The following is a 62,585-nucleotide window of genomic DNA, read 5'->3' on the forward strand; positions in this document are numbered from 1 at the left end:
CCGGGACTGTCCGGCTCAGAGGAACCGGGACTGGCTGCTCGCGGGTCCTGCATGTGTGTGCTTAAGAGACACCGGGTTCACCTGGATCCCGGACTCATGTCGACCAGGTCCCGAACACAAGTCTGCAGAGGAGTCAGAGAGGACGTTAACGACACGGGTTCCGGTTCCCCGGATCACAGCAACCGGGACCCGGGAGCTCTCAACAGACACACGTAGTGGCTCCGGTCCATAGGGGCTCACCGACTCACACACGAGGCGCTACCGGTCAGACGGTCACTAACACACGGAGAAAGGAACCCTCTCGTTGTTATGGTTGTTGTTGTTGTTGACAGGAGCGTTAGCCGGTTTGCTCACAAAGCTAGCCGACACAAACACGACAACAACTCGATGAACAAATCAATTAAACTGGACTTGAATCAATGAAAACAAGCACACACGCGCGCGCTCTGTTCACGTTACCGTAAAACGTTAAATGTTGACGTCCTTTCTTTCGGTTGGTCAACGGACGATGTCTCTGGACCCACAACAGGAAGTGCCCTTCAAAACAAGAGGGGGACTTCCGGCAGGGTCAAACTGAAAAGGAACTGAGTTAAAGTGTCCACGAGGATAATAATATGTTAAAGAGTACATTCAAATGAGCTAAACACATTATTTTAAAAGAGAAATAAAGTCTTTAATTTATCTGAAATTATTGTGATAATCTTACATAACAATAATAAATAATACAATGCATTTAGTACTTTTCAAAAGAAAGTTTTTAAAAATCTTTACAAGATAAAATCAAAAAATGTAAGACAAATAATTCTAAAAAATATTCTTTATAAAGTTTTTTAACATTGAGTAAAATTAGCTGCGTGTGAGAAAAAAGTAAAATCAAACTAATAGCATAATTACAAAATGTACACAACCGATTGTAATCAATTCTAAAATAGAAATATGAAGTGTATGATTGTAAACAAAATACCTCTGAAGATGTTACTTTTAAAACAATTCCTAATAGACTAAACGTATAAATCAAAAAAATAATCAGTAGATTTATAGATCGTAAAATGAATTGTTTGTTGCAACCTAAATAAAGAAATAATAAAAACACCTAAACTCAATGTGAATGTATGAATAAATAAACATGCACTCATCTACAATGTCTTTCCAGACTGGAGCTCTTTAAATCTTAAAGCCTCAAACGTCTTATCTAAATGTTCTTCTGGAAGCTTCTGAGACCTGAACCTGAGACCTGAACCTGGACCTCGACTCACGAGACGAGGAGCTGGACTGAAGCAGACCGGATACGAGATGATCAATGTTTTAGGTTCTCAACAAGGAACCCTGCAGATTTTAAAGATCTATAGAGGACTGTAAAGATCTATAGAGGTCTGTAAAGATCTATAGAGGACTGTAAAGATCTGTAGAGCTCTGTAAAGATCTATAGAGGTCTGTAATGATCTATAGAGGACTGTAGAAGACTGTAAAGATCTATAGAGGACTATAAAGATCTATAGAGGACTGTAAAGATCTATAGAGGACTATAAAGATCTATAGAGGACTATAGAGGACTGTAAAGATCTATAGAGGACTGTAAAGATCTATAGAGGACTATAAAGATCTATAGAGGACTGTAAAGATCTATAGAGGACTATAAAGATCTATAGAGGACTATAGAGGACTGTAAAGATCTATAGAGGACTGTAAAGATCTATAGAGGACAATAAAGATCTATAGAGGACTGTAAAGATCTATAGAGGACTATAAAGATCTATAGAGGACTGTAAAGATCTATAGAGGACTGTAAAGATCTATAGAGGACTATAAAGATCTATAGAGGACTGTAAAGATCTATAGAGGACTATAAAGATCTATAGAGGACTGTAAAGATCTATAGAGGACTGTAAAGATCTATAGAGGACAATAAAGATCTATAGAGGACTGTAAAGATCTATAGAGGACTGTAAAGATCTATAGAGGACTATAAAGATCTATAGAGGACTGTAAAGATCTATAGAGGACTAGAACTATAGATCTTTAGTCTTCTGCAGTCCTTTATAGATCTTTAAGATCTATAAAGGACTGCAGAAGACACACTTTTTTACAAACTAGAGCCCATAGAAACATGAAACTCACTGGACATTCAGGTCTTCTTAAAGACACACACACGCTGTGTTCACAGCTGCTGAGGCGTTTTATCATATTTTATTATTTAAGCAAAACAGAATCATTAACGCTTATGTATAAAATATATATAAAAAACGTATGAAATAAGTCTGATTGATAGAAAAACAAGTTTATTTCTTACATTTACTCAGTAGATGATTTCCCAGTTTGATGTTGTTATATATCGGTTTTAAGATAACTTTTAAACTTCTTTTACAAACCGATAAATTAACTAAACGTTCTCTGGTAAAACAACATGAACAATTCATGGAATATATAACATATAATTAATTCTATACTCCTTAAATAAGTACAACAAAGAGCTGAATTCACAAACAGGAACACAGGTTTGTGTAACCGCGGTGACGGCATCCCAGAATGCATCAGAACAGCATCGTGTGCAGCGATTTGCGGACGGTGGCCATTTCCTGCTGTTGCTATGGAAACACACAGACGACAGGATGTGACATCACAAGTTAATATTTAAAAATATTAAATTTAACATCAGGCTAGAATTCACAATGCATTCTGGGTAAATCTATCCAACGTCATGAACAGGTGGTGAACGATGACCACATGAGGCTGCAGGTCCCAGTGCATGATGGGAAACGCCCCCACAGCAGAGAGCTGATTGGCTCTTGGACAACAAACACATTGACTCTAAAATAGTTGTGATATCTCATTGTTAGTCTCATGTTTTAAAGACATCAATAATAACCAAGTTTATTTAATATACATATTTTATCAAAAAGAACAAAGGATGCAGCGATAAACATTTCTACAAAAACATGTATTCATAAACATGAGAATGAATCCCAACGAGATCTGTGAACTACAAGTAGCCTACAGATCCAACAGGAAGTCACTGGAGGCCGAGAGGAGGTGTTACGTTAAAGTCTGTCCTCTTAAAGCAACAGCGTCCCTCTTGACCAGATGGGCAGAACCAGACGGGCAAAACCAAATGGGCAAAACCAACTCGATAGAACAAGACGGACAGAACCAGACAGACAGAACCGGGCGGATAAAACCAGACGGAAAGAGCCAAAAGGACAGAACCAAATGGACAGAACTAGGGCTGCAACAACGAATCGATAACATCGATAAAAATCGATGATTAAAATAGTTGGCAACGAATTTCATTATCGATTCGTTGTGTCGCGCGATTATTACGGCGCTCAATAAGTCGCGGAGTATAAAAAAAGTTGAGTTGAGCGCAGAGCCGCGCAGGGGAAACCAGAGCGGAGGGAGGAAGAGGAGAGACGGAACGCTGCGTTGTGAGAGCCAATCAGCGCTGAGCTGCTCCTCTGTTGATGAATCTAATTGGCTGCTGCTGGATGCGGAAGTCCTTCACGTAGTCGGAGACATTCACGGAGCTGAGTGCGCCTCCGGGTGACGTTATGACCCCAGACACCAGGGCGCTACATGTCACGACGTGTGTGACATTTCCACAAGAGTATAACGTAGAAAACGTGGTTATTTATTCCGTGGCGGATAGCGGAAAATATTTTTCCATGGAGAAAGGCAACGGAGATAAGCCACGACGCCACTCTTTGTGTGAGCGCTGATTAAACATTTTGTGAAAACTCTGTCTATACGTAGGGATGGGAATCGAGAACCGGTTCTGTTTTAGAACCGGTTCCCAGTGAACCGATTGTTTGGGATCGTCAGCCAAATTCGTTAACGATTCTGCTAACGGTCCTCAGTGGCGTTGCGCATGCGCAAACTTTTTTAGTTTCTTCAGACTGCAGCAAACATGGCAACTAGGCAGAAGCGTTCTAAAGTTTGGCTCTATTTCACACGCCAAAAAGACAACTACGCCACATGTAACGTGTGTAAAAAGTCTATTTCGTCGAAGGGAGGAAATACAACAAATATGAAGAAGCATTTGAACACAGCGTGGAATTAAATGACAGGAATGTCATGTGTTCGATGCAGCAGCTCAGCTAACGTCGGCTTCATCTCTTTCTGTCCAAGGTCAACTCCTCAGAAGTGATCACAACCACTCACTGTGTGAAGCCATTTGCCTTTATTGTGTGGAGTCGATCAAGTTATCTTCTGTCCCTACTGGTTATCGTGTTAACCCATTATTAAACTGAGCATATCGATTTTTTATCCATTATTAAATTTAGCATACAACTACGCTAGCTTAGACATAGAATCTTCCATTGTCAGCCCCCTACATTGAGGCAGAGGTCGTGTTCGCCTCCCCTCTTAATGTGGCTTTATGTCAGCTCAGCAAATTCAGCGATTTTGTTCATGCCATTTGTTTCATTGTGTAAACCAGCTTTCACTATATAAATAATCTGCATTGCCATCCAATTTAGCTGATGAGGTTGAGAGTCAGACCGGTTCAGAGGCTGGTCGTCTGTCTGGGTCTCAGGCTACAGCATGTCTTGTACACCTCCTCATATCTTTGTGTTCATCCTCCACCTGAGAGTGTTCTCCACGGCTGGAGACACAAGAAGTCCTGAGAGATCGCGGACTAATGCCGCTTTGCTGTTTTTACACTCTATGATACTCTCACATGTGAGTTACTGCTTAACCAGTTGGTCTATGACAAGCTCAATAGTTATTAAACCGGTCGAACTACTCTATAATAAAGCATTGAAAATACTGGATAAAAAAACATTTAAGTATCATCATTGCTATATTTTAACCAAATACAAAATGTTAAGTTTTAATAATTTTAGAAAATTCACTTCGGCCTGTTTGATTTTCAAAATACTAAATGGCCTAGCGCCACCCCCCCTTAAAACCTTTATCAAACATCGATCTATTAACTCCACTCTGTCCACCAGAGCTGTCACAAACAGGGACTGTGAGGTCCCATTTAGAAAAACCCTGTTTGGGCAAAATGTGCTGTCCTTCAAAGGATGCATGATGTGGAACAGCCTACCTCCTTCTATAAGGGAAAGCCCCAGCCTGGTCACCTTCAAAGGCCACCTGAAGGCATGGCTCAGACTTCATCAGCCCTGTGACCATTAGAGTTAATCCGCACGGTATCCAAATGTCTCGCATGCACCTTTTTATTAATCTTTTTTTCTTCTTTTGTATTACTGTACTGTCATGTGTGAAGTGATGTGTGCTTTCCATTTCACTCTGCTTGCATTCTTAAATTACATCAACCTGCCAAGGGACTACAGATGGAAACTAGCCTCCCGGCTATAATCTGGCATATTTACATGTACATTGTACTGTCAATCAATATGCACTGTCCCTTATTCTCTAAATAAATAAATAAAAATAAATTTAAAAAAAGAAAGCAGACATGCTTATTTTTCTGTACAAGAATTGTTGATGATCCAGACAATTGATAGTTGCACACTTGGTATTTGCCACTGCTAGTTTCATTTTTGGCAGCTCAGTTCATATACCCTTAAAAAAAAAAAGAAAGGAGCACTGTAATTTCTAGGAACATGTTTAAATTAAACAGAATACATTTTATTTAAGTTATGTAAGTTTTATTTTAAGTTCAAGAGGAATATGAATAAATGTTTTTGGTTATTTAATAAAATGTAAATGTGTATGTATACACACTGTATATGGTGTGTGCAGCATTATCAGGGTGTCTACAGGAATAAACCAGTGAAATTTAAGACTTTTTAAGACCACGTCTAAATAAAATTTAAGACCTAATTTACGATGGAAATATACATTAATCTAAATTAATTAATTCAAAGTAAACACACTGATGTCTGTTCAAAATTAACAGTATGGTGTAATGCAAAAGGATAACACAAATGTCATTGCTGTTGTAAATTATATTTATTAATACATTTTCAGAACATTTAAGTCCCATGAACAAATGTCTCTAAAATTAAGTAAATATATTTAAAAAATACATGCAACATAGTTCCTTTTGAACAAAAAAAATCCATAAAATAACAAATAACATTTCCAGCTGCTTTTAAAATGCAAATACATTTACATAATAGAATGTATGTGTGTGTGGGTGAGTGAGTGTGAGTTCTCATGTCTCTATGTGATGGATGTTTGTCACAGGTTCATGTCTACTCCTGAGCTTTTGTGAATATACTAGGAAAACAATCCTTTTCAAGCTGTATTAATATAAAAACTTCCAGTTGACATTTGGTCCATTCTCCTGGAAAAAAGAAAGAAAAAACGCAGACATTAGCCAAACAACAGTCACCACATCTCTTATAGAATAGAATAGAATGACACCACTTCAGATTAATGTCAGACTGGATAAATAGGAATGAATACTATTTTTACAGATTAAGCAACGCGAGCCATCTCGAGCCTAGTGAACACTATGTAGACATATTGACAGGTAAACACCACTCTACTTACTACCATTCTAAAACTATTTTTAATTAGTCTAATTAATGTGTAGTGCGCCTATCCATAGCTGTTATTAACTTGACACATGAGTAAAGCTTAACTATATGAAACACATACTCATATACATGAGGATAGTTAATACATATATTTATGTTAGACTTACTTTGAGGTGCTGAAGTAGGTCCTGGTGTCACGGCCCATGAGCTCCACAGGATCCTGACTGGACCTGGTCATTTAACCAATAACGCACATGAAGTCCAGATGTCTGCTCGCAGTGGTCTGGTCCAGAGTCTCGTGGTGGTCTGGTCCAGAGTCTCGTGGAACAGAATGAAGAACGCACTGCAGCGTTGGTCTTCGGTGATGAGCTCTTTGTTGCAAGGCGCTGGATTTCCTCCGGTGACCTCCAGCATTGTAGTTGACGTCGTTGCTAGCGGCGGAGCAGCAGTTAGCCCCGCGGGCTGCTGGCGGCCTTCGCTAGTCTCTGTGCTTCTTGCTCTACGTGAGATTCCACCGCTGGAAAGTCTCGCGACACATAACGCAGCTTCAGAAGCATTTCACCCACCGTGACCAGAAACACTCGTTCTTTTCAAGCCGTTGTTGAACTTGCATCCTGCCATGTTTTCTAAAGTAGCCGATGCTTCACGTTGTAGGGGATTGATAGGACCGAATACGCGGTGCTCACCGTGTGCGCGCATCACGGCAGAGCTCCGATGCCGGCGCGCACATCGCTCTGTCGCGCGAGCCGAGAATTGTTTGCGAAGGGGGGGATTTCACCCTGTTATAGGGGAAACACTGGAGTTGATAAGCGTGTCTTCTTGTCTGATCAATACGCAACTGTGAGGTGCGCGAATGGACCGAGCGGACAGCTGCTGATCACTCAACAGCCCGACCTGCACAAATAGGCGGTGCGGCATGGCCAACATATTTTTTGGGAGCACCGAAGACCCATTTTGACCGAGGAAAACCCCTGGACATGACACCCAAAAAATTTAAGACCAATCCAATCTGAATTTAAGACAATTTAAGACTTTTTAAGGCCTTATTTTTAGGAAAAGCAATTTAAGACTTTTTAAGACTTTTTAAGGACCCGCGGACACCCTGATTATAGAAAATTATATAAAAGAAAATTAATGTAAATAAACCCGTTTGTGCTCTTTTTTTCACCCCTTGCCCAATAAGAATCGATAAAAGAATCGAATCGATAAGCAGGAATCGATAAGGCATCGGAATCGTTAAAATCCTATCAATTCTCATCTCTATCTATACGTGACAAAGTGAGAAGATGTTGTATTTAAACTAACAATGAGAATTCCAAAGCATACCGTATATATACCGTGTAAATTAAAATTTGAATAAAACAAATTTGCATTACTTTTCCAAATATTTTGGGATTTTATTTTTTTCAATTCCTTTTCTAGGCCTTCTAATAGCCATTTAAAAATTCCATGACTTTTCCAGGTTTTCCATGACCGTACGGACCCTGTTTTGAATAAAGGGTTGAAAATTAAAGGTTTTTTTATCCGATTAATCAAAAAAAGAATCAACCGATTAATCGCTTATCAAAATAATCGTTAGTTGCAGCCCTAGACAGAACTATACGGAGAGAACCAGACAAACAGAACCAGAAGGATAGAACCAGATGGACAGAACCAGATAGATTGAACCAAACAAACAGAACCAGACAGATAGAATCAAACGGACAGAACCATGCAGATAGAACCGGACGGAAAGAACCAGACGGACAGAACCAGATGGATAGAACCAGACGGATAGAACCAGACAGATAGAACCAAACAGACAGAACCAGACAGACAGAACCAGACGGATAGAACCAGACAGATAGAACCAGATGGATAGAACCAGACAGATAGAACCAAACAGACAGAACCAAACAGACGGATAGAACCAGACAGATAGAACCAAACAGACAGAACCAGACAGATAGAACCAAACAGACAGAACCAGACAGATAGAACCAGACAGATAGAACCAGACAGATAGAACCAAACAGACAGAACCAAACAGACAGAACCAGACAGATAGAACCAAACAGATAGAACCAAACAGACAGAACCAGACGGATAGAACCAGACAGATAGAACCAGACGGATAGAACCAGACGGATAGAACCAGACAGATAGAACCAAACAGACAGAACCAAACAGACAGAACCAAACAGACAGAACCAAACAGACAGAACCAAACAGACAGAACCAGACAGATAGAACCAGACAGATAGAACCAAACAGACAGAACCAAACAGACAGAACCAGACAGATAGAACCAAACAGATAGAACCAAACTCAGAACCATGAGGATCTTCTTCTGACAGATAGAACCATCTCCTAGAACCAGACGGATAGAACCAGACAGATAGAACCAAACAGACAGAACCAAACAGACAGAACCAAACAGACAGAACCAAACAGACAGAACCAGACAGATAGAACCTTTAAACAGAACCAAACAGACAACCTCCACCTGACGTAAAAGAGGTGTACTTGTGTACTTTAAGTTGTACTTTACGCTGTACTTCCTGCACAGAATCAAGGGTCACCTTCACAAACTGCTCGTAGAGTTCTCTGACGGTCTTCAGCTTCTGGTTCTGAACCACTCGGGCCTGTTGGAGGATCTTCTGCTGCTGCCTGAACAGACTCTGAGGAGAGAACAATGTTGTTATTATTATGATGATCATCATCAGTGAATTCTTCAGTGAGCACTTAGTTCATGATCATACCTGCAAACTCATGAGGGGTGAAAAAGGTGACAACGGGGGGTGCAGGTGACTTTCTTTCTTTTGTTGTCACCACACCACATCCACGTTGTTTGAAGCCTCAAAGCTTTTAGAACCACAACTTCAGTCATTTTATTGTTCTGACCACAAATCTAAATAATGATAATAAACAGTTTAAGAACAATAGGTTCTCCGCTCTGACTCAGCCCTATAATGATAGTAATAACAAATATATATTGTCATTATATATAATATGGTTAAAGTCATTCATGAACCAACTTCCTTTCTTTTTGCCTGAACAGTCCTCATGGACTTCTCCCTGAATCTGTTCTGTCTCTACCTGTTTGTCACGATATTCATATTATAACTTCTATACATATTACATACCTGCCATAATTATCATGATACCCGATACCAGAATTCAATACAATACCATAAAAACAATATGGTACCATAAATACGAGACTGGTATATTTATCTATAATAGTAATAAATAAAACATCTGTATGGTTCAATTTTTACCAACTTTTTCAACACTTAACAAATGACAGTAATATGAGTATTCATACAGCCAGATATGAATGAAACTACATGGTTCCATCATTGCATTGATTATCACTATGAGGCGTTAGTCTCTGACCAGATGATCCACAGTTCATCAGGATGAGCAGCTGTAGTTACACAACTTTACACAGTGAAACATTTCACTTCTGGCATCTTTGTATTTGTTAAGCCGAAGTCTCTAAAGCTGCGCCACTTCTCTCGCTGTGAGCTGCGCAGCGCAGTGTGCGCAGACAGCTCGACACGGAGCAGCGCGTGCGCTCTGATCGCTCTCTTAATGAAGTATTGATACTAAAAATATGCTAAATCACATGGTGTTTAATGTACGGGTACTTTGTTAGCATCACTACACCGTGCAGCGTGACAGCAGCAGATGTAGCGGGCTAACATTCAAGCTAACCTGAACCCCCAAACGCTGTGGACATCTGAACGCTGATTGGCCGAGACGCGACACGTCCATCAAAGATGTTTTATTGCGAAGAGCACCACTTCACACTTTTCTCCGCGTCTCACTGCAATCTCAACGGCAGCGGGCCAGGTGACCCCCCCCCCCAAAAACAAAAACTCTTCGGATCTCCGCGATTCACGTGGATGACCTATTTTGAGTTAAAAACGGTGAATTTCACCGAAAGGTGACAAGTTCGCAGGTATGCATGATGCAACTTCCATGTGTTTTTGCGGTTTTCTACAATCTAAATATATGTACTGCTCTCTGATTGGCTAAGCATAATGAGAGGAGGTGAACCCACGTTAAGCTTCTCCTCCTGCTCCTCAGCTCTCTGGGCTTCAGACTCCCACTGCTGCAGCGCTGAGGACACCTGCTGGGAGTACTGCTGAGTCATCTTCTGCCTGTAAAGACACACACACACACACATATATACTGCTGAGTCATCTTCTGCCAATAGAGACACACATATATATATACTGCCGAGTCATCTTCTGCCTGTAGAGACACACACACACACACATATATATATATATATATATATTAGGGATGCACCGATCTGATCGCCGCCGATCCATATCGGCCGATATTCCCATTATCGGTCTTGATCGGCGTTCTCAAAACGGCCGATCAGATGACGTAACATCTGCGACAACTATCAGACGTTTCAATCGCCGCGCACCGCAACGGAGACGATGCGCCCGGCGAGGGCCGCAGAGTGAGAGGTCAGAGGGGATCCTCACCACCGAGCGGCGTCCCCGTCCCCCGAGTTGAATCTCTGGGTCGACTCAGCCGACTCTCACATGTCTGTCCCTAGAGACTGATGCTCACGGTAAACACATTCCATCGGGAGCACGCGAGGGTTTTGATAGTTAGCGGAAGGATTTAAGTGACATCCGGTTTTGCAAAGTTAGCGGAAAGAACCACGTGAAACAACATCCGTTTATCAAAATAAGATGTCGACAAATCATACACGAACATATAAAAGTAAACAATGAACTGATTTTGTATCTTTAGAGATCGTTTCTGAGATTTAGCTTAAATTATGCTAACATTAAAACAATTTACTGTACCAAGGAAGAGTTTATAAAAATAAGTCAGACTTTTGTATGTTAAGAAAAGTCCTGTAAATGGATTTCCCCAAGAGTTCCAGGAAATGAATAATGCAGATGTGTTCCATACATATCTGACATCCCCTACAATAGCAATCAAACAATTTTAATGTATCAATTAGGACATTTTTCAAAGTAAAAGTCCTAAATGTTTAAAGAAATCGGTAATTTCTTGAATGTTTGAGTTGGTTTATATTTGCATTTCCTCATAGTCCTAGGCAATAATGCTACACAATAAATAGAATGCTTCAATCAACACCGTGATCGGTATTATCGGATCGGCAGATACTGATTTCAGTGATCGGCACCAAAAACCTGATCGGTGCATCTCTAATATATATATACTAGGGCTGTCAGCGTTAACGCGTTAATCTATGCGATTAATTTGGCCGCGTTAACGCACTAAAATATTTTAACGCAATTAACGCAACTTTGTTTACTTCCGGTGTTCGTTGAAGTTTTTACACTCAAACCGAGTGTCAAGCCGCGGCAGTACGGTTTAACACTGTTTCCGTTTTTAAAACAATTATTTCTCCGCAAAAATAAGGAGCATAAATCAGTTTAACTCGTGGATGAATCAGTCGGGTTTCCTCCTGCTCCTCCTTCCTCCCGTCTCCCCCTCTGATACACAGAGGAACAGAGGGGCGACGTGTCGGGTGACGCGGCGCGGAAATAACTCGTCACACGAAACCTTCACCGTGATTGGTCAATCCGTTTGTCTGTCAACATTTTGCGAAAAAAACAACCAATGAACACTCAGTAAATCACAAAGGACCTCCCACCTCACGGGTAAGGCTCTATAGCAGCCTGTCAGTCAGAGAGCAGAGAACACGGCACCAGGACAATGAGCCTCATTGAATAGAGCTGAGATTGTTCTGGAATGTTTGATGTAGAACACGTGGGTATGTGTCATATGCAAACGCCTTGAAAAGGTGAATTTACATTTTTTTTGTAAAATGGAGAACATGAGCCCAGCCTCCAGAGCAGGGGTGGGCAAACTTTTTGACTTGCGGGCCGCAATGGGTTCTAAAATTTGACAGGGGCCGGGCCAGGACTTTTTGGACACACAATGTAATTTATCAAACCTGGAGATTGCGTCTGTTTTTTATACATCTAAATTGAAGGTGCAAAGTTAAAGAAATCAACATTTATTGGAAAAAGATCAATGGAATAACTTTCAACATTCAAAACATATTTATACCCAACGAAAAACTCAAGCTCAATTATTTCTATTGTTTTAAACCCTGTTAAATAATGGACGGATTGTCCTGAGAGATAGACGGTATTAAATAACTAGAAAGGGGTCTTTAAATTGAGGGCGATGTGCGGCGTGTTAATGAAGCTACTGTACCGCTGCTGTGCGTAAATGCGCACATTGCTCTTAATTAAAAGACGCTCCTCCAAACTTTCCATACAACACAATAGAGAAACTCACATTTCAGTGAGAACAGTGTTGTTGGTCTCCCTTTTTTGCCAGTGCATCAAAGTCTGGAGTTATTTTTGTTGTGGCAATTCTCAGGATACATCCGAGGTGTTGGTCAGTTAACCGGGATCTGTGACGGGCTTTATTGATGTTCATGACGCTGAAAGTCTGCTCACACACGTACCTTGAGCCAAACAATGCCAGCATCTTCTGTGCCGTCCTCCGGAGGTTTGGAAACGTGGCTTCGTTAAGCGAAGCGTAAAAGTCATTCAGTTTGAGAGACTTGAACTTCTCCTGTGAGACGGAGTCAGACTGAAGATCGATCAGCTGCAGCTCATGCGGTGCTGTTTCGGGGTCTTGTGACAGGGGACGGGACACCAGCTGAAGTGACTTGTCAATTTTTTCAAAATCAGAGAACCGACGGCAGAATTCTCTGTGCATGTCGTCCAGTGATTTGCAGTATTTTTTCACGTTTCGGGTGGCCTCTTTCTGCATGGCCAGTGTGGGAAAATGAGCGAAAGATGTGTTTGACATTTGCCTGGAGAATAAAATCAGCTTGGATTTGAAGGCTCTCACATTTGTGTACATGTCGTGCACAAACTGATCTTTCCCCTGCAGCTTAACGTTCAGCTCATTCATGTGTGACAATATGTCCACAGCAAACGCAAAGTCGCAAAGCCAGTCCGTGTCGCTCAGCTCAGGGAATTCGGCGGATTTCCCCATTAGCTCCAAAAACGAGCGAATCTCCTCTTTGAGCTCCCACACTCGTTGGCACACTTTCCCCAAACTTAGCCAGCGGACACGAGAGTGATAAAGCAAGTCCTGGTGATCCGCATCGGTTTCCTCCAGGAACGTAATAAACTGACGGTGATTGAGCCCCCTTGCTCGTATGAAGTTAACGAGTTTTACAACTGGATCCACGACATGATTAAGCTGCAATACAGACTTACACAGAGATTGTTGATGAATGATGCAGTGAAGAAAAATATCATCCTTGTCAGGGGTTTCTTCTTTCACTTTATCCTGGATTCTTTTCAGCAGCCCGATGTTTTTTCCAGTTAAATTTGGCGATCCATCCGTGGTGACACTGGCAAGTTTACTCCAAGGCAGCTTCATTCTCTCGATGACAGCAGACACCTGTTCAAATATATCCTCTCCTCGCATTTTCCCCTTCAGCGATTCCATGCTCAAAAGCTCCTCCGTTATCTCAAAACTGTCATTAATCCCTCGGATAAAAATTAGGAGCTGAGCAGTGTCTTTGATGTCGTTACTTTCATCCAGTGCTAGTGAATATAACTTAAAGGATTCCGCCTTTTTGTTCAATTCGCTGACTATATCTTCGTCAAGCAGTTCCACACGGCGAGCCACTGTCCTGCGTGATAAACTGATTTTTTCAAACTTGCCTTTGCTCTCCGGACACACGAGCTCTGCTGTCTACCAGGCATTCTTTCAAAAACTCGCCTTCGGAGAAAGGCTTGCTAGCCTTTGCTAATTTGAATGCCAGCAAAAAACTTGCCTTGGTACTTGAGTCTTGCATCGCAGTTTGCCGGTGAAACAAACTCTGCTGAGTCTGTAAATGAGCTTCCAACCTCTGAGCAGTAGCCGCCCGTTCTTGCGTTGACTGCTTGCTAGCGTAGTTTGCATGCTTCGTCGCAAAGTGACGGCTGAGATTGTACTCTTTGAAAACTGCAACCGTTTCTTGGCATATCAGACATACTGCCGTTGATCGGACTTCAGTGAAAAAATAATTTGTTCTCCACTCCTTTTTAAACACTCGGCACTCAATGTCCACTTTTCTTTTCTTCGGTCCGCTCATTTTTACCGAAGGATGGAAACGGCGGCAGGAAAGTTACGCTCCAACAAAGGTCAATGTGTCTAGAGTAGTGCGCCATCTATTGGGGAAACTAGGGTATTGTAGGGGAAAGGGGGAAAAGTGTAATGAATGAGGTTTTTACACATCCATGGGTTTTTACAATAATTTGGACAAGTCCGGCGGGCCGGATTAAAACGCCCAGCGGGCCGTAGTTTGCCCAGGTCTGCTCCAGAGGGTTAACATGACATATGTGAATGTCAGTCAGTTACCAAGGCCACTGGTTCTGCTGCTGTTCAGTGTTAAAGATGACAGGACCAATGGGGTCTCAATATACTTTTTTTTTTTTACTCATCTGGATGTTTCACTGTAGAAACAATTTATCATCCACAATATTAAATACCTCGCTGGCACTTTATATGTAGGAGCCTCTTTGAAAACACAGCTCTGTGTGAAGTTTTGTCTTTAAAAAGAATTTTAAAAAACTTTTAATCGCGATTAATGAATTTCAAAATGTGCGATTAATTAGTTAATTTTTTTTAATCGATTGACAGCCCTAATCTATATATATATACTAGGGCTGTCAATCGATTAAAAAAAAGTAACTAATTAATCGCACATTTTGAAATTCATTAATCGCGATTAAAAGTTTTTTTTTCTTCTAAAGACTAAATCTTCTAAATAAACGAGTAATCCTTTCAGACAGCGTGTATTTCAGACACTTGTTTAATTGTATTCTTTTTTAAAGACAAAACTTCACACAGAGCTGTGATTTCAAAGAGGCTCCTACATATAAATTGCCAGCGAGGTATTTAATATCGTGGATGATAAATTGTTTCTTCAGTGAAACATCCAGATTAGTAAGAAAAGGTGCATTTGAGACCCCATTGGTCCTGTCAACTTTAACACTGAACAACAGCAGAACCAGTGGCCTTGGTAAACTGACACATGTAATGTTAACCCTCTGGAGTCTGGGCTCATTTCCTCGATTTTACAAAAAAATTTAAATTCACCTTTTAAAGGCTTTTGCATATGGCACATCCCAGTGTTTCCCCCACCATTCTATGAGCATATATTCAGCATGTCATTCTGTCTCGACGTGTCGGTCACTCTTCTCTCGCCGCAGAGCTCCATGTCGGCGTGTCTGCCGCGCATCGGGGCGGAGCAACAAAAAAAGTCCCCTTTACCTTCCGCCCCGCGTCACCGACACGTCGCCCTCTGCGAATATCGAGGAGCAGACGGGAGGAAGGAGGCGGACTGCCGCGGCTTGACACTCAGAGGAGTGAAACAACTTCAACGACATCGGAAGTAAAGAAAGTTGCGTTAATCGCGGTCAAATTAATCGCATAGATTAACGCGTTAACGCTGACAGCCCTAATATATACTGCTAAGTCATCTTACTATATACCGTATTTTTTGCACTATAGGGCGCACTAGATTATAAGGCGCACTGTCAATGAATGGTCTATTTTCGATCTTTTTTCATATATAAAGCGCACCGGACTATAAGGCGCATTAAGCGGAAAAAAAACAGTCAGATAAGTCAGTCGATCAAACTTTATTAAACGCGTTCACAATAATTCTCAACATTATTCAAACGTTAATGAGCGTATTCACAATAACTACCAACCTTATTCCGTTGTAACACGTAAAATACAACACAATACACTCACTTTTTCAGTTTATTCCTCGTCCACAAATCCTTCAAATTCTTCATCTTCAGTGTCCGAGTTTAACAGTTGGGCGATTACGGCATCCAACATGCCCGAATTCCCCTCGTCATTATCCGAGTCAGTGTCGTTGCTGTTAGCTGGCAGTTCAGTGATGATTCCGGCCTTTGTGAAAGCTCGGACCACAGTTGAGACTGATACCTTAGCCCAGGCATCCACGATCCATTGGCATATAGTGGCGTAAATCGCCCGGCGCTGTCTCCCTGTCTTGGTGAATGTGTGTTCGCCTTCTGTCATCCACTGCTCCCACGCAGCTCGCAGTTTAACTTTGAATGCCCTGTTCTACTGCGTGACTGATAGCCTTGAGTTTGAAGTCCGCGTCGTAAGCGTGTCTTTTGACAGGTGCCATTTTGGGATCCTTATACACACACTGTAATATTATGGTGAAGCACAGTATGTATTACTCCGCGACGCTCCTGGCTACGGTAGCCGTAATGCTGCAAGCGGTGCGGCTTTGTAGTTTACCAAAGTCGTACTAAAACATTTTGACTTAGCGCCGTGAGCGCCTTGTACCACACAAAATCGCTTAGAGGTCAGTAAACAAAACCAGAATTAATCCATATATACGGCGCTTCGGATTATAAGGCGCACTGTCGATTTTTGAGAAAATTAAAGGCTTTTAAGTGCGCCCTATAGTGCAAAAAATACGGTATATATATATATATATATATATGCGCTGAGTAGCCTCTGTATACATGTTGACATTATGGGATGTTCTAGCTCTGTATACATGGTGACATTATGGGATGTTCTAGCTCTGTATACATGGTGACATTATGGGATGTTCTAGCTCTGTATACATGGTGGCATTATGGGATGTTCTAGCTCTGTATACATGTTGACATTATGGGATGTTCTAGCTCTGTATACATGGTGGCATTATGGGATGTTCTAGCTCTGTATACATGTTGACATTATGGGATGTTCTAGCTCTGTATACATGGTGGCATTATGGGATGTTCTAGCTCTGTATACATGGTGACATTATGGGATGTTCTAGCTCTGTATACATGGTGGCATTATGGGATGTTCTAGCTCTGTATACATGGTGGCATTATGGGATGTTCTAGCTCTGTATACATGGTGACATTATGGGATGTTCTAGCTCTGTATACATGGTGACATTATGGATGTTCTAGCTCTGTATACATGGTGACATTATGGGATGTTCTAGCTCTGTATACATGGTGACATTATGGGATGTTCTAGCTCTGTATACATGGTGACATTATGGGATGTTCTAGCTCTGTATACATGGTGACATTATGGGATGTTCTAGCTCTGTATACATGGTGACATTATGGGATGTTCTAGCTCTGTATACATGGTGACATTATGGGATGTTCTAGCTCTGTATACATGGTGACATTATGGGATGTTCTACCTCTGTCCGTGGTAGCTGTTCCACAGCTGCTCCAGCTTGTGTTGGCTCCCCTTCATGTAATTCTTGGTCAGACTCTCCAGACGCTTCTTCTTGTTCTGCATCACCTTGCTGATGTCAGCTGGAGGCAGGAAACACATCACTGTGTACTTATACTCCTTATGGTACTTATAGTAGTTATTATGTCAATGTGCAGGAGTACTTATACTCATTGTGGTACTTATAGTAGTTATCCTGTTCAGGAGTACCCTTACTCTTTATAGTACTTAAGGTACTTATCCTGTCACTGTCCAGGAGCACTTATACTCCATATAGTACTTATTGACGCATGTGTAAATGAGAAAAGAAGACAGGTACATATCCTCTTAGTTTACACTTTAATAAACAAGAGAACCTTTATTGATCCTCAGAGGACGAACATGTTGATAAGTAGAGTATGAAAGGAGAGCATGAATACACACACAGGTGAGATGAGTAGGAAGTGTATGTAAAGTGAGTTAATACTACCAGAGTAGTACATGATGTAGTGTGGGCTATAAAGAGTAAACTCATCAATACTGCAGCTCAAAGAGTACACAAACCAGTACATGTGAGTACTTCATGAAACAACCAGAGAACACAGAGCTGCTTACCTCCAAACTTCTCCAACATGGAGTGAACCTCATTTCTGAAGGTGAGAAAGAACTTTGATGACTACAGTACAAGTACATTGTGTACCTGTGAGGTGAACGACACTAAGAAGTACAATGTGTACCTGTGAGGTGTACTACAGTAATCTGAGGACTAAATGAAGCTGTAATAAAGTGGGCGTACCCCACGGCGGTTGTAGGCCCCTCCCCCTCTTCAAAGGCAGCTGCTGGTCTCTTTTTGGCCGACTTGTCCACCATCGGAGGTTCATCTGAGGACACAAGTACTCGTTAATGTACTTCATCTGGGGACACAAGTACTCGTTAATGTACTTCATCTGAGGACACAAGTACTCGTTAAGGTACTTCATCTGATGACACAAGTACTCGTTAAGGTACTTTATCTGAGGACACAAGTACTCGTTAATGTACTTCATCTGAGGACACAAGTACTCGTTAATGTACTTTATCTGAGGACACAAGTACTCATTAAGGTACTTTATCTGAGGACACAAGTACTCATTAAGGTACTTTATCTGAGGACACAAGTACTCATTAATGTACTTTATCTGAGGACACAAGTACTCCAGGGCTCCAGACTAACTTTTTTTACTAGGAGCACAGTGGCCCCTAACTTAAAATTTTAGGGGCGCAAGCAGAAAATTTAGGGGTACACACAGGGTTTTTCCTGGGTCAAAATGGGTCTTCGGTGCTCCACAAAAAAAATGTTTGCGCGCTGTGCGCGCACCGTCTATTCAAGCAAGTCGAGCTATTGAGTGAGTGATCAGCAGCTGGCCGCTCTGTCCATTCACGCACCTCACTGTTGTGTATTGATCAGACAAGAAGACACGCTTATCAACTCCAGTGTTTCCCCTACCATTATAACAGGGTGAAAACTCCACCCGCCACTCTGTAATTTTCGTCTACCCCCGCCCGTCAACAATTCTCGGCTCGCGTGACAGAGCGATGCGCGCGCCGACATCAAAGTTCTGCCGTGATGCGCGCACACGGGTGAGCACACTCTCACCACCCCCCCCCACCCATTGATTGAATGCATTCATAGAAAGCAGTTTATTTTAGGAAACGGAATCAAAAATAAATATTACTATGCAACATGTTCTCTTTTCAATACCATCTAGGGTTTGATGATGTTATGATTAGAGATGCACCGATCAGGTTTTTGGTGCCGATCACCGATCACTGAAATCAGTATCTGCCGATCACCGATAATACCGATCACGGTGTCGATTGAAGCATTCTATTTATTGTGTAGCATTATTGCCTAGGACTATGAGGAAATACATATATAAAGCAACTCAAACATTAAAGAAATTACCGATTTCTTTAAACATTTAGGACTTTTACTTTGAAAAATGTCCTAATTGATACATTAAAATTGTTTGATTGCTATTGTAGGGGATTTCAGATATGTATGGAACACATCTGCATTATTCATTTCCTGGAACTCTTGGGGAAATCTATATACAGGACTTTTCTTAACATACAAAAGTCTGACTAATTTTTATAAACTCTTCCTTGGTCCAGTAAACATGTTTTAATGTTAGCATAATTTAAGCTAAATCTCAGAAATGATCTATAAAGATACATCAGTTCATCGTTTACTTTTATATGTTCGTGTATGATTTGTCGACATCTTATTTTGATAAACGGATGTTGTTTCACGTGGTTCTTTCCGCTAACTTTATCAAAATCCTTGCGCGCTCCTGATCGAATGCGTTTACCGTGAGCGAGTGTATAGGGGCAGACATGTGAGAGTCGGCTGAGTCGACCCAGAGATTCAACTCGGGGGACGGGACGCCGCTCGGTGGTGAGGATCCCCTCTGACCTCTGACCTCTCACTCTGCGGCCCTCACCCTCGTTGCGTCTCCGTTGCGGTGCGCCTCTTTTCACACATTAGCCCCCCCCCCACACACACACACACAGGCCAGCCTTCTGCTTCGGTTTTCGTCTCCTTTCTTCTTCTTCTGGAGTTAATGTCGGTTAGCAAACCAGTCATTCAGCCATTACCGCTAACTATAGTGGGCTGAAGTGTAGAACAAGTTTGTCACTAACAAAAATATTTAATAACAAAAAAGAAATCTGCTAATTTACTGGTCGCGCATGCGCGAGTTGATGAAAAATTTACTCGCAGTGTCTAATTTTAGGCGCAAAATGCGACCATTTGGTCGCAGTCTGGAGCCCTGGAAGTATTCATTAAGGTACTTTATCTGAGGACACAAGTACTCATTAATGTACTTCATCTGAGGACACAAGTACTCATTAAGGTACTTTATCTGAGGACACAAGTACTCATTAATGTACTTCATCTGAGGACACAAGTACTCATTAATGTACTTCATCTGAGGACACAAGTACTCATTCATGTACTTCATCTGGAGACAGATGTACTTTATTAGTGCAAAAAGCAGTTACACATTTTTCAGGTATTTTTGAAAGTACAAGCAGACTACAGTGGACATTATTTTTATAGATAATTAAAATATTGCATTCAAAATGTAAATGAACACATTTTAGTACTAAATGTACAAAAAGTTTAGTGATAACAAATAAAAGTACTTATTCTGCCAAATTGTACATTTAGGAATATTGCATAGCATTATAATTAGAGATGAGTTACTGTGGTTGTACAATAAATATAACTGCAATAATCTAGGCATACATAATGCATTTAGTTATAGTGCACATTTAAACTAATAATCTTAATGTAGCAGCTAACAAACGGGCTAACGTTAGCTTACCTTCTCTGACTTCCTCATCGGAGCAGCTCAACTCCTTCTTTTCATCTTCAGTAATAAAATCAAAAACCTTTTTATCCATTTTCTCTTCTTGGTGTTTTTTCTTTATCACTTTTCTTCCTGCCGACATTGTAACCTGAAGATGAAGCTAGCTCGGTTGTGCAAATGCTACGGTTAGCTTCGCGGCTAACCGGAGGTACAAGCTAACTTTAGTTTACTCTTTAAATAAAACCGAGCGTTACAATAAAACACGGCTTTATAAACTATCAGGTCTTGAGAATAAAACTGCACTTTACAGTTAAACGGAGCTTTTTTCCGGAGTCTAGTTTAGTTGGTTAGTGAAGCTAAAACCGACTAAAAGAGCCAACACGCTAACGAGGTGCCGGAGTTCAGACCGATTCCCGCCTAACGGGATTTAAAGGGCCAGTGTTCTTTTATAGCAGTGGTCATGGACACCGTCAGGGTTGCCAGGTCTGTGTGACAAAACCAGCCCAATGGCCAATCAAAACCAGCCCAAAAACCAGCCCAATATCAGAACTCAAAATATGCCCGTGCCAAACCATATACACTGCTTTTAAAGTCCATGTCCATGTGTGTACGTGCTGATCTGGAGTCAGTTTGGTAGGATTTGGGTATAAATAAATTATTTCATTTAAAATATGGATTTTTATTTAAAGATATTCATGTAATTTGCATGCAAAATAGGTCTACCCGAACCAGCGGACAAAAAATTCAACCCGCGGCAACACTTCAAAAGAAGCCCAATTCCGCGGGATAACCGCGGGATAACCGCGGACCTGGCAACACTGGACACCGTCCTCAGGTCCTTCACTGCGGTAAAAGTACCGACACCTCGCCGTAAAAATACGGCTACAAGTAACAGTCCTGCATTGATACTGAAAGAAAAACGAATACCACGGTGTAACATACTTTATTGCTAGTGTAAGCTATTATATGGAGTTACTTTTAACAACTTTCTAGGAAGCAGGGTCCCAGGGAATGTGTCTGGGGCTTTTATTGTGAAGGAGAAACCGGAAAAAAGAAAAGAGGAGAAACGTTCTCATGGTGTGTGTAAATAAATAAATAAAGTGCCATAATTGTTTTACTATTATAAAGTATAAACCTCAGCTAGACAATTATTGATAGTACAAGTACTAATACCCCACTGTAAAACATACAAGTATTGATACTAATAGTACTAATACCACACTGTATAAATACAAGTATTGATACTAACAGTAACAGTACTAATACCACACTGTATAAATCCAAGTATTGATAGTAACAGTACTAATACTCCACTGTATAGTATTGATAGTAAAAGTACTCATACCACTGTATAAATACAAGTATTGATAGTAACAGTACTAATACTCCACTGTATAGTATTGATAGTAAAAGTACTCATACCACTGTATAAATACAAGTATTGATAGTAAAAGTACTAATACCACCCTTTAGATATACAAGTATTGCTAAGGCACTGAAGATGTTACTTCAGAAAAGTGTGTGAGTATAATCAGGACAATGGTTGCATCTTCATATTTGGTTTTCCTTTGAATGTGTAAGATGTCATTAAAATATTTGGATTAAAAATGACATTAAAGCTAAACTAAAACAAACTGAAGCTCCGGAGGAAACACTGTCAATCAAATGTATGCATAAATAATACATCTATAAATAATAAATCTCCATGTTAAATACTGGAGAAGTTGGATTTTACACTAACATTAAAGAGTTATTAGTAAGCAGCTGTTTTACTGATCTTCTTTCCTTCAATACTATTTGTACAGGTACAAACTGACAGTAAAACATTTTTATTTACGTGTGAATGACAGAATCCTGTTGGAGTGGATGTTTAATGAACAGTAAATATTGATTGAAGAGGTTCAAACTGTGATGAGCTGATATATTGTGTGTCTGAAGAGGAGCTTTGATGAAGTCCAGCTTGTTCTCGGAGGCTTTTATTGTGAAACTCTTGATTCTTGTCGTCTGGTTTCTTCTCTTGTTGTCTGGTCTCCTTCAGTTGAACCTCAGAGTTCAGTTCTCATCTCTGAACTAAAAAACATCTGTCAGTCAAGACACTTCCTTCAAAATAAAAGCTTCATTTAGACACATGGACGTTATTATAAGTCTTCTTAAATCAAACTCATAATTAACCAGAAGTCATTTCAGAGTTTACTAAGAATAGTTTGATTGACAGCTTAGAAAAACAGACACGAGTATAAAATGAGAATATAAAATATAAACAACACATTTAATTGTCCACGACGCTTCAGTCAGATATCAAACTTCTCCTCGCAGATGAAGTGTCCGTTCTCCTCGTAGTCGTCCCGGGTCACCAGGACCTCGTCGTAGTCCGGACTGTGAGCCAGCAGCCGGCCCCCTTCCCACGAGTAGCAGATGGGACTGCAGGACCAGACACGGTAACACATCTTTAGTTCATCTTTTACTCTTTTACGGAAAAGCACCTTTAAATAAACTTACTTTATAATCCTTCATTCACCTTTTTCTTCACCTCATAAATCGTAAACATTTATAAATTAATTTATCTTATTTAACTTCAACACAGTCACGATGTCGGCTCTATGGAATCAGATCTCTTTCATTCCAGGCACTCTTGCTTCTTGTGCCTACATTTACCCACAATGCACTAGACTGCTGGTCCTGCAGCACACGTATGATCATGAATTGTTCTACTTAGAGAACATGTGTGGTTCCACGTGGTTCTAAAGGTTCTCTGGGAGGCTCCGCCCCCTCATACACAGCACCGTAACGGAGGAACGACGTACTTTGCGGGTTGGAGGACGGCGACGGGCAGGTGGGCGGGAGCCAGAGACCGTAGCTCCGCCTCCAGCCGCTCCCTGAAGCCGACGAACAGAGAGTTCCCTCCAATCAGGACGACGTTCTGGTAGAAGTGGGCGTGCATCTCTGGAGGCGGGAACCAAACAGACGTTACTATGAATGTTTCTATACACACACACACACACACACACACACACCTCTCTGGTGACCTCTGAGGACCTCTAGTGACCTCAAGTGATCTTTGGGGATCTCTAGTGACCTCTGAGGACCTCAAGTGATCTTTGAGGACCTCTAGTGATCTTTGAGGACCTCTAGTGACCTCTGAGGACCTCTAGTGATCTTTGAGGACCTCTAGTGACCTCTGAGGACCTCTAGTGATCTTTGGGGATCTCTAGTGACCTCTGAGGACCTCTAGTGATCTTTGAGGATCTCTGGTGACCTCTGAGGACCTCTAGTGATCTTTGAGGACCTCTAGTGACCTCTGAGGACCTCTAGTGATCTTTGGGGATCTCTAGTGACCTCTGAGGACCTCTAGTGATCTTTGGGGATCTCTAGTGACCTCTGAGGACCTCTAGTGATCTTTGAGGACCTCTAGTGACCTCTGAGGACCTCTAGTGATCTTTGGGGATCTCTAGTGACCTCTGAGGACCTCTAGTGATCTTTGAGGACCTCTAGTGACCTCTGAGGACCTCTAGTGATCTTTGGGGACCTCTAGTGACCTCTGAGGACCTCTAGTGATCTTTGAGGACCTCTAGTGACCTCTGAGGACCTCTAGTGATCTTTGAGGACCTCTGGTGACCTCTGAGGACAAGCGGGTAACCGACCTTCAGGCAGGGACTGGATGGAGTCCACGATGGCCTCGGGGACCCCCATGTCCTGGAGGCCGATGTCCGACGGGTGGAAGAGCATCTCGGGGACGGCGAAGCGCTCGTTGGCCAGACGCAGAATCTGCTCCCCAGTCTTGTACTTCCCACTGAAGACCATCTCGTCTGGAGGCTGGGGGGGGGGGGGAGAATTGTCTCGATGTCCAATACTATGATAGGAGTACTTCAGAGGTCTGTTCTCACCTTGCAGAAGCCCTTCTTGATGGAGCTGAAGTCTGGGAGGACGTAGTCCCTCACCACCGTGTTGTCCTCACCCTTCATCCTGACGACAACAACAACAACAACAGTGACGCCCGGCTCATTTCCCAGAAGGCTTTGCAGCTCCGTGTCAATGAGATGGACTCACTGAGAGACCTCCATGTCTTTGAAGAACTGCTGCGACACGTAGCAGACGTCCTCCTTCACCTGGTTGATCACGTGAGTCTCATCCATCACGTGCAGCTGGCTGCAGGGCAGAGATCAGACATGTGACCTTTGACCTTTGAGAGGAGAGGCCTCGTGACCTTTGAGGCCTACGGACTAAAAGCCTCCATGAGGACTGGGAGCCTCACCGGTACGAGATGATCTCCTTCAGGTGATTGGTCAGCAGCTTCCCTCCCACGTTGACCCTGGAGGGTGAAAACAAAGCCAGAGGTCATCTTGTTGTTGTTATTGTGTGTCGTGCAGGTGAATAGTGGGCGGAGCCCGACCTGCGGATGCCGTCCTTCATCTTCTTGCTGCGACAGTAGGGGGCGATGTGGGTGAAGGAGAAGCCGCTGTCCACCAGGAGGCAGCAGAGAGCCGACGGGTGAGAGTGGAAGAAGTGGTGAGCAGCCAGGGAGCCAGCTGAGGACACACACACACACAGACAGAGAGATAGAGACACACACACACAGAGACACACACAGAGAGAGAGATAGAGACACACACACACAGAGACACACACAGAGAGAGAGAGAGAGAGACACACACACACACACACACACAGAAACACACACACACACATAGACAGAGAGAGAAACACACACAGACAGAGAGATAGAGACACACACACACACACACACACACAGAGACACACACAGAGAGAGAGAGAGAGACACACACACACACATACACAGAGAGACACACTTTAACTTCCTGTTTGGTCACTAAGTTAAAAGTCCTCCAGTGATGTCACTCGAGTCGGCTCCAAATAGAAAGACGTGAAGGACTCAATGGAGCACGTGACGCGGTCAGATGGAGAGTTGCATCGTGGGTAATGTAGGCGCCACAGAAACAATGTGTGGACCAAAAGAGGAAGTTTCCGGGGCTGCATCGACTTAAACTTACAGGAGTGAACGTGTCCTCGGGTTCGGGTTCAGGGTTGGGTTCAGGTCTCAGGTTCAGGTCTCAAGTTCAGGTCTCAGGGGTCAGGGGTCAGGGGTCTAGACTCACCGTTTATCCGGAGGACCGACTGGAACTGGTACTCCTCAAACAGGATCTCGTTCATGGACTCCTGGATGGAGGAGAAGTTGAAGTACGGCTCGGTGATGATGATGCTGGTGTCCACGAAGTCCACCTGGACCAGAGGAGCAGAGAGCACATCAGATACACACAGATACACAGATACACACACAGACATACACACACACACACACGAAGAGAAGACGCTGAAAGAAACGAGGAACCTTGAACATCTCCTTTCCGAACAGGTGGTCCCAAACCTTCCTCTGGACGTCCCAGTTCACCAGGTAACCCTGAGGAGAGGGCAGAGTCAGTGAGACCGCTACGGGTCCAGGTGGGACCCCCATGAACCCCATGACCCCCCACGGGCCCCCAGCTCACCTTCTGGAAGGGCAGGATGTAGAAGAGGCCTGAGGGGTCCTTGATCTCATCCAGCTGATTGGCTGTGAAGGTTTTTAACCTGGACGTCTTGGAGCGGAACTGACAGTTAGGGATGACCCTGAGGAGGAAACCACGACTGTTGTTATAATAATAATAATATTATTATTAAGTGGAGCTCTGTGTTTAAAGGAATAGAAGATCCTCATCATGGTTGATTCTGAATAAACAGCAACGCATTGTAACGCGTGTCATATGTTGAGCTGATGGTTCATAGATGAGTCGACTTCTATGACTCTGTGATGCGGATCTTTGTTTGTTTATTTTCAGAGCAAAGACAACAACACAAACACTGATGAGCACATAAATTCATGTGTATTCCATTTAAAAAGAGACGATGCACATTGATTATGTTATTGTTATTAAATGAGCCATCCTATAATGTGTGAACCTATTAACCTCATTAAAGTTCAAATCTCGGTCCTGACTGTGGAACACTGTTGTTTTTAATTGTTTTAATACTTTTAATAGGAATAATAAATCTGTTGAAAAGGAAAACAATTGCGCAGGAATGTGCATGATTATTTATATATATAATAAATATACAGTATATCTAATATATATAAATTATATATATATATATATTTAATATATATATTTAATATATATATATAAATATATATATTATATATCTATATAAATATATATATATATATTATATATATATATGAACGGACCTTCTAACGGACCTTTTAAACCCTAACACCGGCTCGGAGGACGACGCTCTCACCGTGTGTGTGTGTGTGTGTGTGTGTGTGTGTGTGTGTGTGTGACGTGTCGTGTGTGTGTGTGTGTACGTTACCTGACTTTCTCCTGGCTGTAGCCGATCTTCGCCGTGTAAGCTCCGTTGTCCAGAACTAAAGTGGCCATGTTGTCGTCTGTAATTAACTCATAAACACGTCGAGTCTCTCCACAGAGAGTAAAACGGCGCGACGCTCCGCCATGAACGCTTCGTTGTGCTCCTCTCGCCAATCAGCTTCCACATCCGGTCTGTTTCCGGTGGGGTTGACGCTCTGTGGCAGCCAATCAGCTGCGCGGTTGAGGGTCCTTTTACAATAATGTCCGGGTGGAAACAGGCCTCGTCTTGTTTCGCTCGTCCGCAAAAATATATTTTCTCATGATTAGTTATTGAAAAACACATTAAAGAAAATATAATATCTCATATACGATCAAAGAGAATGAAATACGTAAATAAACTGTCATTTATATATACTATATATACTTTTATTATATATATATATGATATATTTATATATACATTCATTATTACATATATAAATCAATGTAATACACTATATTGATGAATGTATTTATATATTAATGAATATATTTTCTATATAGATACTATGTTGTATTATTATATATGGATACATATATTATGTATTATATGGGAATGTATTTACATAAATTATAATATATATGTACATATATCAATATTACATATATTCTATTAATATATAATACAATATATATTATATATTATTTGTAAATATATTTTATTTAGTATATGTAAACATATATCATAATAGAGAGGAAACCTTTACAATGCAAGTTTTACAGTGCAACATTCTGATGGTGTTAATAAAGTTTATGATTTTTCATTAATATTAATGTCTAAAAAAGGTCAAATCTTCTGGTTGTTATTATTATTGTTTTCCCGTCCCCAAGCAGCTAAATCTCTTAACTATTTGTTTTTATGTCATCACTGTTTACACATTATGAAAATATGAGATGTATGTGTACGTGTTACTTTGAGTATTAAGTATTTCACACAAACAAAATAAAGTTTTAGAAAAGTATTTTTAATTATATTTTTGCAGGAAAAAACACATTACTTTAAAAAAAAGACAAACAACATTGAGAGTTAAATCCTCGTCTCTGATTGGTTCTTCTGGCCTGGAGAGGACATGTGACCATTGTGGCTGAACGCAGGACAGCTTCTATGTATTCTGGGATATTATGGGAGACATTATCAGATTTTATTAGATATTATTATAACAAATTCTGAGATATTATATCTAATTAAATATTATGAGATAATATGAGATATTATGAGATTTGATATATTATTCAATATTTTGAGATATGTTGAGCTGACCCAAAACAAAACCTCATTAAAAATGTCTGCATTCATTGTCAAAGTAACAGTTGAGGAAGGTGATCATGTTGCAGTCCTCTTCCTCCTCCTCTTCATCCTCCTCTTCATCCTCCTCCGCTTCCTCCGGCTCCTCCTCCTCCTCCTCCTCCTCCCCTCATCCCAGGTATCTAGGGATGCATCCCTGGATTTCGATGAGCTCAGGCCAGTTCTGGTATTTATTGTTGTCTTTGTTGTTCTGGAGCAGCTGGAAACAAACATCAAAGAGAGAAAAGGCTTCTTTATGTTTGTGCTCATTCAACTTCACATATTTCTTCATATATTTATGTGCGATAGCTTTATGACTCTTTAACAATGGTAAGCCAATTAGCTTAGCATAGATGCAGTCTGATGACCCTTCAGCAATGGTTAGCCAGTTAGCTTAGCATAGATGCAGCCTTATGACCCTTTAACAATGGTTAGCCAGTTAGCATATAGCCTGTTAAAGTTTAAATATAACTATACAATATCTAACATAACTATTATATTGATCAACAACATAACTATGGGTTACCTTCTCAAAGCTGCTGTGCACCGCGGCTCCTTTCCCACCAACGAACACCCAGTTGTCTCTGAACCCCAGTGAGGTCACAGAGGAGCTGCCCAGGTCAGAGATCAGCTGCCTCGCCTCCTTGGTCAGCCTGATCAATACAAATCAATACGCCTCCTCAGTCAGCCTGATCAATACAAATCTATACAAATCAATACGCCCAAATGTTAATAATATCTATGTATTAGTGATGATATTGATCATGTATTTATATTAGTGATACTATTGTTCATGAGTATGTAGTATTGATCATGTTAATAATCGATTGGGTGACCTGGTTGACGGGTCGTCGTAGGACGCCATCAGCACTACAGAACCGGCCTCGATGCTCTTCAGGAACTCCAGCAGAGGTTTCACCTCTGGAACACAAAGGTGCCGTCAGACCTCCTCGACAGACCCAGAACCCCATGGTGGTGGATCAGGTCTACGTACCGCCCCCATACATGTCAAAGTGACCCGTCTTCAGGACGCCTCCCGTCGTGCCTGTCGGGGACAGAGACCTTAGAGACATTCGTCTATCAGCGATCAATACGCATCAAGACGCATCAATAAGCATCAATAAGTGATCAATAAGTGATCAATGAGCATCAATAAGGATGAATAAGCATCAATAAGGATGAATAAGCATCAATAAACATCAATAAGCATCAATAAATCATCAATAGGTGATCAATAAGCATCAATAAGGATCAATAAGGATGAATAAGCATCAATAATCATCAATAAATGATCAATAAGTGATCAATAGGTGATCAATAAGCATCAATAAGGATCAATAAGCATCAATAAGGATAAATAAGCACCGATAAGCATCAATAAGTGATCAATAAGCATCAATAAGGAGGAATAAGCACCGATAAGCATCAATAAGTGATCAATAAGCATCAATAAGGAGGAATAAGCACCGATAAGCATCAATAAGTGATCAATAAGCATCAATAAGGAGGAATAAGCACCGATAAGCATCAATAAGTGATCAATAAGCATCAATAAGGAGGAATAAGCACCGATAAGCATCAATAAGTGATCAATAAGGATGAATAAGCATCAATAAGTGATCAATAAGGATGAATAAGCATCAATAAGTGATCAATAATCAGCCCTTTGCTGGTCTCACCGTTGATCAGAACGATGTTGATTCCAGGACCCGCGTTGTTCAAGACCTCCCCAAGAACCCTGAGGAGACGGTCTACTGTCAAAACCTGATCCACCAGAGCTGAAGGGGGACCAGAGAGACCAGAAGACCAGAGAGACTAGAGGACCAGAAGAGACCAGAAGAGACCAGAGAGACTAGAGGACCAGAAGAGACCAGAAGACCAGAAGAGACCAGAGAGACCAGAAGACCAGAGAGACTAGAGGACCAGAAGAGACCAGAGGACCAGAGAGACCAGAGAGACTAGAGGGACTAGAGGACCAGAAGAGACCAGAGGACCAGAAGAGACCGACGAGACCAGAAGAGACCAGAGGGACTAGAGGACCAGAAGAGACCAGAGACTAGAGAGACCAGAGACTAGAGAGACCAGAGAGACTAGAGAGACTAGAGCTGAAGGGGGACCAGAAGAGTCCAGACTAGGACCAGAGCTGAAGGGGGACCAGAGAGACCAGAAGACCAGAGAGACTAGAGGACCAGAAGAGACCAGAAGAGACCAGAGAGACCAGAAGACCAGAGAGACTAGAGGACCAGAAGAGACCAGAGACCAGAGAGACCAGAGGACCAGAGAGACTAGAGGACCAGAAGAGACCAGAGACCAGAGAGACCAGAAGACCAGAGAGACCAGAGACCAGAGAGACCAGAGGACCAGAGGGACTAGAGGACCAGAAGAGACCAGAGGACCAGAGGGACTAGAGGACCAGAAGACCAGAGGGACTAGAGGACCAGAAGAGACCAGAGGACCAGAGGGACTAGAGGACCAGAAGAGACCAGAGGACCAGAGGGACCAGAGGACCAGAAGAGACCAGAGGACCAGAGGGACTAGAGGACCAGAAGAGACCAGAGGACCAGAGAGACTAGAGAGACCAGAGAGACTAGAGAGACCAGAGAGACTAGAGAGACCAGAGAGACCAGAGAGACTAGAGAGACCAGAGAGACCAGAGAGACTAGAGACTAGAGAGACCAGAGAGACCAGAAGAGTCCAGAAGGAGCAGTGAGACCAGAAAGACCAGAGGACCAGAGGACCAGAGACCAGAGGATCCATACGGGGACCAGGTCAGCATCCCCACGGTGCTCTCTGAGAGCAGGAAGTGTTTCTGGGGACGTTTCCTGCTGTAACACCTACAGCTGGTCCAGGAGGCAGACCCTCGGAGGAACCACGTCGGCGGCTCCGCTCCGGACGAAGAAGCTGAAGGAGTCCACCGGACAGTCTCTCTTCAGGGCGCAGGGCCCGGCTGCAGAGGGACACGGATTAAACTCCCGATCCCGATCGGGTCGATCGATCACTGACCTTTAGAGGACATCTTGATCCGGCTGATCGGTCCAGAGTCTGCATGTAAAATAATAAAGTAATTATATATATAATACTCTGGTACTCTAGTACTAATGGTGGTACTCCTGCCTCCAATAACAACCCACTGGAGTATTGATCACCTCTCAGTCCTGTGAAATCTCCGGTCTTCTGCAGAACCAGAATCAATAAGACCACCACTGGAACCAGGACCAGCAGGACCTGTAGACCCTCTGCAGGGGGGAGAAGTAACGCGGTCATAAAACAAACACATAAACGACAACAAAACAAACACATAGACAACAACAAACAAACACATAAACAACAACAAAACAACAAACACATAAACAAACAACACAAATAAACAAACACAAAACAAACAAACAGGCACAAAAACCAACAAACAAACACATAAACAAACAAACACATGAACAAACACATAAACAGACATAAATAAACAAACACATATAAAACACACAAATACATTAACACACACACAAACAAGTACACACATAAACAGAAATAAAACGTACTTCCTTTGAAGTTGTGTCGTATCGCCATGTTTGTTTTTCCTAAAAAAGAAAACAGGAAAGATGAAGAATTTAGGAAGAATCATCATCATCACCGTTAAACTAATTAGCAGATTAATTAAGATTATTACCAGATTAATTACCTGTTAATTCTTTATCTGACTCATGTTTTCTTTCTCCAAATGCAGAAGTCTGAATTCCTAAAGTTCTCCTCTGGTCCTCGCGGTTCCTCACGGTTCCTCACCTGTCAGGTGTGCTGCCTTCTGTCGTCAAGCAGAACAGAGAAGATAAAAGAACACCTCTCAGGAACCGGAGACCGACCGGTTGATCCGGTTCCGCCCCTGAGCCCGCACCTGGTTTACAGCCTGCAGGGTCAGAGTCCACCTGGCTCACCTGGCGATGACGTCATCAGGAGAATGATTCACAGAAGGAAGGTTTCAGAGGAAATTAATGTGACTTTATTTATTATTATTTACTTCATCAGTTCTTCATCTGAGGAAGAGCTTCTTTCTGATTGGCCGACTGAAATGAGAATTTAATGAGTTATTAAACAGTATAATAATAATATTCGTATGAACTCCATCAGAACTTTCATGATGGATTACTGACCCGGCTCAAGGGACAAATGTGTCCACTGGACGAAGAGATGCTGCATTCTCTCTCCTGACCACCAGGGGGCGACTCCTCTGGTTGTATAGAAGTAGATGCATCATGTTAAAGGTGCATTCTCTCTCCTGACCACCAGGGGGTCGACTCCTAGTTTATTTAAACACAGGAATCAGTTTAAATCTTCTTTGAGCGCCGTGTTGTCCGACTCCCGAGAGGAGCGCCTGAACGCACCACGATGAACAAATAAAGAAAGCAACGCGAGCGATAATGAAACTTTTTAATCTCATGAGGAAACGTGTCAAAAAATCTCGTTCAGCAGACATTCAGCAGGAAGTGATGTCACGGATAAATAAAAACTATAAGAACGGCTCGCAAATAAATACAAATGGGCGGCGCCCAAATGAACAGTCTGTTCATGAACCTGGCTCCGCCTCCTCGGCTCGGTGCCGTCGGTCCAAAGTGGTCGGCCCCCCCGTGCCGGTCTACCGGCGACCACTGGTCTCAACGGGAGGAGCTGCGCCATCAGGAGGTCAGCGACCGGCTTGTGATGCGTTTCCTGTGACCCGAGAACAGGAAGTAGAAGCTCGTCTGGGGGGGCCGACCGGACTCTTCTGGGTCCGTCGGGTCCGGTTCTCTACGTGGACCTCCTGCGGCCCGTGAGTCTCCGTGGCCTCAGAGGAGAACCTCCACCTGAGCTCAGGAGGTCCAGACGAAGCCAGTGAGGGATCTGGCTCTGGATCACCCCCCCCCCCTCTAGACCACTGGAGGAGGACCAGGTCTCGTTCTTTGTGCAGCTCTCCTGTTGGAACCAGGACCAGCTCTGCGTGGAGCCGGACCCCCCCCCCCCCCCCCCCAGGTCCACACGGCCCCTACATGAGGCCGAGGTGTCCGGAGTGACCCACCGAGTTCAGCATCAGGGCCCTCTGGTCCAGCAGCTCCCGGTCCCGGCCCAGCGAGGCCCTCTCCTGCTCCACCATGGCCCGGTCCTGCTCCACGGCGGCCCGCTCCCTCTCCAGCCAGAGCCGCTCCGCCTGCACCGCGGCCCGCTCCCGCTCCAGCGCCGCCCGCTCGCGCTCCACCGCCTCCCACTCCCGCTCCAGGCCCCCCAGGGGGCCCTCGCAGGCCGCCGAGCCGCCGCGCCGGACCTGGTCCCCCCCGCCGCCGAACGCCTCCTGTCCGTAGTCCGAGGAGGAGGCGGGGGGAGGAGGGGGGGGGGCGGGCCGGGACCGGTGTCTGGGGCCCGGGTGCTGCTCCTCCTCCTGGGTCACGGGGGCGAGGAGGGGGGCGCCGCTCGCCAGGCGGCCCTCCATGGCTTCGTTCATCAGGCTGAACCACGGCCACGAGGAGGTGCTGTCCGCCACGTTCTCCATGCCGACGGGGGGGTACTTCAGGTCCTAGAGGAGGGGCACAGGAAGTCAGACAGGAAGTCAGACAGGAAGTCAGATAAAGGAAATCAGACAGGAAGTCAGACACAGAAAGTCAGACAGGAAGTCAGATACAGGAAATCAGAATCAGGAAGTTAAAAACAGGAAGTCAGACCAACTCATCACTAACCTTGTACCTCCTCTTCAGATTGTCCCATTTCTTTGCCATCTGGTAGGTGGAGACTTTACCCAGAAGGCCGAGCTCCTTCAGGATGGCTCTGAGACGGAGAACAGGTTACACACACACACACACACACACACACACACACACACACACACACACACACACACACACACACACACACACACACACACACACACACACACACACACACACACACACACACACACACACACTCTTACTTCCAGGCCGCCTTGGCCGCGTTCCTGCGCCCCGTGAACAGCGCCTCGTTGGCGGCCCTCAGGTGGATCATCCTGCGAGTGTCCTGGTCCGTCACTGAGGGACAAGGACAGGAAGTAGCTGTCACTCCCTTTATTGATGATGTCTCTCTTCATTGATGACAAACTCATTTTAAAGCTAAATACTTGTGAAAACAATGTGACTTTACTCTTGTAGGAGAGGTCAGAGGGCGTGGAGCACTCCTCCCCACTGGCATCGATGTAGGTGACGTTCCCGTCGGCCTCGGCGGCCTCCACCAGGTTCTCCATGTTCGCCATGTTCTCCAGCTCCGACACGCCGCTCCTCTCCACCAGGAGGCAGTCTCTGTCGGGGGGAGGAGACGAGACGAAGACGCCGTCCTCCTCGCTGCTCCAGACCGGCGTCACTCGGGGGGCTTTGCCCAGCAGCCGGCCCTCCAGGGCGTCGCCCATCAGCTGGAACCAGGGCCAGGAGGCCGGGTTGGTCTGGCCCTCCATCCCCCGGGGAGGGAACTTCAGGTCCTGGAAGCACACACACACACACACACACACACACAGTACCATGAGTCTCGTGGGGGCGTGGCCTCCCGGCTGCAGCAGGTGAAGCAGGTGGGGGTCGTCACCTTAAACTTGGTCTTCAGGTTGTCCCACTTCTTGGCCACCTGGTCGGGCGTGATCTTCCCCGTCAGACCCAACTCCTTCACGATCCCCCTGCGGACGTAGAAACACGGACTCTGATGACGTCATCAGGGCGATGACGTCATCAGAGTCCTCTCTGGGCTCCGTTACCTCCAGGCCGGCTTGGCCGTGTTCCTCCTCCCCGTGAACAGAGACTCGTTGGAGGCTCGCAGCTCAATGAGCCGCCGGGTGTCTTCTTCCGTCACTGGAACCAAAGGTCAAAGGTCAAACACTCAATGAACACCTAGAGTTGACTGCTTAAAGGGACAGTAACAATACTCTGAACTAGAGTCCATACGTTGTTATTGTTGTTATTGACATTGAATATGATGAAAGCCTTTAATGTGTTTATTAGTATTGATGAGCAGTCACAAAGCTTCCTACTTGCTGTCTTCCAGCTTGGCTCACGTTTGTAGGTGAACTCGGCCATCCGCTGCAGGTCTCCCAGCGACGCCGAGCCGTTCTTGTCCTCGTTGTCCACCAGCAGGTCCATCTCGGACTCCGTCAGGAACTCGGCCATCCCCCCCCGGCTGCGGCGCGCTCGTTTCTTTGGGGTCGGCGACAGCGGCTCGCAGTCCTCGTCCTCGTCCTCCACGATGGGCGTGAGGATGGGCGCCGCCCCGGTGAAGCGGCCCTCCATGGCGTCGTTCATCCGGTAGAACCAGGGCCAGGAGCTCGGGTTGGTCTCCACGCCCCGAGCGGGAAACTTCAGCTCCTGGTAGAGACAGAAAGCTCTACAGATCGTCCACAGAGGGACTTTATGCTGCTGCCGACTCTCTGCCACCAGCACCATCGACTCATAGCCACGCCGCCGCCTCGTCAACCGGCACCGAGCCGCCCAGACATCCGGCACCGAGCCGCCCTCAGGTCCGGCACCGAGCCGTCCAGACATCCGGCACCGAGCCGCCCTCACATCCGGCACCGAGCCGCCCTCGCGTCCGGCACCGAGCCGCCCTCACATCCGGCCTCATGCAAGAACCTCTTCAGGCCGAGTCAAGTCCCAGAGCTTCAAGACCTCTTCCCTCTCATTCTGGAGCTTCAAACCAGACCAACGCGGTCCTGAAGTCAAACGTCTTCTTCATAATCGGTTTCTGAGCTTCTGTTTCTCGGTCTGATGGATGATCTCGTTGTTGGCGCGTTAGACGTCTTCCTGAACTTCTCCTGGTCCCGTGTGTTTGATTCCTCGTCTCGCTTCACTCTTTCAGAGCGTTCGGATCTTAAACCTTCTTAAAAAGGTTCAGATTCAACTGAACTGGTTCCAACTGGATGAGTTTAATCCTCATGTTTCACCACCAGTCAGATAATAAAGCCTCAGCCTCTAATATATTGATCACAAATAAACCTCCTTCCCGTATGAAGCCCAGAATCTCCTAACCAGAGATGTCCCTGTGAGTCTTGGATCGGTGGCCTGAGGAGCCGGAGGTGGAGCAGGACCAGGACCTACCTTATATCTTCTCTTCAGGTTGTCCCACTTCTTTGCCAGCTGATCTGTGGTCAGCTTCCCCTGCAGACCCAGCTCGTACAGGATGGCCCTGAAAGGAAGCGGCACTCGGGTTGGATCCCTGACTGGAGGCTGAGGGTTGTGACGTGGTTCTTCCCAAACGGAGTCACCAAACTCTGTAATTGGTCCTTTTCTACCGGATGGATGAGTCAGAATATGAAACTCCAACTAACACTATCAAGTTTGGAGCTTTAGTGTCTGGACCGTGAGAGTCTAGAACTATGGAGTTCAGACCTCTAGAGTCTAGACATCTGGAGTTTGGACCTTTAGAGTCTAGACCTCTGGAGTCCGGACCTCTAGATTCCGGACCTTTAGAGTCTAGACCTCTGGAGTTCAGACCTCTAGATTTTGGACCTCTAGAGCAGGGGTACTCAACTTCGGAGGCCAAGAGGGCCACATTTAAACCACAACAGGTGCAAAGGGCCACAAATTATTATTAACATATATTTGTACCATTTTATTCACTGTATTTATTACTACCTAATTTTCACACGAATTTGGTTGGCTATTTATAATTCAGGGTTTTTCCTGGGTCAAAATGGGTCTTCGGTGCTCCCAAAAAAAATTTTTGCGAGCTGCGCGCGCAACGTCTGTTCATGCAGGTCGGGCTGTTGAGTGATCAGCAGCTGGCCACTCGGTCCATTCGCGCACCTCACAGTTGCGTATTGATCAGACAAGAAGACACGCTTATCAACTCCAGTGTTTCCCCTACCATTAGAACAGGGTGAAATCTCCACCCGCCACTCTGTAATTTTCGTCTACCCCCCCGTCAACAATTCTCGGCTCGCGCGACAGAGTTCCGATGCCGGCGCGCGCCCTAGTCCCGCCCCCCTGAAGCTGTAAACCTAGGGGAAACACTGAACTCGATTACGATTGATCAAAACAGAACGAGGGTTCGGCTGTAGCCTCCTTGAAACATACTATTGAGAACATATTCGCTGACATGCACCTGATGAACACAGTTTTTATTTTTTCCATCGCAGACTTTTTTTTGCCTTAGGCGCTTGGGAAAACGGCTTAGGCGCGCGCCCAAATTTTCTCTATGCAGGAAAAACCCTGATAATTATTATGCATTCATAACCAGGCATGTCGGGGGCCACAAAATAAGCCGCCTGTTGAGTAAGTCTGCTCTAGAGTCTAGACCTCTGGAGTCCAGACCTCTGGAGTCCAGACCTCTGGAGTCCGGGCCTGGTGCAGGAGGCGTCCACTCACCTCCAGGCCGGTTTGGCTGAGTGCTTCCTGCCGGTGAAGAGCGCCTCGTTGGCGGCTCTGAGTTTGATCATCCTCTCGGTCTCTGGCTCCGTCACTGTGAAGGAAGAACAGCGGCTCAGACGGAGACCCGGCGGGAAGGAGGACCAGGTCCCGCGACGCCTACTTTTATAGGAGCACTCGCTCATCCTCCTCCAGCCCATGGGGACCCCCTCGGCGGGAGCAGCGCTGCGGTGGGCCGCCCTGTCGGCCGCCCTGTCGGCCGCCTCCTGCGCCACGTTGTCGTCCATCTCCGTCTTGATGAGGAACTCCAGGATGTCGGTGCTCTCCTGGTGGTGGTGGTGGTGGTGCTGGTGATGGTGGTGGTGGTGGTTCCGGAGGCCGCCGCTACCGCCGTTCTCCGGGCTCAGCACCAGGTTGCCGTTGTAGAGACGGCCATGCATGGCTTCGTCCATGATGTGGAACCAGGGCCACGACTCCACGACCCCCCCGGCGTTGTCCTGGCCCTGGTAGGGCTGCTTCAGGTCCTGGGAGACACAGTGGGACTTTAGAGAGTCCTTTAGAGTCCTGCATTTGGTGGTTTCACTGATCCAGACTACAACAAGCCTGTTAATCCTCCTCCGGCTCCACCGCTTCAAACTGTTAAAGGAGCAGCTTACTGTTCGATCTACATTGTGCTCTTATTTTGAAGGCGACATGATCAGCTTTCATGTGATTGGCTGAAAACTGACTGATGCCATGTGCATAAATTAACCAGATTTAAATTGCATGATTACATTTTATTATGGGAATCTGACCTAAATGTATAATAAACATGATTTTAAAATGATTTATTTATATATACACTACCGTTTAAAAGTTTGGGATCACCCAGACAATTTCGTGTTTTCCATCAAAACTCACACTTTTATTTATCAAATGAGTTGCAAAATGTATAGAAAATATAGTCAAGACATTGACAAGGTTAGAAATAATGATTTGTATTTGAAGTATTAATTTTTTTCTTCAAACTTTGCTTTTGTCAAAGAATGCTCCTTTTGCAGCAATGACAGCATTGCAGACCTTTGGCATTCTAGCTGTTAATTTGTTGAGGTAATCTGTTGAAATGTCACCCCACGCTTCCTGAAGCACCTCCACAAGTTGGATTGGCTTGATGGGCACTTCTTGCGGACCATACGGTCAAGCTGCTCCCACAACAGCTCAATGGAGTTGAGATCTGGTGACTGGCCACTCCATTACAGACAGCAGACCAGCTGCCTGCTTCTTCCCTCAATAGTTCTTCACAATGTGGAGGTGTGCTTTGGGTCATTGTCCTGTTGGAGGAGGAAATTGGCTCCAATCAAGCGCTGCCCACAGGGTATGGCATGGCGTTGCCAAATGGAGTGATAGCCTTCCTTATTTAAAATCCCTTTTACCTGGTACAAATCTCCCACTTTACCAGCACCAAAGCAGCCCCAGACCATCACATGACCTCCACCATGCTTGACAGATGGTGTCAGGCACTCTTCCAGCATCTTTTCACCTGTTCTGCGTCTCACAAATGTTCTTCTGTGTGATCCAAACACCTCAAACTTGGATTCATCTGTCCAGAACACCTTTCCCAATCTTCCTCTGTCCAATGCCTGTGTTCTTTTGCCCATACCAATCTTTTCTTTTATTGGCCAGTCTCAGATTTGGCTTTTCTTTGCCACTCTGCCTAGAAGGCCAGCATCCCGAGTCGCCTCTTCACTGTCGACGTTGACACTGGCGTTTATGGTACCATTTAAAGAAGCTGCCAGTTGAGGACCTGTGAGGCGTCTATTTCTCAAACTAGAGACTCTAATGTACTTGTCTTCTTGCTGAGTTGTGCACCGGGCCTCCCACTTCTCTTTCTGCTCTGGTTAGAGCCCGTTTGTGCTGTTCTCTGAAGGGAGTAGTACACACCGCTGTAGGAAATTTTCAGTTTCTTTGCAATTTCTCGCATGGAATAGCCTTCATTTCTAAGAACAAGAATAGACTGGCGAATTTCACAGGAAAGTTCTTTTTTTCTGGCCATTTTGAGAGTCTTATCGAACCCACAAATGTGATGCTCCAGATAATCAACTAGCTCAAAGGAAGGCCAGTTGTTTAGCTTATATCTCCAGCATAACTGTTTTCAGCTGTGCTAACATAATTGCACAAGGGTTTTCAAATCAGACATTAGTCTTCTAAGGCGATTAGCAAACACAATGTACCATTAGAACACTGGAGTGATAGTTGATGGAAATGGGCCTCTATACACCTCTGGAGATATTTCATTAGAAACCAGACATTTCCACCTAGAATAGTCATTTACCACATTAACAATGTATAGAGTGTATTTCTGATTGATTTAATGTTATCTTCATTGAAAAAAACAATGCTTTTCTTTGAAAAATAAGGACATTTCTAAGTGATCCCAAACTTTTGAACGGTAGTGTATATATATATATATATATAAACACACTCCTGAATAGCGGAAACAACTTCACCGTGTTCTTGTATATATATCACATACCTTGTATATATATATATACAGGACTGTCTCAGAAAATTAGAATATTGTGATGAAGTTCTTTATTTTCTGTAATGCAATTAAAAAAACAAAAATGTCATGCATTCTGGATTCATTACAAATCAACTGAAATATTGCAAGCCTTTTATTCTTTTAATATTGCTGATTATGGCTTACAGCTTAAGAAAACTCTAAAATCCTATCTCATAAAATTTTAATATTTCCTCAGACCAAGTAGAAAAAAAGATTTATAACAGCTGAGGGTTTGTCAAGGCTCAGGAAACCCTTGCAGGTGTTTCGAGTTAATTAGACAATTCAAGTGATTTGTTTAATACCCTACTAGTATACTTTTTCATGATATTCTAATATTTAGAGATAGGATATTTGAGTTTTCTTAAGCTGTAAGCCATAATCAGCAATATTAAAAGAATAAAAGGCTTGCAATATTTCAGTTGATTTGTAATGAATCCAGAATGCATGACATTTTTGTTTTTTTAATTGCATTGCAGAAAATAAAGAACTTCATCACAATATTCTAATTTTCTGAGACAGTCCTGTATATATATATATATCACATACCTTGTACTTGGTCCTCAGGTTGTCCCACTTCTTGGCGATCTGGTCCGCTGTGAGTTTCCCCTCCAGACCGAGACCCTTTAGGATGGTGCTGAGGAGAGGATGTTCATATTAATGTTGCTACTAATGTACTTACAATATGAATGTATTTACATTACTAATATGTTAAACATTTTACAAATATATTTACATTATTACTAATATATATATATTATTACAAATACATTAAACATTTTATTAATATATTAAAATATTTACTAATGTGTTTACATTACTAATATATATAGAATGATAATATATCAAAATGTTTACTAATATATTAACATAATTAATACATTATTACTAATATATTAACATTATTAACATTATTACGAATACATTCACATAAATAATACATTATTATTAACATTATTACGAATACATTAATTTATATACATTATTCGGAATATATTTACATTATTACATCTGGAAATAGCAAATGTTTTACAGGTTAATTAATGATTAATTGACTGATGTTTCTGATGTACTTGTAAAGGTTTGGCAGTACAAGTACTTCAAACGTGTACTTCACTGCGTACTAGTATCTGCAGTACCTCCAGGCGATCTTGGCTGAGTTCCTCTTCCCCGTGAACAGAGCCTCGTTGGAGGCCCGGAACTCAATCAGCCGCTTCACGTCCTCCTCAGTCACTGCACAGGGGCAAAGGTCAAAGGTCAGACGTCTTCCCAGGGTCCTAAACTCCCCGGTTTAATGTCCTCATGCCGTCAATGTGCTGAAATCAGACTAATGAACTGGGAACACTGGGAACACAGGCCATTGGGAACACAACACACTGGGAACACTGGACACTGAGGACACAACACACTGGGCACTGGGTACACAACACACTGGGAACACTGGACACTGAGGACACAACACACTGGGAACACTGGACACTGAGAAAACTGGACACTGGGAACACAACACACTGGGAACACAACACACTGGGAACACTGGACACTGAGAAAACTGAACACTGGGAACACTGGACACTGAGAAAACTGAACACTGGGAACACTGGACACTGAGAAAACTGGACACTGGGAACACAACACACTGGACACTGGGTACACTGTGAATACTGGAGACTGGGGACACTGGACAGTGGGAACACTGGGGACACTGGGGACATGTTTGACCCAACACAATAGACTTACTCTTATAGGTGTTCTCGGAGAACGGGGGCAGCGGGTTCAGCGCGGACTCCATTGTGATCATCGAGGAGCAGAAGAGTCCCGAGGCGGCGAGGAGGAAACGAGGAAAGGAGGCAAGGACGGAAGGAAGTGTCCCAACACTCAGGCCTGATGCTTCCTAACTATTTAACGAGCCGTTACATCCAGGTCCACCGGCGCTGTTAGTCCCGTCAGGCCGTCCCGGTGGACATTCACCGGAACTTGATCCCGTTAACCGTTAAAAGAGACAGCTAGCTAGCTTAGCGGAAGCTAACCTAAACAACCGCTTCCCGCCACGCGACGGTTCCGGTGGTTCCGGTCGGTCTCACGTTAACGGGCGCCATGGTCGCTGCGGCGATGTGGCGGTAAATAAAGCCGTTACCGGGACCGGAGCGAGCCCTGCACCCCGTTTCCTCTGCGGAGGGTGCGCTCGATTGCTGCGCCCTCAAAACCGCCTGTGGTCAGGTGACCTTCCGCTGGACGGCGGCGGGGGGCGGGGCTAAACTAACGGACACTTTGGATTTATTATTATTAAAAAAGGTATTATGATCAAATACATACTTAAATAGATACAATATTATTTGACTTACCGTTGACATTCTGTTTAGTTTTATTTACTCTGCTGTAGGACAATTATTAAAGTTTGTGTTCATCATTCATGAAATGTATTAATTACACATTACTAGACTTATTTATTACACATTAATATACTTATTAATTACACATAAAATGGTCATCATTCATTGTTTATTCTTATTTTTAGCTTCAATAAAGTCAATGTTACAGTTCATATTGTTTACATGACCTCCTTCTCTCTTCCTCTCTTCTTCCTCGCCTCCTCCTCCTCTCACAGTTTCTCCACCAGCCTCTGGAAGAGGCCCACCAGTCTGTGTCTGCTCTCCAGCTGGTCTGGATCCAGGTCTGAGAGTCTCTGGTAGAACCTGGTCTGCAGGACCACCTCCTTCTCGGTGGTCCTCTCGGCCCCGCCCCCCTCAGGCCCCTCCCCCCCCGGCCCCCCCCTCTCTCTCCTCAACAGAGCTCTCTCCCTCTCTAAATCCCCCCTGGCCCTCTCCAGGAACACTCGGTCCCGGTCCAGGAAGGCCCGGTCTCGGTCCAGGAAGGCCCGGTCTCGATCCAGAACCACTCGGTCTCGATCCAGAACCGCCCGGTCCCGATCCAGACCCGCCCGGTCTGCCTCCAGAGCGGCCGTGTCCCTGTTCAGCAGCTCCCTGTCTCGCTCTAGAGCGATCAGCTCTGCGTCAAACTGGGCCTGCTCCGCCTCCAGCGCCCTCCACTCCCGCTGCAGCTGCTCCAGCCGCCGGCTGGCGGCGCTGTCCTCCCTGACGGAGGAGGGGGGAGGCGGCTTTTTGCACCCGAAGGTGCCGTCGGGCAGCAGGGTGGCGTACAGCACGACGGGTGGGCTCTCATTCCTGGCCGGTGGACTCTCCATCCCCCCTAGACTCACGTGGGCTGTTTCGGGGACGGCTGAGAACTGAACGGGCGACCCGGTTCTGCTCTGGTCCTCGATCTCGCTGAGCACCAGGACCTCCTGCAGAGCCCCGGACCCCCCGAGCCTCAGTTCAGAGAAACATCCCTCAGCTTTGGGGAGGAGGAGCGCGGCGGCGGCGGCGTCTTCGCCCAGCAGCGACGGGCGGGCGCCGCTCATGGCCTCGTCCATCAGGTTGAACCAGCGCCACGAGTTGGTCTGGGTCTCCACGCCCACCGGGGGGTTCTTCAGCGCCTACGGGGTTCAAGAGACTAGAGGTCAAAGGTCGTCTCAGTGGTTCATGATCAATAAGTATCAATAACTTTATGATGAAGCACCGTGAGATTACAGGACGACCCCCTCCCCCACAAGCCCCCTGACCCGCTGTGAGGACGACGTGAAGGACACCAGCCCGCCTGTGGACCATACCACTCGGAGGTCTGGGGGGGTGACTGACCCGGTACTTGTCTTTCAGGTTGTCCCACTTCTTCTTTAGCTGCTGGGGGGTCAGCGCTCCCTGGATGCCCATCTCCTTCCTGATGGCCCTGCAGGAGAACAGAGTCCACCGTCAGAACCAACGGGACCCTGAACCTGGTCCTGAACCTGGTCCTGAACCTGGTCCCAGACCCCAAACCAGACTCGCCTCCAGCCCCTCATGGCAGAGTTCTTCCGTCCGGTGAAGACGTCGGCGTTAGCGGCACGAAGCTGTATCATCAGTTTGATGTCTCTGTCGGTCACTACGGAAACACATCATCATCATCATCATCATCATGTCTCTGTCTGTCACTATGGAAACACATCATCATCATCATCATCATCATCGTGTCTCTGTCGGTCACTATGGAAACAGTCTGATGTCTGTCTGTCACTACAGAAACACATCATCATCATCATCATCATTCTTCTGTAACTAAAGAATTTCCCGATAAAATGTATTCCCTCTCAGAATGAAACAGGAAGTAGCTCCACAGTAGAAACACTGAAGACCAAGGAAGTACATTTACTCAGTACTGAGGAATAATGAGGTTTAATAACATTGATCAGATCAATAACACCGATCATAATAATAACACTGATCAAATCAATAAAGCTGATCATAACAACACTGATCAGATCAATAAAACTGATCAGAATATCAACACTGATCATAATAACAACACTGATCAGATCAATAACACTGAACATAATAATATCAATGATCAAGCCAATAACACGGATCATAATAACACTGTTTATAATACTAACGCGGATCATAACCACGTGATTAACCTGGTTAGCTCACGTTAGCATCGCGAGCTGTCACAACATCAATAACTACATGTTTCATGAAAACAACTTCCGCTTTGATCTTTCCACCGACATTTTATCTTATTATGTATATAAATATGTTTAAGTCACGTTACTTCTATATGTGTTCTCCAATTTTTCCATTTTTTCCATTTTTTCCATTTTTCAGTCGTTAGCACGCACTCAGGTCAGACCCTCCAAAAGCCCACAACATCCGGTGGAGACCGGAAGAGACACTTCTTCTTCTTCGTGGATTTTGAGCAGTTGGCATCCCCGGAGGCGCTTTTCTGCCCCCTACTGGGCAGGTTCATTGGAATATGGCAAACATGTTCTTAGACAAAGAAAATATATATTATTTTATTGGCAGAAAATATATATTTTTTGATTGATAAAAAATGAAAAGAACATTTTAAAAGCTAGAAAAAATATAGATAATAGAGTAAATAGTAAACAATAATTATACAGATTTTATTTTTTTATATTTTTTAAAACAAAGGATTAAATAGTTTAAAGTCCTGTAAGAAATAAGATCTTTTGTATCCGTTATGACAATTACATAATTAATTAAATGTACAATCAGAGTTGAAAACGATCACCAGCCATCCTGCAGCATCCGGGTAACACTGTACCGGAAACCGTGTAGACTTCAAAATAATATTTAAATCTAAATTATCTTTATATTGAAGACCTCACGTGAGTCCCATAATTCATAACTATTATTATATTCTATTATCTTCCGGTGGTTGTTTTTTCTGTGAAATCAAAGTAACGGTAGCTGTTACATATATACAGAAGAGTAAACTCATAAAGGGCTGTACAAGTATGAATGTTGAATATAAAAAGTACCTCAAACATTGAACTGAAGTCGTTTGAATGTGATCAGTTTAAATATATTTCATATTTTATAAAAATAAAATGTAATCTAATTAATTTATTATTCTTGTTTATTTGAACGTCGATCTGTCACACGTCACATCTGTCTTCAGATGGGAGACGTTTTATTTTGAAGGTCTTAACCGGAAGCTCTCCCCGGTGCGCTGTGTGAACTTGACCTAGTCCCCGGTGCTGCATGAAGAACCCGCTGCTGATGGATCCGCGTTAATGACGTGAATAAACCCGTGAATCGGTTCTGAGTCGGAGCGGCTGTTTCCTGATCAGGTAACCCTTCACCTGTTCGAAGTGACGTCATCGCGCTGCTTCTGATCGATATGATGTTGATCAAGGTGATCCATTTTTATATCGATCCGACCTCAAGACATCAAATACACAATGAAGCTATTAATACTTCCTCCAAGTACTAATATTGATAAATACTCTCTATTCACTACAATATAAATAAATAACAACATAAATAAATACACAAAATAATAAATATTATTATTTGAAAACAGTATCTTCAATTTTTTATTATTATTCAAAACGTCTGAAATTTTCTTTCATCTAAATTAAATGAGATATTTTATGACTCAACCTTCAAAAACGAGAAGCAGGTTTACTCTACATATATATAAGTACATAAATATGTTATATGTTAATATGTCTTATTATCATGTTTATGTTATAATGTTTATGTTTATAAATATATAAGTATATAAAGTATATGAGTATATAAGAATATAAAGTATAAACTGGAATATTAATACTATGATCAGGCACGTGCACAGACATTTTGGGGGGCAGGTGCTCAAACCAAAAAAAAGGGCACCGAATGGCAAAAAAAATTCTGACAGAGTTGAAGCATAAGCAGCAATACACTGATGAAGCTGTCCTTGACCTGCATTTCCTCTGGGCAGCATCAGACCGCTCGCTTACATTTTCTTTATGAATAAAGATGAATTATTATATAGTAACAACAGTACAAGCGTTCTGATTGGCTCATGGGTCGTCATGCCAGCCACGTATTGCCCTCCTCGCTGGTCTGATACGGATCCGTATTGCCCTCTTACGTCATTTTAAAAATGAGCGATATTGATAGACATCAACAGCCAAGAGCAGTGGTCCTCAAACTAAGGCCCGCGGGCCGGATACGGCCCGCCTCCACATTTGGCCCGGCCCTCTGAACAAGAGAGGCCGGAGGATTGTTTTTTTCAGTCTGAGCACGCAAATCCTAGACTAGCCCGTTAAATAGAACGGAATAAGAATACACTCTCTCTCTCTCTCTCTCTCTCTCTCTCTCTCCTCTCTCTCTCTTCTCTCTCTCTCTCTCTCTCTCTCTCTCTATTCTCTAAACATAACTAACGTCAGTAAACAGCTGGACAAGGCTTTGAAAGGAGGAGGAGCATATCGCGGAGCATGTCGGGGCGAAATTCTCACAATAACTCAAATAAATGCCCCGTCGGATATCAAAACACATTTGTGGGGACTTGATGACAGAGAGAGTAACTTTTGTTCATAAATACTGATGAATGAAAAAAGTGTCTCCAGCAGAAAGGGCTCTTTACTCATCCAGGGCAAAAGGGGAGGAGCTTGAGCACCACTCGGGCTCTGTCTGTGCACGTGCCTGCTGATCATAACATCTATTATTTTGATGTTTCTTTTGTGTGGGTGTGTGTGTGTTTGTATGTATGTGTGTGTGTGTATCTTTGTGTGTGTGTGTGTGTTTGTATGTGTGTGTGTATCTTTGTGTGTGTGTGTGTGTGTTTGTATGTGTGTGTGTGTATCTTTGTGTGTGTGCGTGTATCTTTGTGTGTGTGTGTTTGTATGTATGTGTGTGTGTGTATCTTTGTGTGTGTGTGTGTTTGTATGTGTGTGTTTGTATGTGTGTGTGTATCTTTGTGTGTGTGCGTGTGTTTGTATGTGTGTGTATCTTTGTGTGTGTTTATATGTGTGTGTGTGTTTGTATGTGTGTGTGTATCTTTGTGTGTGTGCGTGTGTTTGTATGTGTGTATCTTTGTGTGTGTTTATATGTGTGTGTGTGTTTGTATGTGTGTGTGTATCTTTGTGTGTGTGCGTGTGTTTGTATGTGTGTGTGTATCTTTGTGTGTGTTTGTATGTGTGTGTGTATCTTTGTGTGTGTTTGTATGTGTGTGTGTGTATCTTTGTGTGTGTGTGTGTGTTTGTATGTGTGTATGTGTGTATCTTTGTGTGTGTGTGTGTGTGTGTGTGTATCTTTGTGTGTGTGTGTGTTTGTATGTGTGTGTGTGTATCTTTGTGTGTGTGTGTGTGTCTGTGTGTGTGTGTGTATCTTTGTGTGTGTGTGTGTGTGTGTGTGTGTGTGTGTGTGTGTGTGTGTGTGTGTGTGTGTGTGTGTGTGTGTGCAGCATCATGTTGGCCAGGAAGGGCCTCCTCCCTGACGGGTTCCTGCTGACCCGTCTCTCCGAGGACCAGAACCAGAGGAGCCGAGGCCACTCCCGGTACCAGAAGGCCCGCTTCATCACCAAGAGCGGGTCCTGCAACGTGGCCCACAAGAACATCATGGAGCAGGTGCGTCTCCTGGAGTACTGTCCCGGTCCCGGTCCCGGTCCGACCCCCTCTCTTCTTCGTTGGTGCAGGGCCGCTTCCTGCAGGACGTGTTCACCACCATGGTGGACCTGAAGTGGCAGCACTCGTTCCTGATCTTCTCGTCGGCGTTCCTCTGCTCCTGGATGCTGTTCGCGATGATCTGGTGGCTGCTGGCCTTCGCCCACGGGGACCTGGAGCCCCGGGACCCGGTCCTGGACCCGGGCCCGGTGCCCTGCGTCACCGCCATCCACTCCTTCACCTCGGCCTTCCTGTTCTCCATCGAGGTCCAGGTGAGAGCCGGTCCTGAGCACCCCCCCCCTAAGGGGTTCTGGTCGGGGTCCCTGACGCCCGCCCCCCCCCCCCCCAGGTGACCATCGGGTTCGGGGGCCGCATGGTGACGGAGGAGTGCCCTCTGGCCATCACGGTTCTGATCGTGCAGAACATTCTGGGCCTGATCATCAACGCCGTGATGCTGGGCTGCGTCTTCATGAAGACGGCGCAGGCCAACCGGCGCGCCGAGACGATCATCTTCTCCAGGAACGCCGTCATCGCGTCCCGGAACGGCCGGCCCACCTTCATGTTCAGGGTGGGCGACCTGAGGAAGAGCATGATCATCTCCGCCACCGTGCAGCTGCAGGTGAGGGTCCCCCACGGGCCGGGGGCCACACCTCAACCACATGCCACACCTCAACCACATGCCACACCTCAACCACATGTCACACCTGAACCACATGTCACACCTCAACCACATGTCACACCTCAACCACATGTCACACCTCAACCACATGTCACACCTCAACCACATGTCACACCTCAACCACATGTCACACCTCAACCACATGTCACACCTCAACCACATGTCACACCTCAACCACATGTCACACCTCAACCACATGTCACACCTCAACCACATGTCACACCTCAACCACATGTCACACCTCAACCACATGTCACACCTCAACCACATGTCACACCTCAACCACATGTCACACCTCAACCACATGTCACACCTCAACCACATGTCACACCTCAACCACATGTCACACCTCAACCACATGTCACACCTCAACCACATGTCACACCTCAACCACATGTCACACCTCAACCACATGTCACACCTCAACCACATGTCACACCTCAACCACATGTCACACCTCAACCACATGTCACACCTCAACCATGTCACACCTCAACCACATGTCACACCTCAACCACATGTCACACCTCAACCACATGTCACACCTCAACCACATGTCACACCTCAACCACATGTCACACCTCAACCACATGTCACACCTCAACCACATGTCACACCTCAACCACATGTCACACCTCAACCACATGTCACACCTCAACCACATGTCACACCTCAACCACATGTCACACCTCAACCACATGTCACACCTCAACCACATGTCACACCTCAACCACATGTCACACCTCAACCACATGTCACACCTGAACCACATGTCACACCTCAACCACATGTCACACCTCAACCACATGTCACACCTCAACCACATGTCACACCTCAACCACATGTCACACCTCAACCACATGTCACACCTCAACCACATGTCACACCTCAACCACATGTCACACCTCAACCACATGTCACACCTCAACCACATGTCACACCTCAACCACATGTCACACCTCAACCACATGTCACACCTGAACCACATGTCACACCTCAACCACATGTCACACCTCAACCACATGTCACACCTCAACCACATGTCACACCTCAACCACATGTCACACCTCAAACACCTCAACCACATGTCACACCTCAACCACATGTCACACCTCAACCACATGTCACACCTCAACCACATGTCACACCTCAACCACATGTCACACCTGAACCACATGTCACACCTCAACCACATGTCACACCTCAACCACATGTCACACCTCAACCACATGTCACACCTCAACCACATGTCACACCTCAACCACATGTCACACCTCAACCACATGTCACACCTCAACCACATGTCACACCTCAACCACATGTCACACCTCAACCACATGTCACACCTCAACCACATGTCACACCTCAACCACATGTCACACCTCAACCACATGTCACACCTGAACCACATGTCACACCTCAACCACATGTCACACCTCAACCACATGTCACACCTCAACCACATGTCACACCTCAACCACATGTCACACCTCAACCACATGTCACACCTCAACCACATGTCACACCTCAACCACATGTCACACCTCAACCACATGTCACACCTGAACCACATGTCACACCTCAACCACATGTCACACCTCAACCACATGTCACACCTCAACCACATGTCACACCTCAACCACATGTCACACCTCAACCACATGTCACACCTCAACCACATGTCACACCTCAACCACATGTCACACCTCAACCACATGTCACACCTGAACCACATGTCACACCTCAACCACATGTCACACCTCAACCACATGTCACACCTCAACCACATGTCACACCTCAACCACATGTCACACCTCAACCACATGTCACACCTCAACCACATGTCACACCTCAACCACATGTCACACCTCAACCACATGTCACACCTCAACCACATGTCACACCTCAACCACATGTCACACCTCAACCACATGTCACACCTCAACCACATGTCACACCTCAACCACATGTCACACCTCAACCACATGTCACACCTCAACCACATGTCACACCTCAACCACATGTCACACCTCAACCACATGTCACACCTCAACCACATGTCACACCTCAACCACATGTCACCTCAACCACATGTCACACCTCAACCACATGTCACACCTCAACCACATGTCACACCTCAACCACATGTCACACCTCAACCACATGTCACACCTCAACCACATGTCACACCTGAACCACATGTCACACCTCAACCACATGTCACACCTGAACCACATGTCACACCTCAACCACATGTCACACCTCAACCACATGTCACACCTCAACCACATGTCACACCTCAACCACATGTCACACCTCAACCACATGTCACACCTCAACCACATGTCACACCTCAACCACATGTCACACCTGAACCACATGTCACACCTCAACCACATGTCACACCTCAACCACATGTCACACCTCAACCACATGTCACACCTCAACCACATGTCACACCTCAACCACATGTCACACCTCAACCACATGTCACACCTGAACCACATGTCACACCTCAACCACATGTCACACCTGAACCACATGTCACACCTCAACCACATGTCACACCTCAACCACATGTCACACCTCAACCACATGTCACACCTGAACCACATGTCACACCTCAACCACATGTCACACCTCAACCACATGTCACACCTCAACCACATGTCACACCTCAACCACATGTCACACCTGAACCACATGTCACACCTCAACCACATGTCACACCTGAACCACATGTCACACCTGAACCACATGTCACACCTCAACCACATGTCACACCTCAACCACATGTCACACCTCAACCACATGTCACACCTCAACCACATGTCACACCTGAACCACATGTCACACCTCAACCACATGTCACACCTGAACCACATGTCACACCTCAACCACATGTCACACCTCAACCACATGTCACACCTCAACCACATGTCCCACCTGTCCCGTCCCACCTGTCCCGTCTCACCTGTCCCGTCCCACCTGTCCCGTCCCACCTGTCCTGTCCCACCTGTCCCGTCCCACCTGTCCCGTCCCACCTGTCCTCTCCCACCTGTCCCGTCCCACCTGTCCCGTCCCACCTGTCCCGTCCCACCTGTCCCGTCCCACCTGTCCTGTCCCACCTGTCCTCTCCCACCTGTCCCGTCCCACCTGTCCTGTCCCACCTGTCCCGTCCCACCTGTCCCATCCCACCCGTCCCGCTGGTCTCCAGGTGCTCACCCTGCGGCTGTCCCTCAGGTGATCCGGCGCACGGTGACGGCGGAGGGCGAGGTGACCCCGGTGTGCCAGCTGGACATCCAGGTGGAGAACCCCCTGCGGAGCAACGGGATCTTCCTGGTGTCGCCCCTGGTGGTCAGCCACACGCTGGAGCGCGGCAGCCCGCTGTACGAGCTGTCGGCCCAGACGCTGGCCTCCGAGGACCTGGAGATCCTGGTCATCCTGGAGGGTCAGGACCACCACACCTGGAGGGTCCAGGTCTGGAGGGCCAGGACCACCAGACCTGGACCCTGAGGAACCAGCACCTTTAGATACTTTAGAATAGAAGAATAGAATATACACTTTTATTAATCCCCAAGGGGAAATTAGTTCTCTGCATTTAACCCATCCTTAGTTATTAAGGAGCAGTGTGGGCCGGTGAGCGCCGAAGCAGCAACTGGGTCAGTGCCTTTGCCGACTCCACTACAACTACTAATGGGATCGGGGGGATGGACCCCCGGCCCCCAGGTTTGGCCCAGCCCTGCCCCCACCCCACTGAGCTAAAGCCGCCCCATTGAGCTAAAGCCGCCCTCTTACCCCTCAGAACACAAAACAACACTTTAGAATCATGAAAATGTTAGATATTGTATTTTCTGAAATATTGTTTTATTACTCTGTTATATTTATAAATATAAAAAAATACATATTTATACATATTTAAATAATACATATTTATATATTAAAAAATATTCATTAATATTTAAAAAATACATATTTACACATTTAAAAAATACATATTTATAAATATGTATTAATAATTATAAAATACATATATATTCATATTTATTAACAATTATAAAATACATATTTATACGTCAAGCACACAACTGGACAACAAACATATATAATAATGTGTATAATGTGATATAATATATAATACTGTATATAATGAGATATTATACATAATATATAATACTATATATAATGAGATATTATGTATAATATATTATATATAATACTGTGTATAATGAGATATTATACATAATATATAATACTATATATAATGATATATTATGTATAATATATAATATATAATACTGTGTATAATGAGATATAATATCATATATATAATACTGTGTATAATGAGATATAATATCATACATATATAATACTGTGTATAATGAGATATAATATTATATATAATACTGTGTATAATGAGATATAATATTATATATAATACTGTGTATAATGAGATATAATATCATATATAATACTGTGTATAATGAGATATACTATATAATATATAATATAATACTGTGTATAATGAGATATAATATATAATATAATACTATATATAATGAGATATTATATATAATACTGTGTATAATGAGATATAATATCATATATATAATACTGTGTATAATGAGATATAATATCATATATATAATACTGTGTATAATGAGATATTAGATTATATATAATACTGTGTATAATGAGATATTATATTATATATAATACTGTGTATAATGAGATATAATATCATATATAATACTGTGTATAATGAGATATAATATCATATATAACACTGTGTATAATGAGATATAATACATCATATCTATGTGAGTAATGGGCGTGTGACCTGCTGGTCTCAGGTGTGGTGGAGACCACGGGGATCACCATGCAGGCCCGGACCTCGTACACCCCCGAGGAGATCCAGTGGGGGCGCCGCTTCGTGACCATCATGACGGAGGAGGACGGCCGCTACTGCGTCGACTACTCCAAGTTCGGCAACACGGTGCCGGTCAAGATGTCGTCGCTCAGCGCCAAGGAGCTGGACCAGACCCGGGGGGTCCAGGAGGGGGGCTCCTCGGAGCCCGTCAACCCCCAGGGCTGGGGGCTGGTCCGGGCCGGGAGGGGGGGCTTCCGTAGAGGAGGAGGCCGGGCCTGCGACGCCTCCCCCCAGCCCTGCTACGACCAATCAGAGCCGAGGGAGGCGGAGCAAAGGGGGCGGAAGAAGAAGGTGCAGCTGGAGGTGATTGGACGACAGATGGACGAGGACGTCCTGGGGGAGACCAGCGACTGAGGACCAGGAAGCAGCTCACGCTGGAGGCGCTCACTTCCTGTTCGCTGGGAAAAATAAGATGGCGGCGGACAAAATCCAAGATGGCCGAAGCTTCAAAAAGTGTGAATAACCAACGAGGACGACGTCCACTTCTTGGTTCTCTGAGCAGGAAGTGATCATATCTGGACTCGGGAGGAGTGGCGTAGAGACCTGTCAATCACCCTGTAGCCCCGCCCCTAAAGCATCCCCTGTTTATCTGGTGTGGCTCTAAATGACCATAATGTACTAAATGATGACATCATGCTGTATAGAAGAAGTAACTAGAGATAGAGACATAAACTCATGGAAGAATCGTAAAAGAATGAAGGAATCTGATTGGCTGTTGCAGGAGGAAGCAGTGATGATGACTTCCTGTTGGCGATCTCTCTGTTGAGCTCCACGATGTTCAGTGGTTCGTTTACTTCTCTCGTATCTCGTATCTCACATGATATGTTATCGATGTGGTATGTTCTTTAGGTCACGTACATGTGGTGTAGATGTCCATGAGGTGTTATTTATGTTTATTAAATTATACTTTCTGTTTCTCATCCCGTCTGTTTTTGACGCCGTCTCTTTAAGACCGCTGGCTGCTCTGATTGGCTCGTGGCCGGTAGAGTCTAACGAGCCACATCTGATTGGCTCGTTAAGTCACATGATGTAAGACGTATTTATTTGTGGAGTCGTTACAGGGAGAAACCAAAATGTGAATTTGATGCAAAAACACGACAAAACGAATAACCGACGTGTTTTATTCTATTTATTGTTAAACTGATTGAGCCTGAAAACAAACTGCGACGCGTTAACCGAGCCTTCAGACCCAGCACCACCAGAGACTCAGCAGGGGTCCGGCCAGCGTGAGGACCAGACCCAGGCCCGGCGGCGCGGCGGCCCGGGCGGAGCCGGCGTTGCATAGGTTGCTGCTGCAGCAGCGGTACGTGAAGCCGGAGACGGCCGGGAACATCTGGGACAGCCGGGAGTTATCACAGTCGGTGTAGCGGAGGCACTGACGGATGGTCTTCCCCCCTGAAGGACACACCAAGGTCAGGACCACACGGAGACCGGAGCCAGGTCCGAACAGACCGGATTCTAGACCCAACATAAACCTGATTCTAATCTGGTTCTGGCGCCCCCTGTGGACTAAAGTGGTAGTGTTGGTTCTGCTGCCCCCTGTGGACTAAAGTGGTAGTGTTGGTTCTGCTGCCCCCTGTGGACTAAAGTGGTAGTGTTGGTTCTGGTGCCCCCTGTGGACTAAAGTGGTCGTGTTGGTTCTGGCGCCCCCTGTGGGCTTAAGTGGTAGTGTTGGTTCTGGTGCCCCCTGTGGACTAAAGTGGTAGTGTTGGTTCTGGTGCCCCCTGTGGACTAAAGTGGTAGTGTTGATTCTGCTGCCCCCTGTGGACTAAAGTGGTAGTGTTGGTTCTGCTGCCCCCTGTGGACTAAAGTGGTAGTGTTGGTTCTGGTGCCCCCTGTGGACTAAAGTGGTAGTGTTGGTTCTGGCGCCCCCTGTGGACTAAAGTGGTAGTGTTGGTTCTGCTGCCCCCTGTGGACTACAGTGGTAGTGTTGGTTCTGGTGCCCCCTGTGGACTAAAGTGGTAGTGTTGGTTCTGGTGCCCCCTGTGGACTAAAGTGGTAGTGTTGATTCTGCTGCCCCCTGTGGACTAAAGTGGTAGTGTTGGTTCTGCTGCCCCCTGTGGACTAAAGTGGTAGTGTTGGTTCTGCTTCCCCCTGTGGACTACAGTGGTAGTGTTGGTTCTGGTGCCCCCTGTGGACTAAAGTGGTAGTGTTGGTTCTGGTGCCCCCTGTGGACTAAAGTGGTAGTGTTGGTTCTGCTGCCCCCTGTGGACTAAAGTGGTAGTGTTGGTTCTGCTGCCCCCTGTGGACTAAAGTGGTAGTGTTGGTTCTGGTGCCCCCTGTGGACTAAAGTGGTAGTGTTGGTTCTGGTGCCCCCTGTGGACTAAAGTGGTAGTGTTGGTTCTGGCGCCCCCTGTGGACTAAAGTGGTAGTGTTGGTTCTGGTGCCCCCTGTGGACTAAAGTGGTAGTGTTGGTTCTGGCGCCCCCTGTGGACTAAAGTGGTAGTGTTGGTTCTGCTGCCCCCTGTGGACTAAAGTGGTAGTGTTGGTTCTGGTGCCCCCTGTGGACTAAAGTGGTAGTGTTGGTTCTGCTGCCCCCTGTGGACTAAAGTGGTAGTGTTGGTTCTGGCGCCCCCTGTGGACTAAAGTGGTAGTGTTGGTTCTGGCGCCCCCTGTGGACTAAAGTGGTCGTGTTGGTTCTGGTGCCCCCTGTGGACTACAGTGGTAGTGTTGGTTCTGGTGCCCCCTGTGGACTAAAGTGGTAGTGTTGATTCTGCTGCCCCCTGTGGACTAAAGTGGTAGTGTTGGTTCTGCTGCCCCCTGTGGACTAAAGTGGTAGTGTTGGTTCTGGCGCCCCCTGTGGACTACAGTGGTAGTATTGGTTCTGGTGCCCCCTGTGGACTAAAGTGGTGGTGTTGGTTCTGCTGCCCCCTGTGGACTAAAGTGGTCGTGTTGGTTCTGCTGCCCCTGTGGACTAAAGTGGTAGTGATGGTTCTGGTGCCCCCTGTGGACTAAAGTGGTAGTGTTGGTTCTGCTGCCCCCTGTGGACTAAAGTGTCATCTGGTTTAACTAGAATCTGACCCCGTGGCTCCGATGAAGAGCTTTAAGAAGAACTCTCTAGAACCAGACCACCTTCTCCCTGGTGGTCTGATTACTGATAGAGGTCTCTAGAGGACCAGGACTAACCTGAGGTCTATGGAGGATCATGACTAAACTGAGCTTTATGAAGGAAAATACTAGACTGGTCCAGGACCAGGTGGACTCACCTCTCTCACTCAGTGATATACAGGAGTCTTCAAACGTGCATTCCTGAACGTTCTCACACAGTCCAGTGTAGTCAGAACACTTGAAGCAGCGGAGACCAGAACCTGAGGAGGAGGAGGAGGAGGAGAGGAGGAAGAGGAGGAGAGCAGAGTAGAGAAGGAAGAGGAGAAGAGGAGGAGGAAGTAAAGTGTATTATTTGTCAGCCTCTAGTGTTGAACTTGCAGATTGCAGCCCATTAATTATTTATTTATATATATTCTGACTCCTAAGGACTCTTCACAGACGAGTGACTCAGAGTCTCTGAGTCTTTGAGTCTCTGAGTCAAACCGAGACTAAGACTCTCCTGGTCCATGGGGTAGTTGACCAGTCAGCAGCATTAATGTCGTCGGCTGTTTTTGAGGATATAGTAGGACAAACTATATCAAAAAAATATTACAAATATATATAACAATATATAATATATATATATATAATATACATATAATATATATATATATATGTGTAAATATATACTGTATATATATATTATATATTTTATATATAGATTAGATATACATATACTGTATATATTATATATATATACACACACATATATATATATATTTATTAACTGCAGTTCTTTTAAACAGACAAAACTAACTTTGGATAAAAAGATGATATAATGAAAGTTATTAATAACATCATTTATTATTACAGGATAAGATACAACCTGATCCTCACAAGCATCAATAATCACAATACTACGATATCACAGTACTGTGTATAGTGAGTACTTTTACTGTGGCTGAAGTACGTTGTACTTTTACTCCTCTCTGCAGTAATAAATATCAGAGTATTTAGTTTTGTACTTCCGTGGTTTTGTTTACCCTTTACACAGTGAAATATAACGTTGTTGTTGTTGTTGTCATTTCAAGGCCCGATGCAGACTTAATGAAACTTGAATAAAAATGCTTCTCACCCGTATGAAGCAGAGCACAGCAGAGCAGCAGGAGGAATCCATCACAGAGCTTCATGGCACCTCCCTGCAGACCAGGACCAGGAGTAGGACCAGGAGTAGGACCAGGATGAGGAATAGGAGCAGAAGGAGGACCAGAAAGAGGACCAGGAGATAGCAGCAGTCCGGGTCGGGTCCGGCTGGTGTGAGGAGTCGGCACTGAGACGGTCCCTTTGTCCAGCGGACCACAAAGACGGGCTGTCTGGCCAAACCTCCTCCTCCTCCTCCTGCTCCTCCTCCTGCTCCTCCAACAATCACTTGGCCTCATGGTGTTTATTTATTGGTGTTCAAGTCCCAGAGGAATGTCCCCAACATCATAACTATTATTAGAATGTAGAACACTAGATTGAGAGGGACTTGTATAATAAATATAAACATAACGTTTATGAAATGACTTCATGCGTCAACACAGTGAGAACATGATGAGCTCATCACACGAGACATCCTCCACTCCACAAAGTTAGTTTGAACTCCTTAGAGTCCGCCAGCAGAAAGGGGACACTGAGGATAAAGAGGACACCGAGAGGACAGAGGATAGAGGACACAGATAGGATGCTGAGAGGACACAGAGGACACTAAGAGGACATAAAGGACACAGGGAGGACACTAAGGACACAGGGAAGACACTAAGAGGACATAAAGGACACAGGAAGGTCACTAAGAGGACATAAAGGACACAGGGAGGACATAAAGGACACAGGGAGGACACTTTGAGGACATAAAGGACACAGGGAGGACACTAAGAGGACATAAAGGACACAGGGAGGACACTTTGAGGACATAAAGGACACAGGGAGGACACTAAGAGGACATAAAGGACACAGGGAGGACACTAAGAGGACATAAAGGACACAGGGAGGACATAAAGGACACTGAGAGGACACAGGGAGGACACTAAGAGGACATAAAGGACACAGGGAGGACACTGTCCCTGGAAGCCGGCGTCCATTCTCTTTCTGAACCGTTCTAAAAAACAAAACAACTCTTGTGAAAAGCACTTTTGGCCCCGAATGAGACATTTAGAGTATTATGGGATGTTGGTCCGTCCTCTCTGCTGGACTCGTTTCCTGCTTCCTTGAAAACACAGTTAATCTTTTCACAAGTCGTCACTCAACGAGACAAAAGCCCGAGACTTCCCGGGCTGATATTCATCGTTACTAGAGACTTGTTAAAGGATGCTTCATCACGTGGATCCCAGATCACACGAATAATGAAGAAGATAATAAATGCACCCCACTTCCTGTTTACACCCCCCAGCATCACGTGATCATGAGGCCTCGATGGAGTCCGGCTGGTCCTCTGGGTGAAGGTCCTGTGTATGTGAACGTCTACAGTTTATGGAGAGAACGGGTCGTCACAAACTTCACAGTCTTTCAAAGTTATTTTTACTTAAAGCATTCTGAAGAAACAGAAAACAAGCAGATCTTTTTCTTTTGGTTTGATTACAATCAGTCAGACAGGTGTATGTATGTGTATATATATATATAGACACACATATACAAATACATATATATATATATTAGGGCTGTCAGCGTTAACGCGTTAATCTATGCGATTAATTTGGCCGCGTTAACGCACTAAAATATTTTTACGCAATTAACGCAATTTTTTAAATTATTTTTTTAACCGCGGCAGTACGGTTTGACACTGTTTCCGTTTTTAAAACAATTATTTCTCCGCGAAAATAAGGAGCAGAAATCAGTTTAACTCGTGGATGAATCAGTCAGGTTTCCTCCTGCTCCTCCTTCCTCCCGTCTCCCCCTCTGATCCACAGAGGAACGGAGGGGCGACGTGTCGGGGGACGCGGCGCGGAAAGAACTCGTCATACGAAACCTTCAACGTGATTGGTCAATCCGTTTGTCTGTCAACATTTCGGGAAAAAAACAACCAATGAACACTCAGTAAATCACAAAGGACCTCCCACCTCACAGGTTAGGCTCATTTAGCAGCCTGTCAGTCAGAGAACCAGAGAACACGGCGCGAGGACAATGAGGCTCATTTCAGAGCTGAGATTGTTCTGGAATGTTTGATGTAGAACACGTGGGGGTGTGTCACATGCAAAAGACTTTAAACGGTGAATTTAATTTATTTTGTAAAATGTATAAAATGCCCCCAGCCTCCAGAGGGTCAACGTGACATATTTGAATGTCAGTCAGTTATCAAGGCCACTGGTTCTGCTGTGTTCAGTGTTAAAGATGACAGGACCAATGGGGTCTCAATATATATATATTTTTTTACTAATCTGATGTTTCACTGAAGAAAAAATTTATAATCCACGATATTAAATACCTCGCTGGCACTTTATAGGTAGGAGCCTCTTTGAAAACACAGCTCTGTGTGAAGTTTGGTCTTTAAAAAGAAAGAAAAAACTTGTAATCGCGATTAATTAATCGCAATTTCAAAATGTGCGATTAATTCATTAATTTTTTTAAATCGATTGACAGCCCTAATATATATACAATCAGACGGAGGTAAGAAGACCCGGAGAACGAGTCTGAGGTCCTCTAGAAGGACAAGAGAACCACATGCACATATATTCACATCTATATATATACATACACACATTCACATACATACATATATAAACACACATTATAAATATATATACTGTATACACACATATCAACAAGCCAATTTTACAAAACTGGTAAAATAAATGTTTAAACCGTAAAGCGTGAGCATATGATTAATAAACAATAAACAGCAGTAAACAGTGAGCATGATTAATAAACAATAAACAGCGAGCATGATTAATAAACCGTAAACAGTGAGCACTGAACCGTTTCAGTCTGAAGCAGAACACAGATATACAATATCACAGTGTGACAGAAACAGAGAGCCTCCAGTGTCCAGCTCACTCCTGTTGGCTCAGGCCCCTCAGCTCACCAGAAAGAGGCTGAATGCAACACAACAACAACAACAGGACAACACAGCTGTGTGCGCTACGGCTCGGTGGTGGTTGTTGTTGTTGTTGGTCATCTTGTAACTTCACGACTCTTCAAAGCTTTTTGCGTCTGTGGTCGTTGTGCGTCTCTGTGGTCGTTGTGTGTCTCTGTGGTCGTAGTGTGCGTCTCTGTGGTGTCTCTGTGGTCGTAGTGTGTGTCTCTGTGGTCGTTGTGCGTCTCTGTGGCGTCTCTGGTCGTTGTGTGTCTCTGTGGTCGCAGTGTGTGTCTCTGTGGTCGTAGTGTGCGTCTCTGTGGTCGTAGTGTGTGTCTCTGTGGTCATTGTGCATCTCTGTGGTCGTAGTGCGTCTCTGTGGTCGTAGTGTGTGTCTGTGGTTGTGCGTCTCTGTGGTCGTTGTGTGTCTCTGTGGTCGTAGTGTGTGTCTGTGGTTGTAGTGTGTGTCTGTGGTTGTGCGTCTCTGTGGTTGTAGTGCGTCTCTGCGGTCGTTGTGTGTCTTTGTCGTCGTAGTGTGTTTCTGTGGTTGTGCATCTCTGTGGTCGTTGTGCGTCTCTGCGGTCGTTGTGTGTCTTTGTCGTCGTAGTGTGTGTCTGTGGTTGTGCGTCTCTGTGGTCGTTGTGCGTCTCTGCGGTCGTTGTGTGTCTTTGTCGTCGTAGTGTGTTTCTGTGGTTGTGCGTCTGTAGTCGTTGTGTGTCTCTGTGGTCATTGTGCGTCTCTGTGGTCGTAGTGTGTCTCTGTGGTCGTAGTGCGTCTCTGTGGTCGTTGTGTGTCTTTGTCGTCGTAGTGTGTGTCTTTGGTTGTGCGTCTCTGTGGTTGTAGTGCGTCTCTGCGGTCGTTGTGTGTCTTTGTCGTCGTAGTGTGTTTCTGTGGTTGTGCATCTCTGTGGTCGTTGTGCGTCTCTGCGGTCGTTGTGTGTCTTTGTCGTCGTAGTGTGCGTCTGTGGTTGTGCGTCTCTGTGGTCGTTGTGCGTCTCTGCGGTCGTTGTGTGTCTTTGTCGTCGTAGTGTGTTTCTGTGGTTGTGCGTCTGTAGTCGTTGTGTGTCTCTGTGGTCATTGTGTGTCTCTGTGGTCGTAGTGTGTTTCTGTGGTTGTGCATCTCTGTGGTCGTTGTGCGTCTCTGCGGTCGTTGTGTGTCTTTGTCGTCGTAGTGTGTGTCTGTGGTTGTGCGTCTCTGTGGTCATTGTGCGTCTCTGTGGTCGTAGTGTGTCTCTGTGGTCGTAGTGCGTCTTTGTCGTCGTAGTGTGTGTCTGTGGTTGTGCGTCTCTGTGGTCGTTGTGTGTCTCTGTGGTCGTAGTGCGTCTCTGTGGTCGTTGTGTGT

The 62,585-nt window shown here is 44.7% G+C and overlaps 8 protein-coding genes across 16 annotated transcripts in view; 1 reads left to right on the top strand and 7 right to left on the bottom strand.

Moving 5' to 3' along the window:
• si:ch211-59o9.10 (uncharacterized protein LOC561841 homolog) overlaps window positions 1-537 on the bottom strand; it is a 5,586-nt gene extending 5,049 nt beyond the window's left edge. The window contains exons 1-2 of one of the 4 annotated variants that reach the window (XM_056416686.1): window positions 460-537; window positions 1-122 (exon numbers count right to left, since the gene is read on the bottom strand). The exon at window positions 1-122 is cut by the window's left edge and continues 81 nt beyond it. In XM_056416686.1, the coding sequence (XP_056272661.1) occupies window positions 1-53 (53 nt within the window). In that variant the 5' untranslated portion in view covers window positions 54-122; window positions 460-537. The other 3 variants (XM_056416682.1, XM_056416685.1, XM_056416681.1) reach the window with 3 other exon arrangements.
• Window positions 538-8,902: 8,365 nt separating this feature from the next.
• Window positions 8,903-21,401, bottom strand: sycp3 (synaptonemal complex protein 3). The gene is made up of 6 exons (XM_056416159.1): window positions 21,032-21,401; window positions 18,460-18,544; window positions 18,279-18,313; window positions 17,650-17,767; window positions 10,495-10,594; window positions 8,903-9,106 (listed from the first exon to the last, which is right to left on the bottom strand). Exons 1-6 carry the CDS (start codon window positions 21,156-21,158, stop codon window positions 8,903-8,905), a joined length of 669 nt encoding a protein of 222 aa, XP_056272134.1. The 5' UTR covers window positions 21,159-21,401.
• Window positions 21,402-21,943: 542 nt separating this feature from the next.
• Window positions 21,944-27,518, bottom strand: actr6 (actin related protein 6). Its single transcript, XM_056416270.1, has 11 exons — window positions 27,380-27,518; window positions 26,521-26,638; window positions 26,364-26,432; window positions 26,131-26,254; window positions 25,407-25,542; window positions 25,269-25,325; window positions 25,064-25,162; window positions 24,901-24,979; window positions 24,658-24,829; window positions 23,821-23,959; window positions 21,944-23,437 (listed from the first exon to the last, which is right to left on the bottom strand). Exons 1-11 carry the CDS (start codon window positions 27,445-27,447, stop codon window positions 23,308-23,310), a joined length of 1,191 nt encoding a protein of 396 aa, XP_056272245.1. The 5' UTR covers window positions 27,448-27,518; the 3' UTR covers window positions 21,944-23,307.
• An 842-nt stretch (window positions 27,519-28,360) lies between these two features.
• zgc:101783 (uncharacterized protein LOC447883 homolog) lies at window positions 28,361-32,456 on the bottom strand. Its single transcript, XM_056416271.1, has 10 exons — window positions 32,376-32,456; window positions 32,236-32,274; window positions 31,846-31,935; window positions 31,703-31,741; window positions 31,538-31,646; window positions 30,379-30,437; window positions 29,694-29,744; window positions 29,536-29,620; window positions 29,226-29,352; window positions 28,361-28,919 (listed from the first exon to the last, which is right to left on the bottom strand). The coding sequence occupies exons 2-10, from the start codon at window positions 32,261-32,263 to the stop codon at window positions 28,830-28,832; spliced, it is 678 nt and encodes a 225-aa protein (XP_056272246.1). The 5' UTR covers window positions 32,264-32,274; window positions 32,376-32,456; the 3' UTR covers window positions 28,361-28,829.
• Window positions 32,372-42,809, bottom strand: LOC130195023 (uncharacterized). Of its 6 annotated transcripts, none has more exons than XM_056416264.1 (17): window positions 42,314-42,809; window positions 41,713-41,806; window positions 41,123-41,210; window positions 38,198-38,558; window positions 38,035-38,128; window positions 36,766-36,853; window positions 35,706-36,036; window positions 35,433-35,526; window positions 35,267-35,354; window positions 34,835-35,165; window positions 34,629-34,722; window positions 34,396-34,483; window positions 33,744-34,235; window positions 32,842-32,916; window positions 32,709-32,754; window positions 32,586-32,625; window positions 32,372-32,495 (listed from the first exon to the last, which is right to left on the bottom strand). In XM_056416264.1, exons 1-15 carry the CDS (start codon window positions 42,372-42,374, stop codon window positions 32,713-32,715), a joined length of 2,421 nt encoding a protein of 806 aa, XP_056272239.1. In that variant the 5' UTR covers window positions 42,375-42,809; the 3' UTR covers window positions 32,372-32,495; window positions 32,586-32,625; window positions 32,709-32,712. The 6 variants fall into 6 exon arrangements, with proteins under 6 accessions (XP_056272239.1, XP_056272237.1, XP_056272240.1 ...); XM_056416262.1 differs by having other exon boundaries at window positions 38,198-38,576; XM_056416265.1 differs by having other exon boundaries at window positions 35,730-36,036; window positions 38,198-38,576; window positions 42,314-42,808.
• Window positions 42,810-43,175: 366 nt separating this feature from the next.
• LOC130194936 (uncharacterized) lies at window positions 43,176-45,324 on the bottom strand. Its single transcript, XM_056416162.1, has 5 exons — window positions 45,218-45,324; window positions 44,458-44,551; window positions 44,272-44,359; window positions 43,363-44,069; window positions 43,176-43,269 (listed from the first exon to the last, which is right to left on the bottom strand). The coding sequence occupies exons 1-5, from the start codon at window positions 45,261-45,263 to the stop codon at window positions 43,176-43,178; spliced, it is 1,029 nt and encodes a 342-aa protein (XP_056272137.1). The 5' UTR covers window positions 45,264-45,324.
• Window positions 45,325-46,196: 872 nt separating this feature from the next.
• On the top strand, window positions 46,197-55,089 carry kcnj11l (potassium inwardly rectifying channel subfamily J member 11, like). The gene is made up of 6 exons (XM_056416269.1): window positions 46,197-46,259; window positions 48,362-48,524; window positions 48,593-48,832; window positions 48,910-49,179; window positions 52,483-52,690; window positions 54,093-55,089. The coding sequence occupies exons 2-6, from the start codon at window positions 48,366-48,368 to the stop codon at window positions 54,521-54,523; spliced, it is 1,308 nt and encodes a 435-aa protein (XP_056272244.1). The 5' UTR covers window positions 46,197-46,259; window positions 48,362-48,365; the 3' UTR covers window positions 54,524-55,089.
• Window positions 55,090-55,284: 195 nt separating this feature from the next.
• LOC130195030 (CD59 molecule (CD59 blood group)) lies at window positions 55,285-58,550 on the bottom strand. The gene is made up of 3 exons (XM_056416275.1): window positions 58,332-58,550; window positions 57,376-57,477; window positions 55,285-55,564 (listed from the first exon to the last, which is right to left on the bottom strand). The coding sequence occupies exons 1-3, from the start codon at window positions 58,384-58,386 to the stop codon at window positions 55,353-55,355; spliced, it is 369 nt and encodes a 122-aa protein (XP_056272250.1). The 5' UTR covers window positions 58,387-58,550; the 3' UTR covers window positions 55,285-55,352.
• Between the last annotated feature and the right edge of the window lie 4,035 nt (window positions 58,551-62,585).

Source organism: Pseudoliparis swirei, chromosome 6, assembly GCF_029220125.1.
Source record: "Pseudoliparis swirei isolate HS2019 ecotype Mariana Trench chromosome 6, NWPU_hadal_v1, whole genome shotgun sequence".
In the NCBI taxonomy this organism is placed as follows: Eukaryota; Metazoa; Chordata; class Actinopteri; order Perciformes; family Liparidae; genus Pseudoliparis; species Pseudoliparis swirei.

Bases quoted from the DNA above. Each gene is read 5' to 3' on its own strand.
- sycp3 (XM_056416159.1), bottom strand. From the start codon at position 21,158: ATGTCGGCAGGAAGAAAAGTGATAAAGAAAAAACACCAAGAAGAGAAA. The intron at 10,595-17,649 runs GTAGAACATCCC...GTGTCTTTACAG, and splicing joins AACAGCTACCACGGACAGAG to GCAGAAGATGACTCAGCAGT. The intron at 9,107-10,494 runs GTGGGTTCACCT...TTCTCTCCTCAG, and splicing joins AGCAGGAGGAGAAGCTTAAC to AGTCTGTTCAGGCAGCAGCA.
- actr6 (XM_056416270.1), bottom strand. From the start codon at position 27,447: ATGGCCACTTTAGTTCTGGACAACGGAGCTTACACGGCGAAGATCGGC. The intron at 25,163-25,268 runs GTGAGGCTCCCA...TCTGCCCTGCAG, and splicing joins AAGGAGATCATCTCGTACCG to CCAGCTGCACGTGATGGATG. The intron at 24,830-24,900 runs GTGAGAACAGAC...CCCCCCCCCCAG, and splicing joins TCAAGAAGGGCTTCTGCAAG to CCTCCAGACGAGATGGTCTT.
- zgc:101783 (XM_056416271.1), bottom strand. From the start codon at position 32,263: ATGGCGATACGACACAACTTCAAAGGAA. The intron at 31,936-32,235 runs GTACGTTTTATT...TCCCCCCTGCAG, and splicing joins ACGACACAACTTCAAAGGAA to AGGGTCTACAGGTCCTGCTG. The intron at 28,920-29,225 runs GTAACCCATAGT...GTTTGTTTCCAG, and splicing joins TGCACAGCAGCTTTGAGAAG to CTGCTCCAGAACAACAAAGA.
- LOC130195023 (XM_056416263.1), bottom strand. From the start codon at position 42,374: ATGATCACAATGGAGTCCGCGCTGAACCCGCTGCCCCCGTTCTCCGAG. The intron at 38,129-38,197 runs GTAGGCGTCGCG...CTTCCTTCACAG, and splicing joins GAGCGAGTGCTCCTATAAAA to TGACGGAGCCAGAGACCGAG. The intron at 34,484-34,628 runs GTAAGAGTGTGT...TCTCCGTCTCAG, and splicing joins GCGGCCAAGGCGGCCTGGAA to AGCCATCCTGAAGGAGCTCG.
- LOC130194936 (XM_056416162.1), bottom strand. From the start codon at position 45,263: ATGGAAAAAATGGAAAAAATGGAAAAATTGGAGAACACATATAGAA. The intron at 44,552-45,217 runs GTAACGTGACTT...GTGTTTCCGTAG, and splicing joins ATTGGAGAACACATATAGAA to TGACCGACAGAGACATCAAA. The intron at 43,270-43,362 runs GTTGAGGAGAGA...CCTGCAGACCAG, and splicing joins TTAGAGAGGGAGAGAGCTCT to GTTCTACCAGAGACTCTCAG.
- kcnj11l (XM_056416269.1), top strand. From the start codon at position 48,366: ATGTTGGCCAGGAAGGGCCTCCTCCCTGACGGGTTCCTGCTGACCCGT. The intron at 48,833-48,909 runs GTGAGAGCCGGT...CCCCCCCCCCAG, and splicing joins TGTTCTCCATCGAGGTCCAG to GTGACCATCGGGTTCGGGGG. The intron at 52,691-54,092 runs GTCAGGACCACC...TGCTGGTCTCAG, and splicing joins GATCCTGGTCATCCTGGAGG to GTGTGGTGGAGACCACGGGG.
- LOC130195030 (XM_056416275.1), bottom strand. From the start codon at position 58,386: ATGAAGCTCTGTGATGGATTCCTCCTGCTGCTCTGCTGTGCTCTGCTT. The intron at 57,478-58,331 runs GTGAGAAGCATT...CCTCCTCCTCAG, and splicing joins CTGTGCTCTGCTTCATACGG to GTTCTGGTCTCCGCTGCTTC. The intron at 55,565-57,375 runs GTGAGTCCACCT...TGTGTCCTTCAG, and splicing joins TATATCACTGAGTGAGAGAG to GGGGGAAGACCATCCGTCAG.